The sequence below is a fragment of the Toxorhynchites rutilus genome, chromosome 3, assembly GCF_029784135.1.
Source record: "Toxorhynchites rutilus septentrionalis strain SRP chromosome 3, ASM2978413v1, whole genome shotgun sequence".
Taxonomy (NCBI): Eukaryota; Metazoa; Arthropoda; class Insecta; order Diptera; family Culicidae; genus Toxorhynchites; species Toxorhynchites rutilus.
The window spans coordinates 216,544,417-216,616,505 of NC_073746.1; the positions used below are offsets into that span (position 1 = coordinate 216,544,417).

Here is a 72,089-nt window from a genome sequence, read left to right on the forward strand (position 1 = left end):
ATGCCAACTTCATAATACTCCTGTTATAGAAGCTCGCTTCCTTATTGGCAAAAAACTCGGATAGCCAATTTTCACAGGCCTCTTTTGTGGCTAACTTCTGACTACCTAGCTCGTTCGCCATGGACAAAAACAGGTGGTAGTCACTTGGTGCAAGGTCCGGACTATACGGCGGATGCAAAATAACCTCCCATCCGAGCTCCCGGAGCTTCTGGCGCGTCACCAAAGAAGTGTGTGGCCTGGCGTTGTCCTGATGGAAGACAATGCGGCCCCTGTTTATCAAAGATAGCCTCTTCTTCATGAGTGCTACCTTCAAGCGGTCCAGTTGTTGGCAAAACAGGTCCGAATTGAGCGTTTGGCCATAGGAAGCAGCTCATAATAGATTATTCCTTGACAATCCCACCAAACACACAACAGAACCTTCCTGGCCGTTAATGAGGGCTTGGCCACCGTCTGAGCCGCTTCAGCGGGCTTCGACCACGACCGTTTGCGCTTCACGTTGTCGTAAGTGACCCACTTTTCATCGCCAGTCACCATCCGCTTCAGAAACGGGTCGATTTTGTTGCGATTCAGCAGCGATTCACATGCGTCGATACGGTCAAAGATGTTTTTTTTTGCGTCAATGTGTGTGACACCCATACATCGAGCTTCTTTGTGAATCCAAGCTTCTTCAAATGGTTAATAACGGTTTGATGACTTATCCCCAGCTCTTGGCCGATGCTACGGCTGCTACTATGCCGGTTTTTCTCGGCTAATTCAGCGATTTTGTTGAAATTTTCGACGACAGGCCTTCCGGAGCGTGGCGCATCTTCGACGACCTCTACACCAGAACGAAAACGTTGAAACCATCGTTGTGCGGTGGAAATGGAAACTGTATCGGGTCCATAAACTGCACAAATTTTATTGGCAGCTTGAGATGCATTCTTGCCTTTGTCATAGTAGTACTGTAAAATATGTCGGATTTTCTCTTTATTTTGCTCCATATTTGCGACACTATTACTCACGAACAACTTAACCAAACAAAACACTGTCAAGGACGGTGGCAGAAAAGAAATGGGATTGGGAGAGAAGAGTAATACTGTTCAATCCGGTGACCGAATAGAGATGAAATTGGGAGAAATGAGTAAACCGTTCAATCCGGTGGCAGAAAAGAAATGGAATTGGGAGAGAAGAGTAATTCTGTTCAATCCGGTGACCGAATAGAGATGAAATTGGGAGAAATGAGTAAACCGTTCAATCCGGTGCCAGAAAAGAAATGGGATTGAGAGAAATGAGCAAACAGTTCAATCCGGTGGCAGAAAAGAAATGGAATTGGGAGAGAAGAGTAATTCTGTTCAATCCGGTGACCGAATAGAGATGAAATTGGGAGAAATGAGTAAACCGTTCAATCCGGTGCCAGAAAAGAAATGGGATTGAGAGAAATGAGCAAACCGTTCAATCCGGTGGCAGAAAAGAAATGGGATTGGGAGAGAAGAGTAATACTGTTCAATCCGTTGACCGAATAGAGATGAAATTGGGAGAAATGAGTAAACCGTTCAATCCGGTGCCAGCAAAGAAATGGAATTGAGAGAAATGAGCAAACCGTTCAATCCGGTGGCAGAAAAGAAATGAGATTGGGAGAGAAGAGTAATACTGTTCAATCCGGTGGCAGAAAAGAAATGAGATTGGGAGAAAGGACCGTTCAACCGTTCAATCCGCTGGCAGAAAAGAAATGGGATTGGGAGAGAAGAGTAATACTGTTCATTCCGGTGGCAGAAAAGAAATGAGATTGGGAGAAATGAGTAAACCGTTCAATCCGGTGCCAGAAAAGAAATGGGATTGAGAGAAATGAGCAAACCGTTCAATCCGGTGGCAGAAAAGAAATGGGATTGGGAGAGAAGAGTAATACTGTTCAATCCGGTGACCGAATAGAGATGAAATTGGGAGAAATGAGTAAACCGTTCAATCCGGTGCCAGAAAAGAAATGGAATTGAGAGAAATGAGCAAACCGTTCAATCCGGTGGCAGAAAAGAAATGAGATTGGGAGAGAAGAGTAATACTGTTCAATCCGGTGGCAGAAAAGAAATGAGATTGGGAGAAATGACCGTTCAACCGTTCAATCCGGTGGCAGAAAAGAAATGGGATTGGGAGAGAAGAGTAATACTGTTCATTCCGGTGGCAGAAAAGAAATGAGATTGGGAGAAATGAGTAAACCGTTCAATCCGGCGGCAGAAAAGAAATGAGATTGGGACAGAAGAGTAATACTGTTCAATCCGGTGACAGAAAAGAAATGGGATTAGGAGAGATTAGCGAAATGTTCTATCCGATGGTAGAAAACAATGGGAGATGAACATACCGTTCAATCCGGTGCAAGAAAAGAAATGGGATTGAGAGAAATGAGCAAACCGTTCAATCCGGTGGCAGAAAAGAAATGGGATTGGGAGAGGAGAGTAATACTGTTCAATCCGGTGGCAGAAAAGAAATGAGATTAGGAGAGAAGAGTAATACTGTTCAATCCGGTGACCGAATAGAGATGCAAACCGCAAACCGTTCAATTCGGTGGTAGAAAAGAAATGGGATTGGGAGAAAAGAGTAATACTGTTCAATCCGGTGACAGAAAAGAGATAAGATTGGGAGAAATGACCGTTCAACCATTCAATCCGGTGGCAGAAAAGAAATGGGATTGGGAGAGAAGAGTAGTACTGTTCAATCCGGTGGCAGAAAAGAAATGAGATTGGGAGAAATGAGTAAACCGTTCAATCCGGTGGCAGAAAAGAAATGAGATTGGGAGAGAAGAGTGATACTGTTCAATCCGGTGACAGAAAAGAAATGGGATTAGGAGAGATTAGCGAAATGTTCTATCCGATGGTAGAAAACATTGGGAGATGAACATACCGATCAATCCGGTGCCAGAAAAGAAATGGGATTGAGAGAAATGAGCAAACCGTTCAATCCGGTGGCAGAAAAGAAATGGGATTGGGAGAGAAGAGTAATACTGTTCAATCCGGTGACCGAATAGAGATGCAAACCGCAAACCGTTCAATTCGGTGGTAGAAAAGAAATGGGATTGGGAGAAAAGAGTAATACTGTTCAATCCGGTGACAGAAAAGAAATGAGATTGGGAGAGAAGAGTAATACTGTTCAATCCGGTGGCAGAAAAGAAATGAGATTGGGAGAAATGACCGTTCAACCGTTCAATCCGGTGGCAGAAAAGAAATGGGATTGAGAGAAATGAGCAAACCGTTCAATCCGGTGCCAGAAAAGAAATGGGATTGGGAGAGAAGAGTAATACTGTTCAATCCGGTGGCAGAAAAGAAATGAGATTGGGAGAAATGACCGTTCAACCGTTCAATCCGGTGGCAGAAAAGAAATGGGATTGGGAGAGAAGAGTAATTCTGTTCAATCCGGTGACCGAATAGAGATGCAAACCGCAAACCGTTCAATTCGGTGGTAGAAAATAAATGGGATTTGGGAGAAAAGAGTAATACTGTTCAATCCGGTGACAGAAAAGAAATAAGATTGGGAGAAATGACCGTTCAACCATTCAATCCGGTGGCAGAAAAGAAATGAGATTGAGAGAAATGAGCAAACCGTTCAATCCGGTGGCAGAAAAGAAATGGGATTGGGAGAGAAGAGTAATACTGTTCAATCCGGTGGCAGAAAAGAAATGAGATTGGGAGAAATGACCGTTCAACCGTTCAATCCGGTGCCAGAAAAGAAATGGGATTGAGAGAAATGAGCAAACCGTTCAATCCGGTGGCAGAAAAGAAATGGGATTGAGAGAAATGAGCAAACCGTTCAATCCGGTGGCAGAAAAGAAATGGGATTGGGAGAGAAGAGTAATACTGTTCAATCCGGTGGCAGAAAAGAAATGAGATTGGGAGAAATGACCGTTCAACCGTTCAATCCGGTGCCAGAAAAGAAATGGGATTGAGAGAAATGAGCAAACCGTTCAATCCGGTGGCAGAAAAGAAATGGGATTGAGAGAAATGAGCAAACCGTTCAATCCGGTGGCAGAAAAGAAATGGGATTGAGAGAAATGAGCAAACCGTTCAATCCGGTGGCAGAAAAGAAATGAGATTGGGAGAAATAACCGTTCAACCGTTCAATCCGGTGCCAGAAAAGAAATGGGATTGAGAGAAATGAGCAAACCGTTCAATCCGGTGGCAGAAAAGAAATGGGATTGAGAGAAATGAGCAAACCGTTCAATCCGGTGGCAGAAAAGAAATGGGATTGGGAGAGAAGAGTAATACTGTTCAATCCGCTGGCAGAAAAGAAATGAGATTGGGAGAGAAGAGTAATACTGTTCAATCCGGTGGCAGAAAAGAAATGAGATTGGGAGAAATGACCGTTCAACCGTTCAATCCGGTGGCAGAAAAGAAATGGGATTGAGAGAAATGAGCAAACCGTTCAATCCGGTGCCAGAAAAGAAATGGGATTGGGAGAGAAGAGTAATACTGTTCAATCCGGTGGCAGAAAAGAAATGAGATTGGGAGAAATGACCGTTCAACCGTTCAATCCGGTGGCAGAAAAGAAATGGGATTGGGAGAGAAGAGTAATTCTGTTCAATCCGGTGACCGAATAGAGATGCAAACCGCAAACCGTTCAATTCGGTGGTAGAAAATAAATGGGATTTGGGAGAAAAGAGTAATACTGTTCAATCCGGTGACAGAAAAGAAATAAGATTGGGAGAAATGACCGTTCAACCATTCAATCCGGTGGCAGAAAAGAAATGAGATTGAGAGAAATGAGCAAACCGTTCAATCCGGTGGCAGAAAAGAAATGGGATTGGGAGAGAAGAGTAATACTGTTCAATCCGTATTATAGCGCGCAAAAATACTTTTCCAACAAGCTATAGTATGACTCGATACAATGAATACAACTAAAACTACGCGCTTACAACGACACCTCGCGGAAATACCGCAGGACTTTTTTGACAGCCTAATATATGGATTGCATTCAAGTGTATTGCTAAAACCAGAGATTCAAAGAAGAATATTCGTTGTAGAGTACAAAGCACGCACATCTAAGAATGTTTGAATGTTTGTTTTTATTTGACGTAAGACTACTAAGATACCGGACTACGTTTAACCGGAAGAAATAGGAGGTAAAACGAATATCTAGGCATTGAAACAGTAGCAAAAAGTGAAAGATTTCGAACGCGAACATGTTAAGAACGGATATGTTAAGAAGAACTTCAATTATATCTTTGGAAACTCATGTTTCCCAAAACTTTGATGCAGTTTCTTGCAATTCAATATACTGTTTCTCTACCTAATTGGTCAAACACTTTACAGAAAATGTTTTTCAATGTTTTTTTATTGAAATTAAAACAGACCGAAAAGTACAACTTTTTTTTCGATGCGGGTAATAAGGACACGTAGTGGGGGCAATATGGACAGGTTTGTAATATATGAAGCGTAGAGGAATACTTTTATTTTACCAAGGTCTGAACTCATCACGAATGTCCGTTGAATGATGAAAAATTCGAATTAATCCACCTAGAAGTGATGTTGTGCTTTTCAGCAGTTTCAGCAGAACAGACCGTCAACTATTTTGCTTTTGGTTCCAGTCAGCTTGTGTCCGATGGCGATTTGATTTCCATTTATACGCAAGGCATTCCTTAGGAGCAGATTAAAAAGTCTTTTCCCAGTCCATCTCACTCCCACTGACAATTGGCCGTTTTACCTCTCCAGTACAAATTTTTCAATAATTTAAATTGTCCACTCAAAAATGAATTTACTTTTCCGTGCATATCTAATATCACTTCCTTGTTAACTCACAAACAGAAATATAATCATAAGCGAATCTAATTTTGAAATTAATCCACTCAAAATGCTTCATATCGAAGCATCTAAAATTACATCCGCACGCGGAATTATAGACCGTTCCAGAAAGTATGGGCACACTTGGAAATGACTCTAACATGCGTATTTTACGTTTTATGAAGAAACTTTATTCAGCAAATATGTTCTCTATTATCTCTAGATACAAAAAATAATAACAAAACCTTCATTTGATTAATCATATCCAAGATGGCGAACTTTTCCTCGTACGTGCGCCATAAGCTTTTGCACAGATGAGTTTCCGACGCTTGTGGCTGCTTTCTTCCAGTCTTTTTGAAACTGAGTCACTGTAGTCGATCGCTTAACATGTTTCCTGAGGTACGCCTTCACTAGAGCCCAAAAATTTTCAATTGGGCGTATTTCCGGGAAATTTGGAGGATTCATGTGCTTCGGAACAACATTGACCTCATTATCTTCAAACCACTGCAGCGTAGCTTTGGCGTAGTGGCAGGATGCCAAATCTGGCCAAAAAACTACTGGATCCTTGTGTTGACGGATCAGAGGCAGCAATCTTTTTTGCAAACACTCTTCGATGTATATTTGTGTATTCAAAGTAGCAGTTGTGACGAAAGGTTGGGAAAATTTACCACACTGACATATTGCTTGCCACTCCATGGCTTTTTTACCGAATTTTTCGGTATAAATCGATGTTTCCGTTTCCTCAAGACTTTTCTCTTCCGTTACCGTATAAAACTGCGGTCCCGGCAAAGTTTTGTAGTCCAGTTTCATCATCTATTATAATGCAGTTTTTATTCTTGCTCAGGATACTGTCGTACAACTTTCTGGCCCTTGGTTTCACTGATGCGGCTTGTTGTGGACTTCTCTTTGGCTTCCGTTGCTTCCTGTATGTCTTTAGGCCAAGTCTTCCCTTAGCACGCACAACATTTGAAGTAGATGTTCCCACTTTTTTGCTACATCGCGTACCGATGCCGAAGGTTTGGTAGTAAATACTTCTTGTATCTTTTTGTCGAGTTTTGGGCATACTGGACCACGTTTCCGGCCAGTTTTCGGCAGATCCAGAAAGGAATTCTCCTCACCATACTTACGGATCGCAGTTCGAACAGCTTTAACGCTTACGCCTTCCTGTTTCGCCAGTTTTCTCAGGGACAATCCAGGAACTGTAGTCCATTTGTGCACCATTTTTTTACGATGTTCTGCGGAAAGTCCTCGCATTTTGAAAGGATGTGATAAAAAATGAAGCAGAGAGTGTAAACAAACGGACGTATCCAAACACGGTCACAGAAAACTATTTACAATTGAATGGCAGCGTTCTTCCAGTGTGCCCATACTTTCTGGAACGGTCTATATGTACGATTTTCGGTTTTTGTTTCCCTTTTCCACTTTTGATCAGTATTCATTACCATAGGGTGGCTTAAATATTATAGAATAACATGTAGAAGGTGTTCTCATTAACATAAATCTGAAATTCAAAATGTAACTACACAAATCAACCACCAGTCCATGTTACCCCCACTGTCCGTATTACCCGCGGTTTCCCTACCAGTTGGAGAAATCTTATTAAGAAGTATTAATGGTTATATTTAGCCAGCTACACTTCTCAAAATGCACTTATCCATTCCCCTTTCCTTTCTCTGTGGAAAGTAGGAAAGTAGCATCCGTTGGGATCAGTTTAATACAGAATACACACAAACTGTGCAAGGTTGCACTCATGGTCATAAGCCATCTAATCTGCATCACCTGGCGATATAATATTTACGATCCACCACAGGCAATGTTTCAGACAAGGATAACATTACAGAGGCAAACTAGCTCGTTAAACTTAAGTATAAGAATGCACCGTAAGATGAAGGCTACTTTTCGTAAAATTAAATAAACTAAAGAAAAAGGCGACCGATCGGTTAATATTTCTGTAGGGACCGATTGATTGATAAGGATGTTTAAGTACATTTATGAACATCGATACAAGAAAACTAGAGAATGTTTTTCATTCCATTTGCGAACCAGAATTTATTTTCCACGTAATCTTGAACATAAAGCTTTTGAGTGCAACCTTTTTGTGTATTGAACAAGTTAAATTTACGGATTTCTGAACAATTATGAAGACTCAATTCAAAAGCAATCGTCCTTAAAGTCCTACGTCAAGTTTCCGTCCGTGCCTCTAGGCACAGAGTCTTCAATTTCGTTCTGTTTTCTTCGATAGAATTAAATACTGTTGAAAATTTCATCAATAGTTTTTGTCATGAGAAAATAATGTCAATTTTCATAACATCTCAAATTATATTCGAATGTTCCTCACTTCTTTGGACAGATAAGTATTATTGACACATAACTGCATTTTAACTGGGCTATTGGCGATCTTACGTACAAATTTAAATTTAGGCGGTGCTGCGGTAAAAGTGATGATGGTTTTAAATTTTGCAATGTGAGTTTATAGAAGGTTTGTAGTTCTTCCCATAAATTACAATGTTATAATCATAAAAAATTATTTGATTGCGATGAGTTAGAAAGAAATTTAATTCTGCACAATTTCATATATAACATGTCATTTTCTTATCTCTTTCAGTTGTGAAAACTGTATGAATATTGACAATGGCTGAATCGAAAAAAGAAATTCGAAAGCACAATCAAAAACACATTGAAAAATGCGTGGTTCTTGCATTTGGGAACTACCTTGGATAGCCCGGGAGTAAAATATACGTGATTTATTATTGAGCTTTTTTTACATCATCGTCATCTTTTTAGTTCAAAACTCCAGGTGTCTCACCGATCGTCTACGTTTTGTGTTAGATCGCCAATTCGGCTGACAAGTTTAATAACAGCTACAGATTGTTTGTTGGGTTTTCACCCTTACAATTTAGAAGATCGGCCATCCTCCTCTTTTATATTTAGGGGTGTCATACAACACCTTTCTCCTATAACGAGTAAAACTCAAGGTTATCGTTACTGGCCCAAAACATTCATGGCGTACTATCATGTTCTATGTTCTTGATGTTTTGGGTTGAGTGGTTACCATTTGAATCAAAAATTAATTGGAAATATTTCGGATAATATTAAATATTTCGATTCGTCAATTGTTTCATCTATATTTAAAATTTGTTTTTTATTTTACTTATTATAACATAACGATTCTTACTTCTATTTGTTCCCTTTTTCTCTCGATTAGGTTTGCTAGACACTCATCATTGAAACTAGAATAGAAATATCAAACAAATTTTCTCGTTATGCAATAATTTAGATAACGAACTTCTTCAAATTTTATAATTTGTTGTAACCATGAGGCACTTAGTTTCAAATGCATTCGAGTGATGAAGGTAATCACCCTTATTCTGTATTTCGATCGATTCGAAATATTTTGAACTACTTGAAAAAAATCCATTCTGTATTCCGTTCGAGTTGTTTTTGCATTTAGTTCGATTTGTTACTCTTCGAACATTAAATGGGCAAAACGTTCGAAATAGGGAATACGAAATTATAACTCGAACAAAATGATGGTTTCGGTCGAAATGCAAATCCGGCGGAATGTAGAATAGGGGTAAATGTTTCCGTTCAATAATGTGATTTTTGGTACCGATCTCCCTTTTTTAGTTACATCATTACTACTTGAATTATCATTTAGTATTATTGTGGCGTCCCACTCTTCTCGGTGGAATTTGGTACACTTGCATCATCTTTTGCATAAGCAACACGTTTGTGTTAGGATGATGTTTCCGTTAGTTAAGATTATTTTTGAATAACCAAGTTGTAGACTGGCTTCTCTACTCCGGAAATTTACAAGCGACACACACCGTTTCGGTATACATTTACATTTCGGGGATGCAACTTTACTTTACATTTCATTGCTACACTTCGTAAACCGACCGAAATATTTTGAGATAGCGTCTCACAACAAACATTAAGGCACTCCAGGGAATGTGCTTCAACAGCTCGGCTCCTTCGAGGTGTTCTTACGCTAGGTAAATTCTATCCGACTATTTACATTGGACTCAATAAAATCATGGTTGAGGCTTTTCCAAATAAGCCCGCTTCGGTAGTATACTATTGGGATAGTAATCTGAACGTAAGCGAAAACATAAAGTAAATCTAATAACAACTTAAATAGCAGCTATATCGTTCGATGGTTCAACTGTGGGTTTGGAAATCTTTTAGAGACTGACATTTTATGTGCATTAGCCTCGAGCTATATTTTCTTTGGAAAGACATTTTGGATTTTGTTGTTGGTTTTGGACTGAATCGCTATTGGCAACCAGTAATTGCGTAAATAGATACTTCTTATGACTATTGGTAAATTATTTACAATAAAAGCTGAATTTAGTTGCTTAACAAATCTTAACAGAAAAATTGAGGAATTTTTTTCCGAATCTTTTAGGTACTAATTTAAATTGAATGGCACTTCACATTTTTTATTTTATATAATTTCATACCAGCCAAAAGAAGTGTAAAATTTAATCTAATAGCTCAATCGCTTGGACTACGGATAACGACACTAAATCTCCCTCTTTTTCATCGCACTTTGCCAATCAACCGGATCTGGAGCACTGATTTTTTGGCACAGCCTGGAACGACTTTTTTCCCTTTTAACGCAAATCACTGTTTTGATCAAAGCTTTAATTTCTCGATAAAATAAACAAGTCTGACTCAGAGAAACCCAACTGTTTCGAAACAACCGAGGTGTTACCTGGCGTGGAAAATTTTCCAACAATCGAATGTTTATTCTTTGATTTGATTTATCTCGTATTTACGGTTAAATTTATTCTAGTTTTTAGATAGAGCTTTTTCTCAGCTGTCTGGTTAACCGGATTCGTTTCTCGCGAGTTTTTGGTAGCTTTGTACAACGACCCTTTCTACGGTGTGAAAATATAGGCGAAAGGCACTTGTCGATGATCTCCTTCGCATGTATAAATAAGCCTTCGGTTTTGATTTCATTATACCTGTGTGCTTTGTGGGATTTGGGTTGTACATCAATTGAATGTTACGGTTTCCATAAACTTCGATGTCTGAGTATTTACATAGGTACAATGATAAAACCTTTTCTTTATAAATCTAGGGAGTAATTTTGGGATAAGAATATAAAATAAATATAGGAGCAAGCATATCTATGCTATACACATTTTGGCTGAATTGTTTGACTTTCAATCCCTTTACCTAAAATAGAAAACATCCACGACTTCTTGCTGCGGCGGTATATTAAGAACGTTTTGCCGATAGCATTTGCTTCAGCGCAAAAAAGGCGGGAGAACGTAACTGTGGCTGACGCCATCCTCCGACTTCAGGATGCCAAGCGGTTCTCCTTCGTCTCCAGGTTGACACGTGGATGGTGTCCCGTAGGGCGACTGTTTAAGTGATGGATCTTCGAGATGACAATTGGTCGTATACTTGGGATCGTCAATAATGTTGACTGCGTGTATGTACTTGGTGTCGTCTACGTATTTCCCGTTCGTTACACTGAAAAGAGGAAGGAAAAGGGGTTTGATTTCAATTATCTCTTGATAAATTATTCGAAATGCAATTCAAGTTCAACAAACAAAATTGCCTCTATTAGTGTGAATCGAACCCACAAGTTGTTTATGAATGTCCTGCATGTTTTTATACCATGTTTATAAATATGAAACCGGATTTTTGACGTAGAGCTACGTCTTTATTTTCTATATAGGAGGGTCGCTCTACGAAAAATGTAACGATTTCAAATTTCAAATGCATATTACGCAAAATCGTTATTGCGATATAAGTCATACTATATACCAGCTATACTCAACCTGCGGCCCGCGGCCCGCTGGCCCGCTGGGCTCTTTTGGTTGCCCGTCTGGCCCATTACGATTTGGTATGTGTATGTTAAGAAATAATCTAGGAAATATGAGATGAGAATAACCAGGTTTGACAAATTACACATTATTACACATTACGTATTTACACATTAGTTTTTTGTCTGGTCAAGTGGAATCAGTAGATTAAATGTCTATAAAATATATTTAATTCGATCATTAGGGTGAATCTTGTTGAATAAAAATGGAACTATAAATATTAAAATATGAATTGAAATCATTACCTATTTTTTAAAATAAGACTACGTCTTTCAGTAATGGTACCAAATTAGAAAACAGGTCACGTTTTTTATGGAAATAGTTTTAACATTAATGATGATTTTGGCTCTGAATGGATTTCGATGAGTTGCATTCCAATCTCTATAAACAGATGATCGCAAATCGATCGCTCGAAATGTAAATGCAGCATTTGTTCTACGGACAGTGTGGATATTGCAATTTAAGCGCCGCCGTATTCTATTCATTGATTATAAACAAGTCATTCGCGATTTCAAATTACAGTATTAACAATTCATCAGTCATTCAGCTAGCGACCAGACGGCAGTGAGACTTTCGAAATGACCACTCTCAAGGCCGAGTATTCAATTTACTTTTCCAAATTTTTTTTTTCAATGTTAGAGGCGAATGAACTACTGAATTTTAAAACCTATTTCAAAATATCATCATCATCAGCATCATCGTTCAAGTCGTCTCGCTCCATCTATCAAACAGCAGTCTTTCCCAATACTAACGTTACACATAGCGATTCTAAGGAAGAATTAAAGATAAATATCGCTCAATATGGTGCAATTGTTTTCGGTGGGGCACCGCGTCGATTTGCATGCCGTCTGATGAAGAGTGGCTCTGTATTTTAGCTTCATATCATATTTGAATCTGTAATGGGGTGTGAGTTTGAAATTTATAAAACGAGAACGTTACGTTTGGGGAGCAATGGTTTTGGTATGTCAATCATGTCAATCACGAAAGATGAAAGGTGCATGAGTGATGTTGGTTACTTATTTACCCAAAAACTAGTTTCAATAGCTCAAAACTGCTTTGAAAACAAAACTATTTTTTTTCTCAGTTTGCTATTGTAAATAGAATGTATTAATGATTAATGGTTCCGGATTCTTTCTACTACTACAATTCTTACAATCCCTTTGATGTTTTGTCCAGTTTATATAACAAACGGTTTTTCTAGGATTGTCAATTGGCTGTCAGTCAATTCGGGAATGTCTCGCCAAAAAAAATATTTGCTTTATGTTCTAACGATTAATGTATTGTTTTCGGTTCCATATTTAAACACCTAGTATAAATCCCACAGATCTAGGGAAACACGTTGATGAAACCATGCGTAGGCAGACTATTACACTCGAACATAGCTCAGCATATATGACAAGAATTGCTTCAGGGACAAGCTATTCAAAGCAGAAAGTTGCTCTGTTTCCACAGAACAACGTTTCCGTGTCTCACGTCTTTCAAAATACTCTATTACCAGTTGATGAATCGTTGAATTCACCATGATAACTCAATTCAAAACTGGTTAAGTTTCCCGCGTTGTTCCATTTTCTTAGTCACCCATGTTGTGATGGAATTTCAAACTTCGCCCATTGCATTGTCGAGAAGAAAGACGAAACATTCATTTCGCCCAAGCGAGCGGCAATCGATAAAGTTAATGTATCGATTATCGGTGCACAATGAAACGTGATAATAAAGTTTGGGAATATAACTTAGAAATGACCAAATTTTGCACATAACTCAAAACTTGACGTGTTTTTTCCGTTCGATAGATGTTGCACAGAGAGTTCGTTGATGTTTTTGTTATGAGAGTAATCTATGATTTGAGCATTTTCCCCCGGGATGTTTGCTGTACAATGCTGGAAAAGTTGCATGCGATGAAATCATTGAAAGTTTCGATTCGAAAGAAACCAGTGTTAGTTACTCGCCTTTCTTATACTTGAATTCGTAAGATTCAGCACTTACATAGTGACTACAACGTATTCCCCACCTCAGTGCAAAAATCTTACAAATGAAAGCGAAATATGTGGTGTTCTAATAAGCGAGAAAAATGGCGTATTCGGGCGGAAATAAGTACCGTGATTAGATGGTGCGGTGCTAAGTGTGACGTAAATCGATTCTTGTTCTGAACGCCAGTGTCGTTGTTGGTTTATTTCTCGATTTATACTTCATAATTGGAAGCAATGCAGTAAGAAATTAATTACCTTTTCATTTCCACTCATTATAAGCAGGAGCAACTTATTGAAACCATATCGAAAACAAAATAGGAGTATTGGATGTGTTGTGGACGCTATTGATAATATCGATGTTATGTTTTTTTTATTTTCAGAAAAATATTGGAGAACTGTTAAACCTACTGTTTGGTGTGTTTTTGGAATGACGGCATTACCAGCATTTTTTCTTCTGAAACAATAATAGAAGGAACGTCACAATCGATGGAGAGCGCTCTAGATACATGATAATCGACTATTTAGGGCTAAAAATTTTGGATTGGAATGTTGAGTTATGGATTAAAAATTGGGTTGAAATTGAATGATCTACCACTGAACCAGTTGAGGTTACCAATTGAATGGGTAGCGTCCGGCATGAGCTCGGATATTTTGGAAAATTTTGAATTTTGAATCTTCCTGGAAGGTGTATTTCACAACATTATTTGGCAGATGTTTGTCATTTGAGGCAGTATCCTAATCTAGAAATTTGAAGAATTTTTTTTCTCCTTCATATTAGGCTGTCCAAAAAGTCCTGCGGTATTTCCGCGAGGTGTCGTTGTAAGCGCGTAGTTCTAGTTGTATTCATTGTATCGAGTCATACTATAGCTTGTTGGAAATGTATTTTTGCGCGCTATAATATAGTCCTTGACAGTGTTTTGTTTGGTTAAGTTGTTCGTGAGTAATAGTGTCGCAAATATGGAGCAAAATAAAGAGAAAATCCGACATATTTTACAGTACTACTATGACAAAGGCAAAAATGCATCTCAAGCTGCCAATAAAATTTGTGCAGTTTATGGACCCGATACAGTTTCCATTTCCATCGCACAACGATGGTTTCAACGTTTTCGTTCTGGTGTAGAGGTCATCGAAGATGCGCCACGCTCCGGAAGGCCTGTCGTCGAAAATTGCGACAAAATCGCTGAATTAGCCGAGAAAGACCGGCATAGTAGCAGCCGTAGCATCGGCCAAGAGCTGGGGATAAGTCATCAAAACGTTATTAACCATTTGAAGAAGCTTGGATTCACAAAGAAGCTTGATGTATGGGTGCCACACACATTGACGCAAAAAACATCTTTGACCGTATCGACGCATGTGAATCGCTGCTGAATCGCAACAAAATCGACCCGTTTCTGAAGCGGATGGTGACTGGCAATGAAAAGTGGGTCACTTACGACAACGTGAAGCGCAAACGGTCGTGGTCGAAGCCCGCTGAAGCGGCTCAGACGGTGGCCAAGCCCTCATTAACGGCCAGGAAGGTTCTGCCGTGTGTTTGATGGGATTGTCAAGGAATAATATATTATGAGCTGCTTCCCTATGACCAAATGCTCAATTCAGACCTGTACTGCCAACAACTGGACCGCTTGAAGGTAGCACTCATGAAGAAGAGGCCATCTTTGTAAACAGAGGTCACATTGTCTTCCATCAGGACAACGCCAGGCCACACACTTCTTTGGTGACGCGCCAGAAGCTCCGGGAGCTCGGATGGGAGGTTCTTTTGCATCCGCCGTATAGTCCGGACCTTGCACCAAGTGACTACCACCTGTTTTTGTTCATGGCGAACGAGCTAGGTAGTCAGAAGTTAGCCACAAAAGAGGCCTGTGAAAATTGGCTATCCAAGTTTTTTTGCCAATGAGGAAGCGAGCTTCTATAACAGGGGTATTATGAAGTTGGCATCTCGTTGGGAACAAGTCATCGAACAAAACGGCGCATATTTGACTTAAAACAGATGATTGTAACTAATTTTATGAGCAAATGAAAATTCAAAAAAAATACCGCAGGACTTTTTTGTCAGTCTAATATATCTTAAGTTCAGACATTCAACAATAAACCCTAGAAAAGACTTTTGGGAAATCCCAGTATTAACCGAGTTTTAGCCATTTTAGTGATGCTGTATCTAATCTAATACGGCCATAACAATAATTTCAAACGCATTTTTCTAGAAACTAATTTTTCCACACTAGCGTACACGATATGTCAAGTTTTACTGAACCGGTTTATGTCAGGTTTATATGAATATAATCTGTATGCATCTCTCTATCGCATGAACCAATAAAAAATCATATTTTTGAAATTTTACTATTTTAAAAAAATAGGGAAACGTAAAAAAAGTTTTAAACAGCATTTTTTAATTCAAACGGCCGAAATTTTGCCAAGCTCGAAAAATCGCCCAAAATTTGTGTCTCTACACTAGAATACCCTTTTAAAGTATCGACAAGAATGAAATGTGAATTTACAGTTGAAAAAAGAACAAATTAATTTCGGAATGATGATTAATTATAAATAACGACTAAGCTCCAAAGAACCAAGAGAGACTAACGTAGTCTTAACCGTTTGAGTACAGCGCAAATTTTATGAACATGTGCCAAAAATGCGGATGAGTTTAACTGTGGATAATGGAAGAGCTGAAAGAATACCCTTACGCCTGAATGGCTATTGTGTAAATGTACCATATGCAATGGTATAGAAGGAAACTCTTACGCCGAAAAATGGAAACTGTGTTATGTGCTAATTATAGATATGATAACCATGTGACATGTACACGATTAAAATTCGGCTCTGTTACAGCTAAACTGCTAATAAGCCTGAAATAAACAAATGGGATAAAAAAAAGGTGAGTAGATGCGTATTAAGAATTATTCTACATTCGTCGATAACAAGCAAGTTCGGATCCGGATCCCGCCGTTAGGTACATAATTTGTGCACGACGCCTAAAGCGACGGCTTCTTATCGCATTCAGTAAAAATAAATAAACGAAAGAAAAAACTCGTCCGATCGATTAAGATTTCTGTAGAGCCGGTTTTATTATTAAGGATTTTTATTATGAAGATCGATATAAGAAAACCATATTTTAGAAGAATCCGGAATAATTAATTATTAATTTAATTAGAATGTATGTAAACTGAGAAAAAAATAAAATAGAATATCTAACATTAAGTCGAATCTATTCGACATAGTTGATTCGACCTAATGTTGAATATTCTATCTAATTTTTTTCTCAGTTTGCTATTGTAAATAGAATGTATTAATGATTAATGGCTCCGAATGCGGATGAGTTTGGGTATATTAAAAAAAAACTTATAAACGTAGAATTATATATGTAGCATTTAGATAACTGACTAGGTCTCAAAAGTTGTGTTAAAGGAAGAAAACACATAAAAAGTGGTATTTATAAAATATATCAACATTAACTTTTTGTTGACTTCCCTTGTTAACATCCTGCAGCTCACAACTGAATGGAACATGTTACCGACCAATGACGCAACAGGAAGAGTAGTCCGATTTTTGGTTAATTTAATATAATAGTTAAGGAAAAATAGAATTTAAGTAAATTATTTGTTTTGTTTCATGTTGGCTGGTTACTGAAGAATATCATTGTTAACGTTTTTTTTGTATGAATTGTTTATAGTACTAACCAACCGTAGTTTTAGGTGTGTACTGACCTAAAATTGTAATGTGCAACGATCGTCAGCCCCATTGAATAAAATCGGCGGGATGAATTGATGGTGTTCCGAAAGAGGGAAAGAGAAAGGAAGGAATAATGGAGAGAGGAAGGAAAACTGGAAAACTGGAAGCCGCAGTAACAACGAAAAGAGTTTCCAGCGCTTTTGAGCAAACTCCCAACCTCGGAATACGTTTATGCTTGAAATTAGTAGGGGCTTGAAAAATGTACTAAAAGTACATACAAAAGATTTCTAAGATTTTTCTTTTCCTGAGATTCAGACAGAATCAAAAACACGAATATGTAAATAAATCAAAATAAAATTGAATATGGGATAAGTGTACCAATTATGTCACCAACTTACAGATATTTGCGCATAAATACTCTATTTTAGTTCAAAGGTATAAAAGTATACTTTTTCTAGTAGTTTGAACTCTGTTCTTGAAGATTCTCACTGATATTTCAATGATTAATCGACTAAATTGTGTAAAAAACATGTTTGAAAATGTTACTTCCATGTACCCATTATGGTAATAGTATTCCTGGAGTTTCGTAATAAGTGTACCTATTATGGTAATGGGCGGTGTCACATGGAAAAAGTATTAATAGGATTCAAATAATACTTCGAGAATAATTTTTAAATAAAAATATGACAGGATACCGAGTATCCGTTTCATCTCTAGATTAGACTGTTGTTATGTGCACCCCGATTGTAAAATAACTGCCGGCTCCTCATTGCTAGGTCTCTCTGCTAGCTGACAAGAGAATCACAAAAGCGTGAAGGTTGTGATGAACTTTTCGCTTCTCTTCAGTAACTGAATAAAAAGTATTAACCCATTCACATAAGATTTAATTTTCAACAGAGTGGATCAAACAAATATGCTTCGATCGGACACGCATAATGCTATTTCACAACACTACTGAGCGTTCAAAAACGCACTATGATATGCAATTGCACAGCGTGAGAACATGAGGTACAACCATAATAGCATAACAACCATAACATACCAACGTAAAACCATAACAGGAACATATAGCAGCTCTGCTTTCCAGCTTTGCAGTGATTTCCTACAACCAAAATACGAACATGCACCTTTCGATATTGCGATAATTGGCACGTAACTGGGTACCAATTATGATAATACAAAGATATATGTTTATTTCGATAAAATCGTATTAATTGGCCGAATCACAACATCAAGAAGGTTGTAATGTATACGTCAACACTGTGTTTGCATAAAAACAGCCACTTCACAGCATAAAAATCTCATTATTTTGATCGGACACACTATTTTCAAACTAAATTTTTCAATGAAAGAACAATGTTTCGCATGGAATCAAGTATCAGAGTCGACAAAGAAGAGATTTCTGATGTTTAAAAATCGTATTAGAGCCTTTAAAAATAAGATACGCTTTCTAAACTAACAAAAAACTCACTCGTATTACCATAATTGGTACTATTGCGATGATAGGTACTTCTACCCTGTATTCTATGTATTCAAGCACCACTTTCTTGTACATTGAGAAAAAAATTCTGTATTTCGATCGATTCGAAATATTTCGAACGACTTGATAGAATTCGATTCTGTATTCCGTTCGATCTGTTTCTCTTCGAACATATCAAGAGCCCCCGCACACTACAAACTTTCTGTCAACCAACAACCAACCCAACTGAATCGGCGTAATGTGCGCACATGCATGCCTCTCCGTACTGATTAAGAAGCCGACCAAACTATTGGCCCACAAATTAGTCTGCAGTCTGCGGGGGCTCTAAATGGACAAAACGTTCGAAACAGGGAATGCGAAGTTATACAGTCAATTGCAAAATTAAGTATACACCCCTTGTTGGTTCGTTATTTTTGAATTTTTTGGGGTTAAAAAGTAAATAATTAAAAGCGACTCAAATTCATCGTAAAATTGATCCTTTTCACTCTCATGTAGTGATTAAAAAAAATTAAAATGCTCACATTTCTACTTCATGTTTAAAAAACCAACAAAAAATCTTCGATTCAGACGTTGCGAAATTGAGTGTACAGTTCAAGTTTTTCTTAAAAATAAAATTGAAATCAGTTCAGAAATGTTAACAGATAACAAAAATCCATCCCCTAGTATTTGGTATGGTCCCCCTTTGGCGTCCAGCACTCCCTGCATACGACGAGGCAAAATTTTCTGGTCACTGTAGACGGAAATGCCTCTCAGATCTCCTCAATTTCGAGTTCCGCTTTGTAACCTGGATTTTTATTCTTCAGATGGTTCTTGATTTCCCACCAAAGATACACATTAGTATTGAAGTCCGGTGATTTTGGAGGTGTTTTGAGATGATTGGGACATTATAGAGTCATTATTCTGTTGAAAGTAGTAATCACGAGGGAGATCCAATTTCTGCACGGGACACTCAAGGTTACTTTTAAGGATGATCAATGAAGCCATATATATCGATAAACTCCATGGTTCCAGTTTCAGAAGCCGCCATCGTACCATATATCATCTGACTGCCGCCGCCGTGTTTTACTGTGGGAACCAAATGCTGAATCTGAAGCACCAATCCTGGTTTCCATCACACTATCTGTCCTTCATCAGATTGATTTTCATCTCATCCGTATAAAGGACCTTGTTCCAGAACTCCTTAGGTCAGTTCATTAGCATTCATTCATTAGTTCATTAGTTAGCCTTAGCAAACTGTAGTGGTTTTTTCATATTGGCCTTTGAGATGAAATACTTTTCACGACCAACAAGGCCTCTTAGATTGTTCCTGTATGCTGCTCTCCGGACAGTATCTGTACTGACAGGTCTTCCAATGGTGCCGACTACTTCGGTAGTCAATTTAGGAATGTTTCTATTAGAGTTCTTTCGAAATGTTCGCACAATCACTCGTTCATCATCAGCAGACAGGATACGTTTGTGTCTTCTACTCGGGAGATTTTCCATGGTTCCTTCGTATTTTTACTTGATATGATTTTCTTTGCTGTATAGTGGGTTTTTCCGACTATATCTGCTATTTCTTGCAATGTATTTCCACGATAATTTATATTTGAGGTGCTCAGAATGCAAGGGGTGTAAGTGACTCTTCATCAACTTTTTATTTAGTTAATAACTCAACTGCAAAAACGTTCCAATTCAAGTTTGCTATAGAATACGATAGATGAGGCTCTGGCCTATCTTCCACATTGTCAAATACAGCAGGGAATGTATTTGCAGCTGAGTTATAACCAAAAGAGAGAGTTGATGAAGAGAAATCGATTAAATCGCTTACACCCCTTTATTCTAAGCCCCACATTTATTATCATTGTAGTGTAACAATGTCTCTTTCTTTCCTCTAACTTACCATTCTGATAAAAATCTTTTCAAACATCAATAAAAAACAAAAACCAACATTGCCCAAGTAATGGTTAAGAGTTGACACCAATCACTGACGAAAAAAGTACGCTAATTCGCAAAGATCTTGCTTACAAAGTAATTTGTTCGGAGAAATTCAAGGTGAACACTAAATTTTGCGATGCCTAGAATAGAGATTGTATTCAATTTTTAAGGAATAAACAATTAGCAGAAAAAATTTCGCGGAATTTTACTGCACGTACAGCTAGTTAAATGTGTGTTAATATGCATCAAGAGAATCAATGTATTCAAAATATTTTATACCAAATAAATGGAAACTATCGTCAATCATTTGTACACTCAATTTGGCGATAGACTGTAACTCGAACGAAATATCGGTTTCGAACAAAATGGAATCCGTAGGAATGCAGAATAGGGCTGGTTGTTTGTAAAGGGTCCTGCTCGTTACGTGGTTCAGAGATGTTCATCATGCGGGAGGAGAGAGAAAAATAATTGTGCACAGTCACCTCCAAAATTCTTCAGTGCTGGAAAAAATTGTAGGGGTTGTGTTCAGCAAATGATCGCATTTTTGACGTTGGACTACATGATTGTTTTATTCGATCCGTTTTTTTACCATTTCGGGTATTATTTTAGAACGATCGACATTTTCGAGATAAATCTTCAGTAGAAAGTATTATTGGTGTGGAAGAGCTGTCGTTTTTTAGAATCAGCCGAAGATGGTTGAGTCATGTCTCAGCATCGCAACCGTTACTGAATCGTTTATAGTGAAAATCAATCGTGGCAATCTTTTTTAGTTGACATAAACACGGTCAATGCCGATTATATATTTGTTCCATCACCCTCCACTATTTCACAATTAAAACTGCTTAACAGTAATAATTTAAGTTTACATTTGGCAACGCATACAAACTAACGAAAATGTGTGCGTGTGATGCAAAAATACCCAAGCGATTTCCAAAAAGCATGAACACCGAGGCTTTGTATCATTCTACCGAGTTCTACCTTAGATTCAAGGTTGCGAACGAAATCGCACCACGATTTCATTAACAACTTAACACGTTATCGATCCTCCAAAGTGATGTTGACAACTCGCTGGGAGGAGCAAACCTGGTTAATGGAAATTGCAAATTGTGCTTCTGCGCTCTGAGCTGTGTGAGTAAATTACTATCGGACGGAGCTGAAATTACAATATTTCCTCTTCCCACAGAGTTCGTTTAAACGTGGTAGCATTTCGAGCGACCGATTGCTCCTTATTGACGGTACAAGAAGGTAAGACGGTGACCTGTTTTCTGGTTTGGAATCTTTACTGAATGACGTAGTTCTACTGCTATATTAGACTAAAAAACGTAGCGTGAATGATGAAATAAAAAAAGAATCTCTCAGGACAGTTCACAAAGTGCAAATCATGCGTCGGAGTGGAAACCTTGATTAACAACTGCGGTTGAAGATCATTTGAAAAGTCAAGGCCACCAACATCCCGGATTGTGATTCGGCGCAAAAACCGAATGATAATCTCTGTATTGTGAAGTAAATTAACCTTCGGGAAGGCGTATCCGAAGCTTCAAACAACAAACAGAGATCAGAATCCGGGCTCATAAGCTGTGCAACCAGATGTTGTGTTTTGATCTACAATGGAACATCTGCAAAAGCCGATTTAAACCAATTTCCGGAGGACAATTTTTTTTAACAATATTGCTCGTAGCACGAATCAAGTTTGTTTTTGAGGATTAGTCAGAAAAAAAATTCTCTATCTGTTCCTACGGCAAGAAAATCTGCGTTTTTGTTATGCTTAAGGCTATGAACTCGGAAGTAGACAAAAAGAGATGTCTCAAAAAACCGATTTAACTCTTCATTAGGTCCCATGACGCTCTAGTTACGCTTTGGTCAGATCCCGTCAGTTGCCATTACCGTCAAATTGTCCTAAGTTCCAACCAATTGAAAAGTATTGGACGAAAATGAAGCGGAAGCAGAAGATGAAGGGAGCATACACCAGCGACATTAGTGTGGTGATGAATTGGTGGAACCCGCTGACCAAAGTCTTGACTGAAAAAGTTATGCGCCGTCTGATGAGTGGTATCAACAGCAGGACTCGGCAAAGTCATATTCAACTGAGGATAGTCTGGGGACTATGAAGAAATTCGCCATCGCATTCAATTGGAAATGAGTTTTGGCTTCTTCCAGCAGTTTCCCCGTAAACACCCAATAGTCATTCGGGCGTTTAGTCGCTATCTCTCTCTACGACTCGACTATCTCATTTTAATCTTTCCCGTCAAATGGACTTCATTGCATATTGAATGACTCCTCCCAAAATGAAATCGATTCTCTGTCTCATGTATCATGTATGAATGTATCGATGTTTCAGTTCAACGTGGTTTGAAATATACTACAGGTAAGCCAGATTTTTTTGTATCGTTCACGAAAATTACTCACCCATATAAAATAGCGTGCAGTGTTGTGTTCAGAAGCTCTGATTTTTTTGAATTTTTGTAAATTCAAATTTTGTAAAAGATATAAGATATAATTTTTGTAAAACAAGATATAAGCCGGTTTTTCTGTATCTTTTCTAACAAAATTGATCTCGAAACAAAGTGAACTAAAATTTTGTTTAGAATTTCTCCCAAACTGCACGGTTTTTACTCATACTAGCGTGACCTCTATGGCATACTTGGTAACTGTCTAAGTTCATTGGTTTGAGTTCACGTTGGGTAAACAATGGAGCCGTCCATTAATGGTGTAACTACTTTTTTTGCATCAGAAATCATGTTTTAGTACCAATTCATATGGACGTTAAAATAAGATTGTGTACGCAGGTAACGAGATTCACGTCAGGGGGGGAGTAGTAGTGTAGATTGAAGTCAGGTTGAATGAAGAGGTAGATTTGTATTCATTCGTCACGTCAATAAGAATAACCATTTGCTAGAATAGTCACATCAGCTCGTCAATTCATTTTGAGTCCATTCACCATTCACGGCTAGTCGAAGCGAAGGTACTGATAGAAGAGTCGATTTTCCTTTTTCATCTTCGAAGATTTCGGGCCCTGATCGACAGTAAAGTGAGAGAATTTCCTCGAAATAATGATAAATTATTCGTCTGAGATTTTTTCATGAAATATAATGTAATCATTGTTTCATCCGTAGGAAGTGTTCCTATCGATAGAATGGTTAAAATAAACGTACGCATCCGAAACCATTATTTCGTACTCTAATTTCATTACCGTCGCTATCATTTCAAAACAAGTCTTCGAACCCCCCTGAAACAATCTTTATTACTCGGCATGCCAACAGATAAATTTCTATCGAAACGGAACACAAGATCGTCATTAAATGCTCTGCATATATTTGAGGATTGCAATCAATCAGGACTTTATAATTCCACTCATTTATATTGATCAGTACCAAGCATAACGATAATACATACATCGGAAGCGAGCAGCCAAAGGCTTTCACTGGCTGGCAAACCTTCATCAAACTCTGATTAATCATTATTGGTTTATTGTAACCACTGGGAAAAGGTCCGCCGAAATCATACGACCCTTTTCTGTATGATTGATTTATCACGTCTAACGAACAGAGGCGCCCTTTATCACTGTGGGACTGAAATATGACAAATTGCGTTCGATTGAGACTTCTCTGTGTACGGGATTTGGTCGATTGGAATGCCACCCACAAATGTGGAGCTGTCGAATGTGTGAAGTGGACCCTAGCCGAGTCCGAGGCAGCACATATACCTAGATATTTGTGTGTGTTTTTAATTTCATCGTCGGTTGAACAGAGGCGTGGAATGGTGAAAAACGAAATTCTCGTATGAAAACATATCCCAAGTATATATCGGTGTGTACAACACCATGTTCTTTGGGTCGGAGGAAATATCATCGGTGGTTTCTGAACTCGAACACAAAATCGGGGACAAACGATATCGGAGAGTCCGGGAGTCGGAAAGAAAACTGCTGCAATTGGCAATGGCATGTTTGAGTTAGAGGCCCTTTTGGTCATACGGCTCTAGCACAAATGAAAACGCTTCAATTGTTTCAAATTTATTATCTCTGAGCCATTTTGGGACAGGTTCAGATTTAATGCGATTCGTTTCAATGTGGCTAGCTCTCCTGTGTGTTTCGGGCATCAGTTTCCGGTGGCTCGAGGACGAAAATCGGAGAACTGGGATGCACTGTGAAATATGTTTTCTCTTGGTGAATGAAGTCAAGTGGCTCTCTTGTACCAGGCGGCACAGTTGTTGGCAGATACTTTTAGCCGTATGCATTTAAAATCCCCGAATGAGGAGGATCGTCTCTAATTCTCCGTGAATAATCGTTGATACCATTTCATTTCCGAAATGGGAAGAGCAGCGGGTAGCGTACACGAATAATACTATGTGCTAAAATTGATAGGATGAAGAACGGCAGAGAGATTGGTACTCACCCATCAGTGACACTACAGTGCGTGTCGAATTTATCGTCCAGCGACGCGTAGTGCTCAGTTTTATGATGTGATTCCTCAGATTCAACTCCCGGTCTAGACGGACTGCCGTAATCGAAATGTTGTCTCACGGGAAATAATTGACTTTCATGCACGTAAGTACCGTATTGGGTGGTAAAGGAACCGTAAGGACTAGCGGCAGGAGATAGCAGATTGAAATGCGGACTCAGTTCGTACGGTGTTTGGTAAGTGGGCCAACTTTCCACACTGCCCGGTGGAGTTACGGTTGTTGTCTGCGGAAACTGTGTGAACGTTGTGCCAATCGGACCATTCATTGGCGTTGATGGACTGTTATTGCCCATATAGGCAGACTTCCGGGGTGGTTCGCGTTTCCTCCATTTCGCCCGCCGATTCTACATAGCGGAAAAAGGGTATAATTGAATTGTTTGTGCTACTAAATTGCATCACAGCTTGTTCAACGTACCTGGAACCATACTTGTACTCTAGATTCACTTAAGTTGAGCTTTAGGGCGAGCTCTTCACGTGCAAAAACGTCAGGATAGGGCGCCCGCTCGAAGGCTCTTTCTAACTCCTCCAATTGATATGCTGTGAAAGTGGTCCTGCAAATGAATGGTAACAAATTGATTTACTTGATGCTTTGCTTCCGGGTCACAATAGAGCTTTTTATGTCGAAAAATAGGGATTCGGTTTACGTTCGGCATAGTGATGGGCCTATGGCTAACATTGACGTATTTTAGATTGCATTTTATGTACATCACTAGCTAGAAGCAGCATTTCCTCAAATCAAGAACTCAAACAATGTTGAGTGTGTATCTTGTTTTAGGGCGAGTGTAGTCTTTTCACAATCATTCCTTCCAGGGACAACTGCTCACATGAATACTGTTGTGATTTTCAATTCTATTCTAATCGTATTTTCTACCAGATGGACAAATGTATTTTGGCAGAAGTTGTTCCGATTGCCTGTGGTTATCTTGTACGTTCCAGGGAAAACAGAGATAGACAAGGATTCAAAACATTGGTCTGTTCATTGTATGCATTGTATGGTCTTTTATGTGCACTTACTTTACGTATGTTTTCCAGCACTAATACGCATGGGAGTAAATATTGTGTTTCGGGTAATTCTTGCTTCTAGTGCCGATTGTTGGAGCATATGTTCTTGCGTTCATGTTTTAGTCACGGTTGCAATGTACATATCATAACAGGATATCTAGACTTCTATAGAATTGTCAGAATTAGCTATGAATAGTAAGTAGGCAAACTACTATGAGTGCAATCATTTTTCACCATGAAATTTGCTTGTGTCGTGATATTTGAGAACGAACATTTCATGGCAAATCGAAATCGAATAAATGAAAATGTCCCTATTGTAATTGGTGATGAGACTATTGATTGCGTTTGATCGTTATTGATCACAAACTCAAGTTCAACAATGAACGACAATGTCATTAAGAAAGTTGCCAGGAGGTATGGAATCTTAAGTTAAATAAGAAACGATTTACCTATTTATACTGTACTACAGCTATATAAATCATTCATCCCTCCTCATATGTTCTTCCATTTTGTTTTTGGGCAATTGTCAACATAATTGTCGAGATTACATCGCTCACGGAACAAAATTATGCGTTTGATTCTAAAATGTAATAGATTTACTTCCTTATCTTGGATTCTGCACGCTTTTTAATGGCTATCTGTGGAGCCAAGACTCATGTCTTCAACTTGGCGTTCATTTTGATAGAAGTCAACGATTTGTTGCTTCACAATTATTTGACACCCAACTTCTATCTTTCTTAATTCCGCTTCAATAACGTTATAAACAATTCCTGCTGAGAATTCAACCAAAATCTTCAAAACTCACGAATTTCTCTTGACCGTTGAAATATTACATTTTTTCTTGAAATAAGTCATATTTGAAAATTTAATAAAAGAATCTTTTTTCCAAACTGTATGTAATCGAGTCCAGAATTGAATATAATCGAGTCCAACCTGTACTTGTGAAACGAGCTACAATACTTACAGAATTTCTGAAATACTGAATTAATTAAGAACTGCATTGAAAAGTAACATCTATTCGTGAATAAAATAAAATGCAATTATTATTTCAACATTTGTTTTTGGTTTATTGGAGATCAGTACAATGTGAAACAAAAGTGTGGCTAACATAACTTAAAAAATTAGGCTCTATAGAACGAATACACTTTAAACGAAAGAACTTTCATCAAATTTTACACAGTAGCTGTTGTGCGTTTCTTGGATGCTGCTGTCCATTTTTAAACGGTTTTATTTAGCTTGCCCTGTAATCTGTTTGTATGTTTGTAACATGTTTGTCTGTAGCGCTGACCCACATTAATATAAATTTGACCCCCTTCCTGTTAACCGATTGATCTGAAATTTGGAATACACCTTTACCTCTGTAGTCATCATAAAACTGCGTATTTCATGATCTTGAAAATCCAAGACGGCGGCCGCTACAAAATGGCGGACTACATATTATGTCAAAACCCCGTTAATATGGGTATCAAATGAAATGGCTTGACTAGTAGAACACTGTTATTCATGAAAAATGTAAATCCATGATGGCTGCCACTACAAAATGGCGGACTACATATTTTCTCAAAACCCTATTATTATGGGTATCAAATGGAAGGACTTGACTAGTAGAACACGGTTATTTATGAAAAAATGCAAATCCATCAGAATCCTACCAAATGGCGGACTACATATTATGTCGAAACCATGTTTGTATGTATGTCTGACATCAATATAACGATGAAAAGATGTATTCGAACTTATTGAGCACCCTGTATGTATGCACTGTAATAAATTCAATATTAAAAATAGAATTTAAAAAAACTGTAAATTCTTTATCTTTGCTGAAAATCTGTAATTCTATATATACAGATTCTGTGTCTAAAATTTAGCGAAAAATCTATAAAATACAGAATATTCTGTATATGTGGCGACCCTGGGGCGACCAATTTAACGTTACTGGGCGATTGTGAAAAGGATCTTCAAGAAGTTGGGAATAGTTTCCCAACCCATGGAGGAACTCAGAAAAATAAAATAAGTGAATTTTTTTTTTTTAAGTTAAACGGTTTAATTGTGATTAAACATAATAATGTACTAAAAGCTAGAAAATAATTAGGCAAGTAGCAGTTAGCAGTTATCACACCTCTCCTTCATTAGTCTTTGGCACACTCTAGGGGACCAGCATAAAATCGTGGGACATATGATGAAGTCGCTAATTGTGGATAATGGAAATCCAACGTGCCCAACGATTTTATGTTAGTCTTATCAATCCCCTAGACTAATGAAGGAGAGGTGTAATAACTGCTAACTGCTACTTGCCTAATTATTTTCTAGCTTTTGGTACATTATTATGTTTAATCATAATTAAACCGTTTAACTTAAAAAGTTTTTTTTTACTTATTTTATTTTCTAGTTTATAGTACATTATCTGTTTCATTAGAATTTTTTTCTACAATAAAACCATTGAACTGTATTATATCAGTCAAAAAATTTCATTTGATACCAATATTGAGTGGATTGCAGAGAATACATAGTGTGTTCTCCAAGTCAAGTTCGTTCGTTTGGTACACACATCTCAATCAACCTTTTTTTGAGATGATATGAAATCAGCTAATTTGTAGCGGCGGCCAAATAGGATTTTTCAGTTTTAAAATGACAGCAGAGATAAAGGTATTTTATAAATTCGGTCAATTCCTATTGGTCAAATTTCTATTATTGTGAGACAACCCTACAGACATTTCATAAATAAATTTCATAAATAACTGTGTTCTACTAGCCAAGTCCTTTCATTTGATACCCATATTCATGGGGTTTTGACATAATATGTAGTCCGCCATTTGGTAGGATTCTGATGGATTTGCATTTTTTCATAAATTACCGTGTTCTACTAGTCAAGTCCTTCCATTTGATACCCATAATAATAGGGTTTTGAGAAAATATGTAGTCCGCCATTTTGTAGTGGCAGCCATCATGGATTTGCATTTTTCATGAATAACAGTGTTCTACTAGTCAAGCCATTTCATTTGATACCCATATTAACGGGGTTTTGACATAATATGTAGTCCGCCATTTTGTAGTGGCAGCTATCTTTAGCCTTATGTATAGGCTAACCGACGCACACCGTGTCGACTTGCTGTCATTTGTTGTTTGTTTACCGCGCACGATGAAGGCGTGATGAGATATTTTTGTATTTAAGATCGTTTGTAAGACACTTTTTGATAACATTCATCAGCGTTTTTCTGGACGAATTGGATATTATTGTCTGAGAACCACTGTAATACAGGCTTAGCGTAATGTGCAGATGCCAAATCTGGCCAGAAAAAGGGGGAAACTGACGCTTTTTATAAAGGGCCAGCAATCTTTTCTTCAAGTATTCATCTTTGAAAGTTTGAACAATGATTGTAACTTTTGCGAAAAAAATAGGAGACCGCAGACCACAAGTACAAATAGCTTGCCATATTAGAACCTTCTCTCCAAATTTTCCCAGCGTGAATTGAGCATGCCGGACTCCACACCTATTAGGTCTGGAAGGCACTGAACCTGAATGACAAACGAAACACGGTGTTTATAACCCACACCGCGTCGTGATGGTCGATAAGTTTTACGTTGTCACATCATGGTTGGTCGTTTCTGAGGAGATAAGGAGGAAGGAAGTGGACGTATTCGCCAAAAAGTTCTCATCAATGAAAAAATCTACCGGGACGAGCCCCACCCGAAGTGCTGCTGTGCTTCCTACGTGTTACGTGGTACACAAATAACAATGTTGCTTTTGTATCCAAAGACGTCAACGCAACGAATTCGCCGGAACTGAGTAGTTTTGGTCCATCATGAAGGCCAGACTTTGTAAGATACCTAAGGACCACACCTGGAGAAAGTGTGGGTTTCGCAAATGACTTCGACCACACTAATGCCCAAAACTCGGTATTCGGTTATACGAGTAGGAAGCAGTTACAATAAAGCAATGAAGTAGAAACATAACCATAATGTTGTAGTTTTTTTCCTGAAAGCTTTAAAAAAAATCTGACTTGAATCGAATGTTGAGCGACCATTCCTGTGTGGTTCAATTTTCTAGTACAGTCTTCGTTCATAAAAAATTGATGATGGTTCATGAATTGTTATTATAAAGTTAAAAAAAAACTTCATTAAGTATGACGTTTCAATAGAATAACGAATGAACACGAAAAATTCTGGCCTCAAAAATCGTGCAATTTATTTATTTTATGGAAAAACAATTTTACAAATTTCACTGGTTGGCAAACATATTCCAAGAAAGCAAAGAATAGGATTGTTTTGAGAAGTTTCAAGGCACAATTTGTACTGGACTGTAACGCAGAACTAAATCTGGAGGTACTTTGAAGTAGACTTTGCAGACAAGATACTATTGTGTCGTTATGGATAAAGAAACGTTCTGCAAGATCGTTTTTGGACAAACTTCTGTATAAGAATTTTACACCAATTTAACACTTTCGACGCCCCGTCACCCAGATATGGGTGAAACTTTCCTTGCTCGAATTGAGTAGGATTTTTAGAAGGTATTTGATAGAATAGGCACCTAAATGTAACTGTAGGATATGAAGAAAAATAATAAAATCATAACCATAATATTATACTGTTCATACTATACTTTTTATTAATTTACTAGCTGACCCGGCAAACTTCGTCCCGCCCAAAATTTGTGTTTTGACATCCGGCGATCCTTTTTTTTTGGTATAGATAGAAGTGATATAGGAGTGCGTTTCATCACATTAAAATCCATTTTCAGTTTCGAACAAAGATCAATTTCGCTAGCGCAAATGAACTAACAGCACTTGTCGCTATGTAATTATAGAACATATGGGAATTTAATTTTCCGAATTTTCTCTTTTTCCTTCAGAGTTTACCGAAAATTTTCAATTGTCATGTTTAGAGGGGTGTCATACCATCATAGAAACATTTCTCATACCCAAAACCCCTCACATCACAAATTGCGCTTGATTAGTTCTCAAGTTATGCAGAAGTTTGTGTTTCGTTTATATGGCAGCCCCCTTAGAGAGGGGGGTTGAGTGTATTCACCATAGAAACGTTTCGTGCCCCGTAAAACCTTCACATGCCAAATTTGGCTCCATTCGCTTGATTAGTTTTCGAGTTATGAAGAAATTTGTATTTCATTTGTATGACAGCTCACCCTTAGAGAGCGGGTGGAGTGTCTCACCACCGTAAAAACATTTATTGCACCCTAAAACCTCCACGTGCCAAATTTGGGTTCATTAATGGATAGCCATTAATTCTCGAGTAATGCAGAAATTTGAGTTTCATTTGTATGGCAGCCTCCCCTAAGAAAGGGGGGAGGGGTATCTAACCACCATAAAAACATTTATTGCAATCTAATACCTCAATATGCCCAATTTGGTTCCATTTGCTTGAATTATTCTCGAGTAATGCAGAAATTTGTGTTTCATTTGTATGGCAGAGGGAGGGGGGGGTGTAGAGTCTTACCACCATAGAAACATTTATTGCACCCTATTACCTCAATATGCTCAATTTGGATTCATTTTCTTGAATAATTCTCGAGTAATGCAGAAATTTGTGTTTCATTTGTATGGCAGCCCTCCTTTAGAGAGGAGGGTGGAGAGTCTAACCATCATAGAAATATTTATTGCACCCTAAAACCTCCACATGCCAAATTTTGTTTCATTTGCTTGATTAATTATCATGTAATGCAGAAATTTGTGTTTCATTTGTATGGCAGCCCCCCCCCTAAGAGAGGGGGGGAGGGGTATCTAACCACCATAAAAACATTTATTGCACTCTAAAACCTCAATATGCCTAATTTGGTTTCATTTGATTGAATAATTCTCGAGTAATGCAGAAATTTGTGTTTCATTTGTATGGCGGCCCTCCTTAGAGAGGGGGGTGGAGAGTCTAACCACCATAGAAACATTTATTGCACTCTGCACTCTTCACATGCCTAATTTGGTTTCATTTGCTTGAATAATTCTCGTGTAATGCAGAAATTTATGTTTCATTTGTATGGCAGCCCCCCCTCAGAGAGGGGAAGGGGTATCTAACCACCATAAAAACATGTATTGCACTCTAATACCTCATTATTCCCAATTTGGTTTCATTTGCTTGAATAATTCTCGAGTAATACAGAAATTTGTGTTTCATTTGTATGGCAGCCCCCCTTAGAAAGAGGGGTGGGGGTGGGGTGGAGAGTCTTACCACCATAGAAACATTTATTGCACCCTAATACCTCAATATGCTCAATTTGGATTCATTTGCTTGAATAATTCTCGAGTAATGCAGAAATTTGTGTTCCATTTGTATGGCAGACCCCAATTACGCCTCATGCCCTAATTATAGGTAAAAATAGAATGACACGAGCCAATCGATATGTTTAGGTCCTCAGCAACTTCACTAACGACAATTCGACGATTGGTCAATGCTATTTTCTTCACTTGATTAATGTTTTCGTCTGTTGTTGATGTGCTCGGGCGTCCGGCATGCTCTTCATCGGTCACACCTTCTCGGGCCTCTGAGAACATTTTATACCACCGATAAGCGTTGCTTCGGTCTAAGGTAGCTTAAGGTAAATGATGGTTTGTCCAGTCGAAAATATGATCATTGTTTGTCCACTTTTTTGAATGCGCTACTTCAGCATACCTTTGTCAAATCAGGTATTCGGATGTTTCAAAACATATGAATAAAATTGTCTTTTTCATGATTCACAGTAGTTTTAAAGTATATTTTTACGTATTCACATGTTTTAAAGGATTATAAAATACACCTTCTATTGGTGTCAATGCACCCCTCTTTGGAGCTAACTTTTAATCGATCAACAGATGATTATTTGGCACGTATTCAGACCTTTTCTGGATTATAACACTTTCAAATATTGTAAACATCATGCTTGCACACCATTTGTATCAGATTTACTTGGCTAAACCATGTAATTAATGTATTTTGATGAACTCAATTCTGATCATGAGTTGTCCAATTCAATAATGTTCTTTTGTCCACATGATTTCTATGGTAACCGCTTGGCGCGCTGCAGTTTGTTTATTATGTCCTTCGCGCATAACAGAAATAAAGTTTCTCTGTGTTGATTGTTTTGAGGTGAACACTTTTAAAATGCTGAAGAAAGCCTAAATTATTAATGGATCAATATGACGACAGTAAACTCAAGCAAGGATATATGCAACATCGACTTGAGAATTTGAATGTTTTCATTAAAAAATGATGATTTCTAAAACCCGACGAACCATAATTTTTTGAACAAACCATGATCAGAGGTGATCAAACCATGATCATAATTTCTCTTTGAGGAAAAAAACATAAAAAATTGAATAATTAATACGCCTTCAACTAGAGACTTGGGGCTTTTCAACAAACCCAAACTCGTATCGATTATATGTAATTTTCATGAAGAAAAATCGACTTGCATTTACTAGTAGTTACTCAATTTTGTTTTTCAGGTAAAATTTTGTACATATTTGATACATCTGTGTTTTGTTCAATTCTCACTCCCGACATTCTTCCGAAATGGAAGTAGAGGGACGAACCAGCCAAAAGTGTTGAAAGTCACTATATAACAGAAAAAAACCATCAGTGTTTTGGAAAAGGCAAAACTCGATGACTAGTCAAAACACATGCAAACAAATCATCTGTCAAAAATTGACTGAACATTCGAAATGGTCGAACTTGTCAGTATAAGTGAAAGACATGCCACAAAGACGCCACAAAAAAATAAATAAATAAAAATCGAATATCCAGTGGGATTTCAAAAATCGTGATACTTTTTAAACAGACCTCGTATATTATTCAAACAGTATCATTCCTCTATAAAGCTTGCCAAGACTTAACAGAAAAAGTAAGTTCATTTATTTATAATCAAAAAATGTTCCTAGGTCATGATGAAACAAGAGAGGGAATAAATATGAAATACAAAATCGATATCAGCTTGACGGGCAATAATTGAGAGCCCCCGCAGACTGCAGACTCTTTGTCGGCTGATAGTTTGATTTGCTTCTTAATCAGTACGCAGAGGTATACATATGCGCACATTACCACGACTCAGTTGGGTCTATTCTGTGACCATAATGCTTAGCAGCTGTTGGATTAATTTCGACGCCACTCTAAGTGCCACTAACGCGAATAAAATATTAAGCCACTCTACGCAGATTCAATTGAAGTTTGTTATTTTTTGTCTATGGTTGTATTGCTGATTTGACCCCGAACTAATGTGTATACAAATGATCTTTCATGTCTTTCATGTCTTTCATGACTATGATGAATTTTGAAAGACTGAATCGTCTAATGGTGAGGTACATTACATTCTGGGATGGAAATACAACTTCTAAATCTAAATCTAACAGTCATTGGTTAAAGAAAGTGCTCACCCATCATCAGTGTAACAAACACTTCGAAAATCACAATACAGTAAAAGAAACAATTGTTATATACTTTTTTGATATAGTGATTCCACCACATTTTATAAAATGTACGTCTTAGAAATTCATGATAATCAAAGTTCATTTTTGAAATAAAATGTTTGTATCGATAATTGATATAATTAAGGCAGTATTCTAGTATAAAAATTTGAAACAAATCATTTTTTTCCTTCATATTTCTGTAGTTTAGACATTCAAGATAATACCCTAGAAAGGCCCTCAAACTGGCGTACACGATATCTCAAGTTTTACTAAACCGGTTCATGTCGAGTTTATATGGATACAATCTGCAGGCATCTCTCTATCGCATGAACCTCTAAAAAAATGATATTTTTAAAAATTTACTGTTTTAAAAAAAATCGGGAAACCTAAGAAAAAACGGTTTGAACCGCATTTTGTCTTCCAGAAGGCCGTCATTTTGTCAAAAAAAATGTTTTTAATTTGTCCGAGGTTCATGCGATAGCGGCATTTCTACTGATTCAGAGACTGTTCGATTTTTTTGTTTCAGGTAACCAGAAGGGCTGGAATCGTGTACACCATGGCACAACTTTTTTTGAACCCCCTCACTTCATCAATTCCTAACTATTCTAGTTATGAATATTCTTTCTCCGTTCAATTTTTGTTTGATTGTTAAAAGAAAGATGAACAAATAATGATATAATGGATAGTAAAAATATTCTTTGTTTTATTTTCACGGAGCTCGAAAAAACGTCAAAAATTCGTGTCTCTACACTAGAATACCCCCTTAAGAGTTTTCAAACGCATATTGCTCAAAATGGTTATTGCCACATATGTTGTGTTATATACCATTAGACAGGAAATTTATCCAGCATTTTGTTGTTGTTGAAACACGAACAGAAAATATAGTAAAAAAGTTAAACAATTTGACGATTAAAATGGGTATGTTTTTTTAGATTACACTAACCACTCGCTTTCATCCCCGACGCAACGAGCAATCGTTTTGCCTACAAATCGGCGTAACTTAGTTATGTTGATCATGTTCTCCATATATGTCTTCCTTAGAAACCCGCTTCACTTCACTGCCCATTCTCCTTTCCCTTTCCTATACATAAACAGAATTTAGCACTCAATGAGATTAGTTCACTACAGCAGCCACGCGAACTTCCTAAGAGACCGCTCATGGATACTCAATATACATCATCTGGTTAAAAAACAGGAAGTGGGTTATATCTATGGTATAACCGCAAGGGTGACGTAGGACTATCGTTGATTTAGAAATCATTTGTTTGAAGTTGAATCTAAATCCATCCTGAATGAATGAATAAATAAATATTTGGGTGACTTCAAAAACGAGAGTGTTACGTTGGAGACTCAAGGTTTTATGCATCCAATATTGGATACAAAAAACCTTGTTCTGAAGAATAATCTTCAGAAGCTTTCCTGCTAACTGCACTTGATTGACAAATCACAAAACCAAATGTATGTGGTCGCAGTATTATATGGATAGAAAACATTAAAATAAACTCGCTTGAATGTAATTTTCAATTCCAAGGGGAACTGGCAGATTATTTTTCAGCAACGATCATTTTTTTCCAGGTTTCCTCTCGATAACCAGCAAACGAAAAGAGTGGCGCGCGTGTATGTGTGTGTGTGGCGGCTGCTTCTATGTCTTCCCGAGGAACCGTATTTCGATGCTGATACTCTCTTGGTCACAAGAGTATCAGCATCGGCTTTACTGCGCTCCCTCACAGTTAAAACAAACTGATTGCATTTCAGGTCAGGTCAGGCCAGGTAATGAATCCCTCGATCCCTCGCCGTTCAGCTCGTTCAGTAACGATGTTGTCTTGTCGATGTCCTCAGGCGTCGTGCACAAATTACGTAACGCTAAAAATCCGAATTTTGAACCACCTCTCCCCCGCCCCCTTCGTAACGCAATTTCCTATCTCTAATAAACAGAAAGTAACGCAACATCTACCCCCTCCCCCCTTATCGCGTTACGTAATTTGTGCACGACGCATCACGAAAAATGAATCGGTTTCACCACCAAAATATCATTTCAGTATGCTTTTCGTGTGTGATTGAATCGAGAGAAGGTGTGGTTTACGATGGCAATTTGGAAGGCAAACTAGAGGAGAATGAACTCTCTGAGTATGAAAATTTCGGCGACTGAGCAATAATCGATTGAAAATTATATAATTTTCGCGATACGAAACATTTTCCGTTTTCCATGTTATGCATCCAATATTGGATACGAAAATATCCTACTGATGGGAAAGAATAATCTTCAGAAGCTTTCCAGCTAATTACACTTGATTGAAAAATTACGAAATCAAATGTATTTGGTCGCTGTGTTCGCCATATAATTAGAAAACATTAAAATAAACTCTTTCGCATGGATGTATTCTTCAATTCCCAGGGAACTGGCAGATTATTTTTCAGCAACGATTAGATCTTTCCGGAATTTTCTCGATGCTGTATGGCATCCAAACGAAAATTCTCGTTTCAGTTTGGCCTGCAAAAAACTTTTCTAAACTCTAATCCATCAAATTTGGAGCCCTGAAAAGGGCCGATGATTATATGCTAAGCTAATATAGCACCCTCTCCTTGGATTCGATGGGCCAGCTGAATGTCCTTGGGCATGATGTGACGCGTTTTGCCTATCCACGCAAATTTGTATCTTCGAATAAGTCTCCTGCAGCGTCATAACCGCGAAACTTTGGAAGCGCAAGTCGGTTTTGAAGTCCTGAGCAATTCCACGATCCAAAAGCTGCAAAGGTAGCTTGCGGATCAGCAATTCGGTCGACTTCCGATAGCGATGAATTTCACGCAAAGCTCCCGGTCGATAGCGATGTGGCTTCTTCACCTATCCTGCGGCTGGTGCGCTTATCCGAGCTGCTTTCGTGTGCCTTACCACTGAAAGACTAACTATCTATCTGCTTGGTCCCAAACAAACGAGTCGTCACGGTGCGAGATTAGAGTAAGAAATGAACGAAAGCAAAGGAAGCGTCATTTTATAAACCATAAAAGTATAGAATCTAAACCCCACCCTTATTATATTCGTTGCTTACCCTGAGAGAGAAACGAATAACATCGAAGTAAGTATACAGTAATGTATTTGAATCCGGACACTTTGCGTTACATTTAATACCATACCGCAGCCACAACATTTTCTGCATGTTGAATTAATGCGATTGATAAGTAACTATCAAGAAACTATCAGTAACTATATTAGCAACTATTAATCGCATAAATTCAACATGAAAAAAATGTTATGGCTGTGGTATGATATTGAATGTAATGCAAAGTGTACGGATTCAAAAGCATTACTGAAAAAAAGAGTTAACTCGACTGAAATTTTTTCGGTTCGGCCTGCAAAAACGAAATTAAGAGCCCCCGCCTACTGCAGACTGACTTGTCGACCGATAGTTCGGTCGACTTCTTAATCAGTACGGAGAAAAAAAGTTTGTAGTGTACAGCATAATGCATAGACGTAAGTATGAGCTTCCCCATCTCACATTCCAATAAGATTAATGGGTTTCCAAGTGGGCGAGCTACATACGGATACGAATGATTTCAATAACCTGTTTTCGAAGCTATCATTAAGCTATTGAAACAATTTGTCGACTCAATAAATAGCAATAGCAATAACTCTTGGACATTTTATCTTTTGTATGAAATGATTATCATACTGTTCCGTTGATCCGAAGCAGAATGAATCACGCTTAAAGAAGGAATGGATTTTTTCTTGGAATTTAGTCAGCAGAAATAATGCCCTTTCCCAACAATTAAAAACGACAAACGGTAAACAGTTTCATCAAAGTGATTTCTTCGATATGGGGATATATTCACTACATCATGTCATGTATTTCATATTCTTCATTATGAAATCCATATCCATGGCACCTATCGGTATCGAATTATCATCGACACCACGATTTTCGCTAAATGCTCCTTTCAGTTCGGCCTGTAAAAAACTTTTCTGAACTCTAATCCATCAAATTTGGAGCCCTGAAAAGGGCTGTTGATTATATGCTAAGCTAATATAGCACGCTCTCCTCGGATACGATGGGCCAGCTGGATGTCCTTGGGCATGATGTGACGCGTTTTGCATGGATAGCACACAAATTGGTATCTTCTAATAAGCCTCCTGCAGCGTCATAACCGCGGAACTTTGGAAGCGCAAGTCGGTTTTGAAGTCCTGAGCAATTCCACGAACCAAATGCTGCAAAGGTAGCTTGCGGATCAGCAATTCGGTCGATATCTGATAGCGACGATATTCATGCGAAGTTCCCGGTCGATAGCGATGTGGCTTCTTCACGCTTCCTGCGGCTGATGCGCTTATCCGAGCTGCTTTCGTGGTGCCTTACCACCGAAAGACTAACGAGCTGTCTGCTTAGTCCCGATGAAACGAGTCCTCACGGTGCGAGAGTAGAGTAAGAAATGAACGAAAGCAAGGGAAGTGTCATTTTATAAAACATAAAAGAATCGAATGTAAACCCCACCCTCTTTAGCTTACTGTATACTCACGAATATAATAAGGGTGGGATTTAGATTCTATACTTTTATGGTTTATAAAATGACGCTTCCTTTGCTTTCGTTCATTTCTTACTCTACTCTCGCACCGTGAGGACTCGAGCTCGTTAGTCTTTCGCAGACAGCTCGTTAGTCATTCGGTGGTAAGGCACACGAAGTCCGCTCGGATAAGCGCACCAGTAGCAGGATAGGTGGAGAAGCCACATCGCTATCGACCGTGAACTTCGCATGAAATTCGTCGCTATCAGATATCGACCGAATTGCTGATCCGCAAGCTACCTTTGCAGCATTTGGTTCGTGGAATTGCTCAGGACTTCAAAACCGACTTGCGCTTCCAAAGTTCCGCGGTTATGACGCTGCAGGAGGCTTATTCGAAGATACCAATTTGTGTGCTATCCATGCAAAACGCGTCACATCATGCCCAAGGACATCCAGCTGGCCCATCGTATCCGAGGAGAGCGTGCTATATTAGCTTAGCATATAATCAACGGCCCTTTTCAGGGCTCCAAATTTGATGGATTAGAGTACAGAAAAGTTTTTTACAGGCCGAACTGAAAGGAGCATTTAGCGAAAATCGTGGTTTCGATAATAATTCGTTACCGATAGGTGCCATGGATATGGATTTCCTTATGAAGAATATGAAATACATGACATGATGTAGTGAATATATCCGAAGAAATCACTTTGGTGAAACTGCATTATAAAATTATTTGTGTACGAATGCCGCAATCGATAGTCGACTCTAATTTGCGCTGGGTAATTTCCTCGGAGGACTCGATTCCTCCTTTGAGCATTAATAATCTCTTTCTGGCAAAACGATGTGGTATGAATCACATTATTTGAATGATAGAATGAAGAAGTTTTCTGCCAATTTCCTTCAACCTCCAAACGTATCTTTCTCCCGTTTGTCGTTTTCGCGTTCGCTAATCCTCTCTCACAACACCCATTTCTAGTTTGAGAAATTGTTGAGTAAACATTGTTTGCCAGTGCGCGTAGAGCGGGAATTCCTAAAGATTCATTGCACCTCTAATAAATTGCCGAAAGACGTGGTCTTACGTTGATCGCACTTGATTGAAAAAATCCAAAACGAAATGTATTTGTTCGCAGCATTATATGAGTAGAAAGCAAATAATCGCTCGAAAATGACTTGATTTTCGCGATGTGAAACATTTTCCGTTTTTCATGTTATGCATCCAATATTGGATACGAAAATTTCCACTGATGGGGAAAAAAATATTCAGAAGCTTTCCTGTTAATTGCGATTGATTGAAAAATAACAAAACCAAATGTATTTGGTTGCAGTGTTATATGGATAGAAAACATTAAAATAAACTATTTCGCATGAATGTATTTTTCAATTCCCAGGGGAACTGGCAGATTATTTTTCAGCAACGATGATAGCAACGAGAATTCCGCGCGTGTATGTGTGTGTGTGTGTGTGGCGGCTGCTCCGATGTTTCAAGCGGAACCGTGGCATCACTCTCCTCCTGATGGATTCCCTTTTGGCTTTAGGTGCACAAACAGGCTCTTGGTGACACCGTTCATCAGCGCATTCATGATAAACGAAATTAGCTTCACAACAACAGCGACAACATGCTCCAATCGCTGTTCAATCATAACTGAGTGGGTTTACGAGCGCCGCTCGCTTATATACCGATTTTTGATTTCAATAGCCTGTTTTGAAAGCAATTTTAAGACTATTGAAACAAGTTTTTGGATGAAAAAGTAACAAGTATATGATGCGTAAACATTTTATCTTTCAAATGAAGTGTTTATCATACCATTTCGTTCAGTTGTTTAAGAGCTATTAACGCTCAAAATCTCGGTCTCCAGCGTAACGCTTTCGTTCTCGAAACTTTGGTTTTACACCCCGGTATAGAAATGAAAGACGTAGTCCTACGTCAAAAAATTATTACAACTCCCTACAAACAATGTTTCGGACAGCATGGCAACGAAGGAGAAAATACTATTTTTATCTATAATATATTTCTGAAGTCGTAGATTTATTTGGCTTAGGTTTATATTTATGTAGATCTTAACTATTTAGACTTGTGTTTAGAAATGATAAATTATGACTCCTGGTCTTCTTCTGCATAATTGAATAAACAGAAGAAAAGGGTAGTAATGGCTTTAATGATATTTTGGTGTACATTTTTGAGCAGACTGTGGTATCGGATTCTACCACGTTATCTCATCTAACCCGTAAAGGATACAAGCTCATACAGGATCAAAAGTTCATTTGATGTATCAAAAGAGGAGAAATTGCAGATTTAGAACAATGAAAAAACTCATTTCAAATGAAATTACCGCACACAATTACAGTCCTATGTCAAGATCCCGTCCGTGCCCCTAGGCCCAGAACCATCAACTTTTTTCATTATAATAATTGGTGTATTTGATGAAGAATTCAAATTTTAAATTTGTTCTTTGAAACTCTATATATAAAAATATCTATATATTTTTTTCGCTGCACTAGAATTATTGTAAATCGCTGAAATAATCGGTATCGTTGCACTACAAATATTGTATTTATTTTTGCATAACCAAAGGCGCGAAAAAGTGAATTTACAAGGCACTGTTTTTGGGGTTAACGGGCAGTGGCAACTATATAGCCACCAATTTTTTCAACTGTTTCAATAGTTAAATTTTTTCAAAGGTAAATATGTGTTATTCCTCATGAAAGGATTATGTTCTCTGAAGTAGGAGTCGATTCGTTGCGTAGTTTCCACGGCCCGGAAATCTAATTAAATTTTTAACCCAAAATTGAGTGTACATTAACAAAAAAACCCTGCGTGACATGCATTTGCCTTGTAAATGACAATGTCGTTTTACTTTTCTTACAAGCGTTCTCGTTATGTTTATCCATTCCGTCCAACGCAAATCAGTTCAGCTGCACTCGTTCACACTTCGTTCTCAAACAGTTCTTTCCCATACAGTTCACTCGCATTCAGTTCGTTCGCAAACAGTTCTTTCGGAATCAGTTCGTTCACGAACCGTTCGCTCGATATCAGTTCATGGGGCGAACTACCGTTCTTTAAAAAAGACTGTTCGTTCACTCTCGAACACTCGAATTAGTTCTTTCGTACCGTTCGTGAACGGTTTGCCCATCTCCAGTCCTAATTATAGGTAAAAATCGAATGAAACGAGCCAATCGATATGTTTAGGTCCTCAACAACTTCACTAACGACAATTCGATGATTGGTCGATACTATTTTCTTCACGTCATTAATGTTTTCGTCTGTTGTTGATGTGCTCGGGCGTCCGGCATGCTCTTCATCGCCCATATCTTCTCAGCCCTCTGAGAACATTTGTACCACCGATAAACGTTGCTTCAGTCTAAGGTACCTTATGCTGCAGTCAACATTCGGAATGCATTCGCTAATTCAATTTTGTTTTTCAGAATTTTTTTAAAATCGAAAAGTCACCCAAGGTGGGGAGTACATGAAAATGTTGTTTTGAAAAAAAAAGTTGTTGATGCCAAAGTTTTTAAAATTGCATGAAACGTCGAGCTCTACTGTCATCTCGAACAGTCGACTCTTTGGGACTACGAGGCAAAACGTATGGTTTAAGGCGCCAATGAAAATGATCACCTCGATTTTTAATATGAAATGTTGATTTACACGATAAAAAAAATCAATGCAAAATATAAGCTCAATCGAAATTAATTTACTAGTGTCGCAGACGTTGAAGTTTGAGTTTTTTGAAATCCGAAAAATCACCGAAAGTCTGGGTTTTTGAAAGTTTGGTTTTATGCCAAATGTCTTAAAATTGCATGACACGTCGAGATTTACAGTTATCTAAACAAAAATTGTCAAGTAACAGTCATCGAAAAAGAAAGTGCTCAACCATCATCAGTGCAACAAACACTTCGAAAAACACAATACAGTAAAAAAAACAGTTGTTATATTTTTTTAATCTGATCATTCCACCATATTTTATAAAATGTGCATTTAAGAAATTCAAAATAATCAACGATCGTTTTTGAAAAAAATGTTTGTATCGACAATTGATATAATTAAGGGAATTTCAGTATATAAATTGATATCCTACGAATACTCATGAAGAGACCTCTTTATCGATTACGTTTTGACATTTGGGAACACAATATTTAATTCCTGTGTGTAACGCGTTCACATTGTTTTCAAACCGTTTAATCAGAAGTCACGGAAAATCTGGTGTTTTCAAAAAAAAATTATTTTGTGTATCTCTGAATCGGAGGATCGATATTGGGAAAAAACCGCGGATAGCAACGAGGTATCGCAACGGGATATCGCAGAATGGTGCCGTTGAAGCAGAACAACGGTTGGTAAAATTTACTCGAAGTACAGAACGTTATTGGACCAGTGATAGATCGCCTCGTTAGAAGCAGGAAATGCAAAATGAATAAGAGTGTGGTTTACAAAATCATGCGAAGTTCTGAAAACCCAAAGGTCACCGTCAGGAAATTACAGGAAAACCTCACCTCGCCAGTGTCTGATCGTCATTTCTGAACTTCACGCCGGGAATCACACAGAATGTGTTGAGAAGTAAGCTTGCTTGAAACTAATAATAAGAATAAGAGACTGAAGTTTGCTCAAGAGCATGCGGATATGCTGGTGGAGTATTGAATGGTTCTTGGACTGATGAGTCCATGTTTAGTTTTTTATCGAAAAAGGCGTGTACAGCCAGGTTTATTTTCGTGGATTTTCCAATTAACGCGTTTTTTACGCGGATTTTCCAATTAACGCGTTTTTTACGTAATTTTAAGTTGGTAGTACCGTCGGTGGTCTTAGTGTCATTTTTGAGCACTTCCATTTAGTTTGTTTACAGCGTCATTGAGAAAAAGTTAATTTTCGTTTGTTCGGCGATTTTCGATAAGATGTTGTTCATTTGGAATTCATTCTGGAGGACCAAATGGTCAATAAAGTCAACCTTTGCGTTATGAGACGTTTGAGAGAGAAAATTCGTCCCAAACGGCCAGATTTATGGGAAGATAACACTTGGATTTTGCCCCACGATAATGATCTGGTGCTCATCGATCGATCACTGTGAACGAATTTGTGAACAAAAATGGCACGGATGTGAATGACCAAGCACCGTACTCTCCAGATTTGGTACCGTGTGAGAGTCTCTGAAGATCTTGATCCGCAGTACCTCGGAACCTAGTTGGGAGTATCCCTAGATGCCTACAAAAGGTTTTTCTTCTGTATTATAGTGACTTTCAACGCTTTTGGCAGATTTATCACTTTACTTCCATTTTTGGGAGAATATTGGCAGTGATAATTGAACTCGTGACCTTTAGCGTGACAGATATGGATGTTACCACTACGCCAGATCACCTACGTCCTACAAAAGGTAATATGATAATATCACACCTCATCATAAAATGAAGTTGGAAAGTGTTTTTTAAGAGGATAAAGAAGAACATGACGAGAATATATCTTTCTCTGTCTTGGCCGTGTATTTGGCAAACTATACGAAAAGCTTTCATATGCTTTCATTTAAATTTGTCTCCTGTTTCGCTCGCTCATATTGGCCCTAGCATATATATAATACAAATGATATGCACGTATTGGGGAGTAGAGCATTTTCTGTTATTTTTCAGCTCGAACTGGCACAATAACAAGAATAGAGTGATGTACTGACTTGGGCCGATGTAACTATCTTACGGTAGGACTGGTAGATGCTCATGAATAACTAACGAGTTGAGTACATCAGTTCATTTCAATTCATATTTTTATGTCACTAAATGCCATATTATTACAAGTAGGAGTCCCAGTTCTCTCTAAAGCTCAATACATTGTGAACAGGATATATTACCGGACAATGTCAGATGTGGTGAATTTTTGTTCTTCAGTTCGTAAAATACGCAGTCATGTAAAAATCGACGAAAGAATTGCAACGGCACAATCCTAAGATTTCAATATTGAAGAAGAAAAGGAAGGTGAAGAACTTTTGATCTTATATATTTACCTGGTTTTCTTTTTCTTGATCCCGTTGGGATCGGATTTTTTCTTATCATTTTTCTTGCTAGAACTCGATGCACTGTCGACACTGCTTCCGTTGGAAATCGACGTTGTTGTAGTGGGAGTCGACGAGCCGGAAGCACTGTCGTCGTGTTTCCGTTTGTTGGGATCGTTCAATCCGTTCAACGACGAGGTCGACGTTATCGGCGATGGCTGCTGGAACATTGTCATGGTGGATTCATATTCCAGCTTTCCGCCACCATAATCGACCCCCTTAGACGGGGGCGAGTACTCGACACGACCATTGGCATTGTAATCTAGGGTTTTAATATATTCTATTTTATTCAGATTATTATTGACAGTGGGCTGCGCAGAGTAGTATTCGAGCTTACAGTTGATGTAATCCATTTTGTTGGAGTTTGGCGAATATTGTGCATCCATTTTCCCATTCGGATGGTATTCCACTTTGTTCAAATTGGTGTAATCGATATTTTTGTAATTTGGCGAGCCGGCCGCCAAAATACTGTTCACTTCCGGTAATCTCTGCGTACAGGAATCGGGCGATGATTGATTGATGCCCAACACTACTTGAATGTTGTGACCATTCGTTCCACTAGCATGTATTGCTTTCGTTCCCAGCGGGCTGAGGGTGTCATTAAATTCACTAAACATTTGATCATCAAAACCAGTTGATTCCATTTTCCAACGTTTTCATTAAAATCAATCAGCTTTAATTAAATTTCAATTAACTCTAATTTTAATTGTATCACTCTGCTAAATCACTGCTGTATTTTGCTAAGTCAATAAATAACACTGTAATTAATAGAGGCACACTGATTTATCTTAATAAAGGTCGCGAATACACGAGAGGCTCGTCAGATCGCGCAGAACTAACATTCCTATTAGGACGAAAGTGAGTGTAGTTCGGTTTGTCACAGCATCCACCGCCGACGAGACGCACGAACTCAGCCTAGAGGCTACACGATATCAGCGCGAATGCAAAATTATCAATGAATTAAGCGTAGGTCTTGATCAGCTTTTTATACTCAATTAAAATCAATAAAGAAACTCCTCCCTTGCAGGCAATCCGTGCAGCCATTTTCGGACCACCAATGTGTTAGACAACAACAGGGGGCGGAGTCATGTAGTGTTGTATACTTGCTGCATTCTCCATTCCCATGCCTTATGTTCATATGTTGGTACGAGAAAAGATGAGTAATACATTCATCTCTTCTTTCTTTCATCTCTCCGCCTGGCACTCAACACAATCCGACACTGCCCGCAGTCTGTACGCATGAGTTGTATGACTTAAGCGGGGTCTCCAAATTATTCGGATGGAAACGCCACAACGACAGCAGTTCACATAAGGGTCACGTGCACAAGTCGTTCGTGTTCAAAGCGTGGCGGTGCTTCTAGACATCGACAGTCCCCTTGTCATATTTTATATGTTGGTATAGCGCACTTTATGACACTCGGAGCTGCGGTATGCTGTGGGATTTCCAAACAACTCCAGCCGTCATACGGGTTAAAGTTTATACGTCATATATTTACATTTATACCGATCCTGTTTGCCGTTTATTTACTGCGTGTGGATTTCACCATCGATAACGTCACTGTACATATTCGAAGGAGAAATGATCTCTTAGACGAATTTCTATTCGTTTCAATTTTACAGATTCAGCGGTTTTAGGCAGAGAAACTTTCTAGTTCAGTTTAATATGAACATTTCATGAAGACAAATCTCATCGATGTACCCAGTGCTATGTTCGCGGCATGCGAGATTAATTTAAACACACTTTATCATACTCATGATGGTGAGTGCTCCTTCGGCTGAAATTGCATCTTATTGTTGCGATTCTTGACAGTAGTGTGAAGCGTGAAAGTATTCAGCACATCTGTTTTTTTTCGTCGTATCAAGTTTTGATTAAAATCTGGATTAAACAAGAACAGAGAATAGATTTTTTTCACAGAAATCACTCAAATTTCCAGATAAATTTTGGATGTTTTGAATAATTTTTTTGAGATTCTACACTAGTAATGGATAGATTCTACATACTTGTAAATATATTAAACGTTGATGCGTATGTAATATATATGCTTAATATGAGCATTTAGAAATGAAAATTTTGTTCATACTGCGATCAAAAAATGGTTTTTATACCAGTTGGAGGGTGTATGTTTTATTTTCAGATATTTCTAGAAATGTTCGTTGTATCAATTTATTTATTCATTTCGTCAAACAAATGTAGACTACACACTTATACACTAATGTTACAATGTTTTCTTAGGTTAAATATTATTTTTGCGGTACATGTTTCTTTTTAGCTGTTTTTTATTCATTGTTGTGTCAATTATTTCGCAGTGCTGATTGTATATACGCATCATGCGATTGATAGGGGCGTTATTTGCATAATTTGTTCTGGATGTTTTGGTTAGAAACAAATTTCGCGTTCTTAGTTGACGCCCAGGTACATAGAAATTTAGTTTTTCTAGTAATTCAGCTGACTGTACTCGTTGCGAAATTAGGTCATTAACAAAAGAAAGCATTGCAAATTCACGGCGTTCTTTTAGTGTTTGGATGTTTATGAGCATGCAGCGTGCTTCATATGAAGGAAGTGGAAATGAGGTCCAGTTGAGTTTACGAAGTGCAAATAGAAGAAACTGTTTCTGGACTGACTCAATGCGTTCTTCATGTACGACCATATACGGGTTCCAAACGATGTTACAGTATTCCAGAATAGGCCTTACATATGTAATATATAAAAGCTTTATTGTGTATGGGTCCTGGAAGTTATGTGAGAAGCGTTTGACAAAACTTAACACACTATTCGCCTTATTTATTACAGAGTTGTAGTGTTCTATGAATGTGAGTTTACAGTCCAGGACGACGCCTAGATCTGTAACTATTTCACATTTTTCTACATTTTGATTTCCAAGACATATTACAATATTTGGTACATGTTTTTTTCTGCTAAATGTTATAGAGTTGCACTTTTTCACATTCAGTGTTAGTAGATTTTTATCACACCAAGTATGGAATACATGTATTTCGTTTCGAAATGCTTCGATGTCGTTTTCATTTCCAATTTCCGCGAAAAGCTTCATGTCGTCGGCATACACAAGTACATTGATACGCTTGAGAACGAAGGAGATGTCATTAACGTACAGAATGAAAAGAAGAGGACCAAGATGAGAGCCTTGTGGGACTCCCGATGTGACTTTTACTGGATTTGAAAGAGAATTTTGAAAATGAACAATTTGTTCACGGTTTGTTAGATAAGAATTGAGCCAGTTTAAGAGTCTTTGTTCCATTCCTATTTTCTGCAATTTGAAGAGTAGTAATGGAATGTCGATGCGGTCAAATGCTTTACTGAAGTCAGTGTAAAGAGTTTCTACGTGTTTGCCATTTTCCATTGCATTCAAAATAAAAGTCACAAAAGCCAACAGATTAGTTGCAGTTGAACGGCCTTTGAAGAAGCCATGTTGCATACACGTAATTCTATTCTTTACTTGTTGGAAGACTTTTTCGTTGACTATTGCTTCGAATAGTTTAGGAATGCAAGAGATAATGGCAATTCCACGATAATTACGTACGTCAGATTTAGCGCCTGATTTAAAGATAGGTACCAAAAAAGATTGTTTCCATTTTTCTGGGAATATTCCAGTTTGTAGTGACATATTGAAAATGCAATGTAAGGGAAGGGTGAGTTCCTCAGCCAGGTTCTTTAGGAATATAGGTTCTATTCCGTCAGGTCCTGGTCCTTTTGTTCCGTCTAATTTTTTTAGTGCATGGCATATTTCCTGTTGTGAAAGATAGTTCACCGATATGTCATTTGGATAATCCGGTAAAAATGAAAAGTAGTTCCGATCGCGATTTTCTTCGGAAAATGTGGTATATACTTCCTGAAAGAAATTTGCAAAGAGATTACAAATTTCGTTCGAAGAATTCCTCACATCCTCATCGAGATGCATCTGCGATGGGAAGTTATTGCTTTTGAGCTTAGACTTTACGTAATTAAAGAATTTCTTCGGGCATGATTTGACTTCAGTTTCGACCTTTCTATTGTACTCTTCGTGTGCACTTTTAATTGCAAAATTTAATTCTTGGGAAATATTTTGATATTCAAGCAAATTTTGATGACTTTTATCTATTTTGTATTTTTTATGTGCTTTTTGTTTTTTATTCTTTAGATTTCTTATTTGAACGTTAAACCAAATAGGATATTTGCTGGTTGAATTTCTTCGTCTTCTTTTCTTCGGCACAAATTCTGATATTATGTTATTCAGAATTTCGTGAAGAATATGTACAGTTAAGTTGACATCTCGTTCGCTGTTTAATGAAGTTTGCCATTCTATGGCTTGCAGGCTACATTTGATTGCTTCGAAGTTCGTCTTGTTATATTCCGGTACTTCTTCATACTCCCAGTCGATGGGCAATTGTCTATTATGTATAAAGATTGAGTATTCAATTGCTGTGTGAAATTTTTCATTTTTCCAAAGAGGAGTCATAGACTCATTCACACAAAAGTCGTCGGTGATGTTAGTGAATAATAGGTCTAGATAATATTTTTGGAATTTTTTCACATGATTTATTTGGTTAAGACCGAGATGTGCAATTTCGTCAAATATATATTGCAGGGTTTCATTTTCCCCGACGACTGGGAGTAGAATGCATTCATTATCATTATCGGGAATGAAGTCTACTTTATTTTGATTGAAGTCGCCATAGATATGCAATTTCACTTCTGGTTCTAGTGTTTCTGCAATTCGATTTGCCGTCTGAAAAAATAATTCATACGACTTTTTATTTGCATGTTCGGGTGGGAAATACACAGAAGCAAATATGTGTACTTCGCCAGCTATAGATAATTTTGCCCATACATGCTCAAATTCTTTATGTTTTTCGGTTATAAGTTCCTCAGAAGTGAAATTTGCATTAATGGCAATGAGGACCCCTCCTCCAGACTTCTTCTGAGATAACGATAAGTTGCGGTCGTGCCGGAATACGTTAAAATTATTTCCAAAAACTTCTTCGCTTCTTACGCTTTCGTCCCAGCTAGTTTCAGTTGCAAGAATTACATTGAAAGAAGCGGGTAAAAGATTTTGATGAATTTCCTTCATTTTTGCTGGGCTTTTCATGCGATTGAAGTTTTGACAGTATATCAAAATTTCAGTCGCATTCTGTTGAGAAGGCGGAGAAGTTTTTGAAAGACTAATTCTACTTACTTTACTGTTTTGATTTTTTCGACTACTATTTCCCTCTAAGGGGCGCGTCAACGTCGTTGAAAATTTAGCGGACTGTAGAACTTTGTAGATGCTGCCCTAGCATGTTGTAGCCGTTGCGTGTGTTCACTGGACAGGAATGCTCGGTGTGATGTGAGGTCTGCCAAGTCGTCAATGCGTGAAACTCCCAGCTCTTCGTGTACTTCCAGGAAAATTTCACGCAAAAGGTTTGTGTCTGTTGGTAGACCTTCAGCTGCGAGCATTACTGATGCACTAGTTCTTGTAATTCCACGAATACAAACAGCCGTTGTTTGGTCGTGGAGGAAGGACAGATACGTCCTCACTGTGTCCATTATTTTCGAGTCCCGTAGGCGTGCCTTCAAAAAGCGTCTGTCGCCGGCAGCAGATTGCTCCGTAATTCTTATTATAGGAGGTCGCATTGGGTCCAGAAGAGGAGAGCCTTCTCCAGGTGCTGAATTCGATTCCACAAGTGTTAGCGGAGTGGAATTTGCGTTTGACGTTGATTGGGTGCTGTTGTAATGCGGCTGATTTTCTGCTCGGTACGGGTTGATTGTTTCGCCCTTCCTGAAATTGATGTATTTCGGGACCGAGAGGCCAGCAATTGGATGGTCGGTATTTGATGGTGGGCCAGCAAACTGCACTTTTGCTGAGGCCAGCAGTTCCTTATCCGAATTATCGGCGCGTCTGTGTTGATTTTTGTTATTCGCATTGTTGCGAATGTGCTGGCTGTTGTTGCGTGCAGTTTGCTTTCTTCGCTTTCTGTTGAGTTTTGCTTTGTCGGCTGCTTTTTCTTGAAGCCTACGAATTCGTTGTTTGGCATCGAATTCCGACCAGTCCGGTTTCCAATGCCATTTATGGTCAAAGCGGCGCCATCCTGGAGAAGTGTGGTCTTCCTTCGTATGAACTATTTTGATGGATGCGCGGCTTTCAGATAGTTCCTCTTCTAAGCTTACAGTTGGCTTGATAGTGTGGGAGACACTAGAGGAAGACAAAGCACTTGCCATTTCTTCCATTTGTGTTTTTACTTCGCACGCCAGTGTGATGTGCGAGTCTGTCAAGTCAGTTTAGGGACTCGAATAATTGGGGCAGAAGGTCGATGGAGTTTGTTGTTGTTGAATGTTTTATTTCCATTTCTGCAACTGCGACTGATGCCGCTAATTTCGCTGCTGATTCTACTGCTGCGCTGTTGTCCGTTGGGGCTATTTCTAATAGCGATGTTATGTCCGCAGTGCTGGTTTTTGTGTTGCTGAAGACTTGCGAGACGCTCTTTTTTATATCTTGCAGCATTTCTTCTATGTTCGAGAGGGTTTCATCGTGTGTTGCACTGAGCGATTTGAAGTTGTTTAGTAATTTATGATTGGCTTCGAGTGTCATGCCAATGTATTATCATCTTTGATGTTATCTTTCAAATATTAAGTTTGTTTTTAGATTTTTGAATTCACTTAGATTCAAACATATTCATACTTAGTACTGTGTCTATTGTTAGACACAATTTTTGTTCCAAATGTCTACTATTGTATTTCCGTTACTGAGATATATTTGTTTCTAAATACTACGTCATATATTTTATACGATAAAATATATCTTCTTCTTCTTGAATAACGTTAACGTTCCCTATGGAACTTTTGCCGTCTCAACGTATGCATTAACTAGCGTCTATTCTTAATACTTAGTTGAGATTTCTTAAGCCAAATAACACGCCTTGAATGTATTCCGAGGGGCAAGCAGTGCAAGTCGAAGGAAATTTCTTTGACGAAAAATCCCCCGGCCAGGACGGGAGTCGAACCCGAACACCCGGCATAATAATATGAGACGCTAACCACTAGGCCACGGGTGCACTCTACGATAAAATATATATGACAACGGAAATGAAAAAGTGTCTAAATTTGTTCGAAAAAGAACAAAAATACCAGGTACGTTTGACGTTTCGTTCGATTTTTAGACATTTGGCATAATTCTCTTCTAGAAAATCCCGATTTCATGTACTCCCTTGGGTGATTTTTCAGTTTTCAAAAAAACTCAAAATTTGAAGTCTAGTCAAAATACTAGTAAATGAAGTCGGATTGAGTAAATATTTTGTATAGGGCATTTTATCGTAAAATAAAAATTTCGCAGGAAGTACCGTCAGGAAAAAAACAAGATGATTATTTTAATTCGCAATCTAAACCATGCGTTTTGCGTCGAATTCCGATTATTAAGTCACAGAGAGTTTTGAATATTTTTTTTTGAATTTTTTTTTTCGAGATGACAATAGATCTCGACGTTTTTTGTAATACACTGCGTTTCATAACTATAGAATCACTTCTGAGTTTCCAGAGATACGTAAGTAGTCGGTTGAAATGAAGTATATAATGTAGAATACAATATCTATCTTCAATTATAAGACTGGCGAAACATTCAAAAAAGTAGAAGGGTCTGAGACTAGGGGCATGGACAAAAGTTTGACGTAGAACTGTGATTGTTCAGAACAGTTGTTTTTTCGAATGTAATTCTTTTCATTGTTCAGAAATCTGTTAGTTTAACTCTTTTGAAACTCCAAATAGTAGTCCAGAAAAGGGCCTTTTTTATATGTACTTGTTATATGTCAACCAACAAAAAAAGAAAATAAGCTTCCGGCAGAAAGTTCAACTGTCTAACTGAAAATGATTAATGAATATCAGTGTGACACCCTGTTTCATCTACCAGATAAAGTTTACGAGGGTCACTATTTATATTTCGGGAATAGGAATAAAAACAAATAGTTAAGCTGCGAATATATTTTTATTGTTTTTCAAAGTACTCGCCACGATGATCGATACACTTAAACGCTAAAAATGCGCTTAAACCAATTTTGAAAGCATTTATTCCAATCGACACGAGCCATTTTTTGAGCGATTGTCAAATTATGTGGGATCCAACGTGAACATAATTTTCGCACAACTAAGTGTTCATGTAAAATCGCATATATGCTGGTGGAACTAATGCTTAGGGATGTTCAATCTCACAATAGGTTACATGACGTTCTTGCTTAATCATTTCGTGCACAGTGTTGAAGCGAGAACCAACGATAATAAGACTGTTAGAATCACCACGTTGTGGATCACGTTAGTGATCTATTGTTGTCTCACTCAGACACAAAGCTTTAGGCAGTCCGTTTCGATCCAGGCATTCGGTATAGATCGAGTCAGTTTTTTGTTAGCCGGTCAGCTGTATTGTTTGTCTGTATACTGTGTCTGAATAAATGTTGGTCGAGACAGATTGATTGGAGCTATCCACATACCGGAATTGTATGGTTGTTATTAACGTTAATAAATTGAGTTTGTAAAAAGTGTCCGAAGAAATCCGGTTTTTTGTTGGTTGTGCATAAACATTTTTGGTCCTTTGAACCGGATCCGTACGCAGAAAAAGAGTTCCGGTCGACTCTGAAAAGCTGTGTCAAAAAAAACAATAGGCAATTGTGTAGAAGTGGTGAATTGCTAATTGGAATTGGATAAAGCTAGAAATTCAAGTTGTTAATTGTGTAAATAAAATGAACCAAATTGAGCAAGGATTCAACGGAGTTGCAGTATTTTCCACTGGAATCAACACCTATAGTATAGCGGAGGACGGAAAGCGGAGAAAGCAGAAAAGTAGCAGAGAAGTAGCAGCCAAAAACGGTGGCTTGATGCATGTGGCTAACCACGATAAAGAGAAATAAATAAAACCGAAAAAAACTGCATGCGAGTTTGTTTTTATTTTGCATGAGTTGTGTCCCTGTTTGGCCGTTGGTTTGGATAATTACGAGAATTGTTTGGCTGTCTTTTCGATTCGCCCCCATTGAAAAGTATTGTAATCACGGGTTTATTATACAACAAATTAAATATTTTTTGTCAAGCAAGGTCGCGAGTAGTGGAACGTCGAGTCGATCTGTATTGTCTGAAAAGTGAACCATTCAAGTGAATCGCTGCGTAGAATGCCGGGTGAACTGCGTACTTTGCAGAAACGCGAGCGTCAGCTGTTAAATAATCTTTCATTGATCGCTCGCTTCGTGGAAGAATACACAGCGGATAGAGATGAAGTGCAAGTAGATGCACGTCTGCAAGGTCTCGAAGAAGTGTCCAAGGAATTTTACGCGATTCGTGGCAAAATAGAGCTGCTTTTGGAAGACCAGTTATCAGAAGAGGACGTTGATGCAAAAGAAGAATCGGTACAACAGCAAGAGATGATTAATTACCAGGTTATGCAAGATTTCGACAATCAGTATTACGGGCTGAAATCCAGTTTGCTTGGTTTTCGGCGCAGTTCCAGCTCTACTTCGGCCAGTGACCGCGGTAGTTCCATAGCAGAAGTAACAACCTTCTCAAGAGTTAAGCTTCCCGAGATTCGGCTTCTCTCCTTCAGCGGAAAGATCAGTGAATGGATTCCCTTTCGAAACACGTTCAATAGTTTGATTCACCAGAACAAGCTGCTCACCGAAGTGGATAGGTTCACTTATCTGAAATCGTCATTGGATGGAGATGCATTACAGGAGATTCGATCCATTGAGCTGTCAGCTGCAAATTACGAGGTGGCATGGAAAGCGCTTGTAAACCGATACGAGAATAAAAAGGTGATAGTGAAAACCTATCTTGATGCGCTATTTGCAGTCGATTCACTCAAAAGAGAAAGTTTTGAAGGTCTCAGCCGTTTAATCAGTGACTTCGAAAATAATTTGCAGATGTTAGAGAAAATTGGGGAGAACACAGCTGGTTGGAGTACTATTCTTGTGCATATGATGTGCTCGAGATTGGATGCTGCAACGCTTCGTGCTTGGGAAACACACCATAGTTCTAAAGACGTCCCGACATACGAAGGTCTCCTATCATTCCTACGAGGTCACTGTTCGGTACTCCAATCAGTGATGTCAACCAAGAGCATTGTTCCCGATCAACGACCGACAAAATATTCAGCATGTCATACTTTGGTGAACACAACTTGGAAATGTCCCTTCTGTAGTGGTCCATTTCATTCAGCTTTTCTGTGTGCAAAATTCCAAGGGATGCAGATCATGGAGCGCAACAACGTCGTTATGAAGAACAAACTTTGCCGCAACTGTCTTCGTCCAGGTCACCAAGCTTGGGTTTGTGAAAGAGGTGCTTGCCATCACTGCGCGCAGAAACATCATTCTATGCTTCATCCTGAATCGCCGTCGGATATATCCTCCGTTCCACTGCTGCCATCGAGACCTCCGACAGTCCACCCAGAACCGCGACAGCCACAATCTCAGCTACACAATCCGAACCAACAAACATACACTAACACTGGACATGCACTACAGACTACAGACTCGCATAGCCTTCAACCACAATCCACATCAAACAATGCTACCAATAGCAACACTTTCGTAGCAGTACCGGTAGTACCCACACACAATGTCATACTGTCAACCGCTCTTGTGACTGTGAGAGATCGTGTGGGAAATACAATGTTGGCCCGAGCTTTGCTTGATTCATGTTCCCAGCACTGTTTGATGACGAGAAGCTTTGCTACGAAGCTGCAGTTCCGGAAAATTCCAGCGTTTTTGTCCGTGCAGGGCATCGGTTCAGCGTGTTCGACGTCTACGACGATGGTGAGCGCAAGAGTGAGTGCGAGATCGAACATCTTTCCAACCTTTTCCGAAGACATGCAGTTTTACGTGCTGCCAAACCTGACAACTGAACTACCAACAGTACGTTTCGATCCAACACAATGGAATCTCCCCGACGCCTGTCTTCTTGCTGATCCGTGGTTCAACAGACCTGCAACGATCGACCTGATCATCGGAGCAGAGTTCTACTTTGACTTGCTGAGAGAAGGCCAATTCCAGGCAACGTGTGAAGGTCCTACGCTACGAAACACTGTGTTGGGATGGATCGTTTCCGGTCGAGTTCCCAATAATCATGTTGATAAACCTACTGCAGCTATGAATCTTTGTGTGACTACGAATATCCAGGATCAGTTGACCAAGTTTTGGGAACTCGAGACCTGTAGAACAAATAGTACTAACTCTGTAGAAGAATCAGCATGCGAGACGATTTTCGAGCAGACAACATGCAGAGATACAACGGGACGATTTGTAGTTACCCTACCGAAGAAACCACTGATAATTGAACAGCTTGGTGAGTCGAGGACTGCTGCGATGAGAAGATTTATGGGGCTAGAGCGACGACTTCATGCAAATCCTGAGTTGCGGAATGCATACACTGATTTTATCCACGAATACCAGCTGCTCGGACACATGAAGGAGGTTGCAGTATAAACAACCAAAACTGTTTACTATCTTCCACATCATGCTGTCATGAAACCGGAGAGTACAACTACAAAACTACGTGTTGTTTTTGACGCGTCATGTCTCACGACCACGGGAGTTTCTTTGAACGACGCCTTAATGATCGGCCCTGTTATTCAGGAAGATTTGATTAATATAATTGTTCGATTTCGCTTACATCGTTATGCAGTAGTAGCAGACATCGCTAAGATGTACCGCATGATACGTGTCCAACCTGATGACGGTGCCTTACAGCGAATACTGTGGAGAGATTCTCCAACTGATGATATCCGAACGTACGAGTTGACGACTGTGACATATGGTGAAGCATGTGCACCATATTTAGCAACGAAATGTCTACAGAAGCTGGCTGACATCAGTGAAGAAACACATCCAACGGCGGCGAAAATTCTAAGAAGAGACTTCTATATGGATGATCTTTTATCCGGTGTAGATCAGATCCCACAAGGAAAAATGGTTGTGAGTGAATTGATCAACCTGCTAGATTCAGCGGGATTCCCTCTCAGGAAATGGAGTTCAAACTGTAGCGAAATTCTTTCGGATATTCCTGAGCATTTACATGACGACCGCTCCCACCTTCAACTAGATTCATCCAACTCTGTCATCAAAACACTTGGTCTTGTGAGGGAATTATCCACAGACACCTTCCAGTTCAGCACACCTAAGTGGGCCTCGGCAACCTTCATCACCAAGCGTTCTGTACTGTCAGATGTGTCCAGACTTTTCGACCCACTAGGACTGGTTGGCCCGGTCATAGTACAGGCCAAGATATTCATCCAAGAGTTGTGGAAGCAGCAGTGCGGGTGGGATGAACCACTTCCAGCAGAACTTCAGGATCAATGGCAAGAGTATCGAAGAAATCTGAAAGGTCTTGATGAGCTTTCAGTTCCCCGTTGGGTTGGTTTCAGGAGGACAGGGAAGATTGAGTTCCATGGATTTTGCGATGCTTCTGAAAAGGCATATGGGGCCTGCATATTCGTCCGCTCAATTTCCAGTTGTGGATTGGTCACGGTACACCTGCTAATTTCGAAGTCGAGAGTGGCCCCTTTAGACAACCTGAAGCGAAAAACTAAGAAACAGTCTATCCCCAGATTAGAGTTGTCAGCCGCGCTACTGTTAGCACACCTGTACGAGAAGGTTCTTTCCAGCACACACCTTGACGCTAAGGCCTATTTCTGGACGGATTCCATGATCGTGAAGTGTTGGTTATCGTCCACACCTTCTAGGTGGAAAGAGTTTGTCGCCAATCGAGTTTCAGAGATTCAGCACATAACGAGAGATGGAATTTGGAAACATGTTCCCGGACTGGTGAACCCAGCAGATATCATCTCCCGGGGCATGACTCCAGCACAGCTACACTATCAATCCATATGGTTTCAGGGTCCACCATGGCTTATGTTTGAAGAAAATTACTGGCCACAAACACAGACCGTTGCTGAAGAAAACATACTTCCATCATATTTAGAAGAAAAAAGTGTTGCTGTGGTCCTCCAAACATGCAGTGTCAGCGAAATATTCAGCTTGCGATCGTCACTCACTGATTTGATACGATTGACTGCGATGATTTGCCGATTCCGATTCAACGCTCAGTCGTCCAACCGAACCTGCCGTAGAATCGAGGTTCTTCAGTTGGATGAACTCGATGCAGCACTCCGGCTACTGGTAAGGCTGTCTCAGAAAGAGAGTTTTCCTCAAGAAATCGCAGACCTGTCCAATCATAATCAAGTCGTCGAGATTAATGTCACTAAATCCACGATTGATAGATGGAATACTTTGTGTCGGCGGCCGGTTAGAACATGCAGCCGTTTCTAACAATCGAAAACATCCATACATTCTGGACCACCGTCATCCTCTAGCGCAGTTGGTCATGGTACATTATCATCGGAAATTGTTTCATGCTGGACAACAGCTGCTGATATCCGCTGTTAGAGAGAGGTTTTGGTTGACGAATGCTCGAAATCTAGCCAGAAAAACGATACATGAATGTGTACCGTGTTTTCGTGTGAAACCCAAAATCCAAGAGCAACTGATGGCTGATCTTCCTCCAGATAGAGTAACTCCTTGTGTTTCGTTCCAAAAGGTAGGAGTGGATTACTGTGGGCCGTTCCAGATTGCTTATCCACAACGCCGCAGTCGTCCCGTGAAATGTTTCGTGGCCATTTACATCTGCCTAGTAACGAAGGCAGTACATTTGGAACTGGTAGCCGATTTGACGACTCAAGCCTTTCTCGCGTCACTGAAACGATTCAGTGCACGTCGGGGTAAACCGACACTCATCATGTGCGACAACGCAAAAAATTTCGTCGGGGCTAGGAGAGAGGTTCATGAACTTCAACGCCTTTTCAACAGTCAACAATTTCAAGAAGCTGTAATTCATGGAGTCGAGAACGATAACATAGAGTTTCGTTTTATCCCTGCCCGCTCACCCAATTTCGGGGGTCTGTGGGAATCAGCAGTAAAGGCTTTCAAGACACTGTTCAAGAGAACCATTGGAACTCGCACGCTTATTTACGACGAAATGCAGACTGTGTTAGTTCAGATTGAGGCGATCTTAAACTCCCGACCTCTGACGCCAATAAGCAACGACCCAACAGATTATGAAGCACTCACTCCAGGCCACTTCCTTATTCAACGACCGCTCACAGCTATCCCCGAACCGAATTTGGAACATTTACCAGAAAATCGTTTGTCGGCATGGCAAAGGATCCAGCACTACGCACAGCAACTCTGGAAGAAGTGGTCTCACATGTACTTGTCTAATTTACAAAACCGCACACGATGGACTCGACAACGGGAGAACCTATCAGTCGGAACGATGGTTGTTTTAAAGGAGGATAATCTTCCCCCATTGAGATGGCGATTGGGACGGATAACTGAAATCCATCAAGGATCGGATGGCAATATCCGAGTAGTTACTGTTCGCACCCCGGATGGAAGTTACCAGCGAGCAATTTCCAAGGTTTGCGTAATACCCATTCGTGACAACAACACATTATTGTAAGGGGAGAATTGGACTCCTCCACCGGCGGAGGTCGAAAGACCTCCGCAACCCAGTTAAGTAATGTTTAAATTCGAATTTCAAAAAGCTAATTGTGTATTTTTGTCAGCTACATTCTGTCTGGTTCGGAAAACGCCCAGTCCCAACAGAGCTCTCCTGGTAGCTGTGTCTAAGAACAGTGGAGGTAAACAGTTTCGTTTCGGTGGTGGGTCGTGGTTGTGTGCATGCAGATAGATGAATAGTGGGTGTATCACCCAGCTTCGACAGTTAACAGAAGGAATACTTAAACGGTTCGAAATTTGGTATTTTTTGAGGTACAATTCAACTTCCCATGGTCATCGGTGATGGTCAACGAACCTGATTGCCCATTTGGACGGCCCCAAGCTAGCGACCATGAAAACAATTGGTCTGCATTGGAGAAGAGTACCTCGAACTCCAAGGTCGCGTCGCCAACCGGCGATTGCGGAGGCCCAGGAGGACCTCCGTGTCAGGCAAGTCATGTTATAGTACTTTTTTATTGATGTAAAAGCACCCTCTCATTTTATGCGTAGCGAAACTACTCCAACATCTAGACGGTTCCGCAAGCGATTAACAGAAACACACAGCCAACGAGTCTACCATTAGCAAGAAATTCGACCACCAGTATGGTTCTTCCCGATACAGTTGCACAGCTCAGCGCGAGTGCCATCGAATTCAGCAAATAGTTCCCCGGATGTCAATTCCCAAAAGCAGGCAGCAATTTACGTCCAGTCAGTACCAACGTTAGTAAAACCAGACGCAACAGCAACGGCAAATCAGCGAAAATCAGAGTGTATTTCCAGCCATCGGTCCAGTCCATCAGTCGATGATTCTTAAAAACAGCAACAAATAGTCTACACTGAATCCAGCACTAACAGTAAACCTACGATTATCACGTTCAATAAGACAGCAGAAGAAAACACAGTGAATGATAATCAACCAGAATTGTAAACATCACACCACAGTAGAACTACACAACACTCAATCCAACAGAAAATCAGCCGTGAACAAACACAACATGTATACAAGATCAAGTGCGATCAGCTGATCCATAGTATATAACGGCAAATCAACGAATCACAACAAACACAACTCACGAAGCGCCAAGGTTATCACCCCCAGTAGAACGGTAAACAAAAATTAACAGTTAGGATTGCGAAGTGGGATCAAAACAAACCTCGGAGTTATTATACATCAAAAGGAGTTAGAGTGAGAGAACACTTATTTGAACCCTTGCAGAGTTCAAGGCGGCCGGCATATGTTGAAGCGAGAACCAACGATAATAAGACTGTTAGAACCACCACGTTGTGGATCACGTTAGTGATCTATTGTTGTCTCACTCAGACACAAAGCTTTAGGCAGTCCGTTTCGATCCAGGCATTCGGTATAGATCGAGTCAGTTTTTTGTTAGCCGGTCAGCTGTATTGTTCGTCTGTATACTGTGTCTGAATAAATGTTGGTCGAGACAGATTGATTGGAGCTATCCACATACCGGAATTGTATGGTTGTTATTAACGTTAATAAATTGAGTTTGTAAAAAGTGTCCGAAGAAATCCGTTTTTGTTGGTTGTGCATAAACACACAGCATCGATGTTTTCTGGCACTACAGTCGATTTTGGACGACCTTCACGAAACTCGTCGGACAGCGAACTACGACCACGATTGAATTCACTATACCAGCGATACACAGTAGTTTTTGATGGAGCTTCATCGCCAAAAGTCAAATTAAGTTGATTGACGCACTCTTGTTGTGATAATCCACGTCGAAAGTCTGAGTACGTATATCGTCAAAAATGTCAAACTTTACGATGGAACCGTCAGATGGACTCACATGACATCAGTGTTGCCAATTCCCGAAATATAAATAGTGACCCTCGTATGAGGATCGGTAAACAAAAAAAAAATCTTCATTGATTACATTGAATATGAAGTTGTTTTATTTTTAATGGATAGCTATGGTCTTGTGATTCCTTTCCATTGTTTTATTCGTATTATTAGTCTTATTCTAAGGCATCGGGAGCAGTAGCTGTGTGTCACTTTCCTCGTTACTTTAATGAAATCTTGCATGGAATTTGAGTGGTGCATGAGATCTTGCATCTGATTACTTCAACATAGAATGAAAACTCTTAATAAACGTTACATTTTCCATAGAGTGACCCCCCTATATAGAAATCAAAGACGCAGTTCTACGTCAAAACTAAAATTCCAGTGTTTCAGAACTATAGAACCAGATGGAAAAACTCTCACTCCTTTACAAAATTAATGCCAATTTAACATGAGTTCCGATAAGTTTCTAATTCGTAGGTCATCTTTAGTTCTCAATCAGTTCAAATAACTCATTCGGGGTGGTTTAGACCATGCTGCGCCATGTTGTAGTGTGTATCTTGTTCTACGCAGAGGATACTGCTCGTTTAAGCTTTTCAAATCACTCATACTGCTTGTAAGTTGCATCTACTATTCGTCCGATCATTCCTCAGAAGTTCCTGACAGGGTTTTGATTTGATGAACAAGCTGACCAGTCCAGAATCTGAAGCCCCTATTCATCAAACCATGCCATGATCTTCCAGATTTTATGAATTGATGCCAAATTACCCAATTATCAAATTGTTTTCGATCCAAAAACGGCAGTAAATGGTTCTGGAGTACTTCGTTGCACTTCTAACTGTTCATTCGTGTTGATGGTAAGCTATCTAAACCAGGCCTTTTTGAGAGAATTCTCCCCAAACCACAGAAATCCCATTTTCAAGGTGCGATTCCAATTGGGTGATTTTTTGATTTCAAAAAACTAGTAAGTGAAGTCCGATTGAGCTGATATTTAGCATAGGATAGTTTTTCATGGAAATGAATGTTTTTAGGAAAGTTAAGGAAGTTTTGTTTGAAAATCCACGGGCCACTTTTTTCTCATACATCGATTGGCACCCTAATGTAAACATTTCAACGATTCCGGGGATCGGGTCATGCTTCCTGCACATTCGTGAACTTGCGGTTTACCGTCAGCCAATCATCGAATCCATAGTAAACCAGTGTGGAAAAATCGAAACTATTTGTGCCTATGCTTGGTTGTGCACATCGTTTTATATGTGTTGTTGTATTGTTATTTCTGTAACGACGGTTTTGTTAATGTAATTGATTGATTGATCAGTTTTTGATTTTTCAGGAGTGTCCAGACTTTTTAACACGTTTCCTGATACCGAGAAAGGTACTCTTTCATGCCTTATTTTCTAAAACAGACTTGATTTTCACTGAGTTTTAAATGTTTTATACATCAAAATTAAATCAATGAGAAAATCAATGGTTGGTCACTCGGAATGAGAACTGTTCTCACAAAAGAAGGCTGATGGACTGCTTTCATATGGTGTTTCTCATCCTTTCGTACTTTATTTTGCTACCATCATTCTATTGAACATTGATTATCGATCGGGATAGTTTGATTATCACACTTCTAAGGTCAAGTATGCAGCTGATCTTAATGCTGAATTCATGAATAGTTTTCGCACCTCCAAAGTGTTGCGTTTGAAACAGTAAATTTTTCTTGTTTTGCGGAAAAAACGCTGACGGTCGACATTTATACGATCTAATGTTTATTTTTTTATTACTATTTTTCATTCACATTGTAATGTTATAAAAAAGTCTAGAAGAGAACAAGCTGTGTGCGGACTCTCGTTAATTATTCCAAGGAGGCAATATTTGAAGCAATTTCACCACTATCACCGATACCTCTTAAATTTTGAATTGACTCTTCCTACGCAATCGACTGACTCGGATGATCATCTGTAGAAAAATATGTGTGTAGGAATAACCACTGAGTCAATAATAAGGTTAAAGATTTTGGTTTGTCCAGTCGAAAATATGATCATGGTTTGCCCACTTTTTTGAATGCTCTAATTCAGCGTTCTTGTGTCAAATAAAGTATTCGAATGTTTCATATAAATAAAATTGTCTTTATCATGATTTACAGTAGTTTTATAGTATATTTTTACGGAATCACATGTTTTAAAGGATTATAAAAGACATCTTCCTAGACGGCTATGCAGCTCTAGTATATTTACGTTTTCATCAGGTAGCGTTCTGAAGTGTGCAATTAGGATGGTGAAGTCCCGGGTGGCCCCAGTGAAGTTCGTATCGATCCCTAGACTCGAATTTAGCGAACACCGTGACTAGCAGTCTATCCTTCAAATTAAACAAGAAGTTCTTCTGGACTGACTCTCGTGACGTCCTGGATACTGGATACTGCTGGATACGATCGGACCATCGGTTCTACTCACAGTTCGTGGCCTTTCGGGTTAGTGACAGCTTGGAGATCAGCGATATCGCGGACTGGAAATGGATTGGCACAAAGGATAATGTCGCAGATGAAGCTACCAAGTGGGAACGTTTGCCAGACGAAAAGCCGGTGGTTCAAGGGACCGGAGTTTCTATGACAGAAGGACGACATCTGGCCTGTCGAACCTTTCACAACAGGTTCAACTAAAGAGGAGATACGTGTCCACTTATTTCACCATGACACTGTTGTGGGACCGTTGATCAACGTGGATTATTTCAGTAACTAGAAACGACTGATTCGATCCGATAGCTTTCGTATTTATATTCTTAAGAAACACTCGAAGCTAGCCCTCGATGATCCAGCGTGAGTGCGTCCCGTTGTCCAGTACAAAGTTTGCAGCAAACTTCAAATTTTCTCTTTAAAGAAGCACAGAGACAATTATTTCCTTGAAGAAGTCAGTATTCTTTTGTGTAGCAATGACATAATGAAGGCACTACCCACGCAGAGCACGATCTTCACGATGAACCCTTTTCTGGATGAGCAACAGGTGATGCGGATGCGTGGCAGAATCAGCAGGTGCGAGCACACCAAGATGGATGCGCAGAATCCAATAATTCTTCCGAGACAACATCACATCACGAGGCTAATTGTTCGGGATTACCATGAACGCTATCATCACCGTAACAACGAGACTGTGGGGAACGAGCTACGGCAAGTGTTCTGGATCCCGAACGTAAAGGGAAACTGCCAACAATGCAAGAACCTGAGAGCAGTTCCCTAGGCCCCTTTTATGGGTGACCTTCCAGCAGCCAAATTGGCGGCATACAATAGACCATTCACTTTCGTTGGGATTGACTATTTCGGTCCGCTTATGATGGCGGTGGGGCGAGTATCGGAAAAACGGTGGGGCGTACTAGTGACATACCTAACGACACGGGCGGTATATACCGATGTAGCGCATTCACTTAATGCGGATTCATGCATCATGATGATCCGGAACTTCATGGTGCGACGAGGCGTTCCGCTCATTCAGGAGAGGTCAGCCCTGACACTGAATGTAGCTTCCTCCCTCCAGCATCCCCCAACATAAGAAGATCCTAGGTAGGCTCATACAAACAGTGAAACGGAACTTGGATCTGCATCCAATCGCGGTGCCTGCTCATAGACGAAGTTATTCGGAGTCTGTTGATTGAAATTGAGGGCATCATCAATTCACGTCCGTTGACGCATCTACCCGCTGAGAATCCAGAAACGCCTGTTCTCATTCCGAACCATTTCCTCTGGGGCTCGTCCAGTGGTCTCAAACCGGCAACACTGCTAAATGACAGTGCCGTGGCGTTGAAACGATCATGGCGTGCTTCACAAGTGGAGGCGAACGTTTTTTGGCGACGTTGGGTTCGCTAGATATAACATATCGCACGAAATGGTTCAGCGAGTCTAGACCGTTCGAGATAGGAGATATCGTGGTTATCGTAGACCCAGGCCATCCACGAAACTGCAGGCCAAGGGGTCGGATCATCTTGGTGAACAAAGGCAATGACGGGAAAGTTAGGTCCGCAGCGGTGCAAACATCATACTGGCGTACCCGGGGAGGAGTGTGGCAACCCCCCGGTTGGCGCCCCTCATCAGATCGGTGGTCGTTCACGCAACACACAGTGAATGAAGTTCGAAACTCACGCGAGCAGCTCTCGGTCGGTCTAGGACTGTCATCTGGAGCAGCGGGACGGTAGAGAAAAACAATGAAAGTAAACAAGAGAGCATAAAACGGTGGAATTTATGGCAGCTTTGATCGATTTGATTGATTCTATATTATTTATTTATTTATTTATTTGCTTACTATTCAAATGAATTTCAAATAATTTAATTAAATGTTTAACATGAAAATCGTGCAGGTACAACATTACGCTTATATCGAGATATAAGAAAAGATGTTGATGAGAAACTTAGAAAAATTGAGATACTAAACGTAAGCGTAACTGAATATTCACTAAGGAAGTATTTTCTTGGTTCTCTTCATTCTCTCATCCCATGGACATTTTTCAAATTTTGAATCAATGTGAATTGAAATTTTATATTTCAGTTTAGTCAGATACATAGCAGAATTAACTTTAACGATCTAATTATGTAAATATGATATTTCGATCTATTCTTCTACTGTTGTCAGGATTACTTATTTCGAAAGATCGAATTTAAATTCAGTGTAGTTTGTGTGTGTAAATTAAAATCAAACAAAATACTTTTGTGAGAGTTTCTGTGACGTTGGTTGATTTGGTCATATACTTCAGCATCAGTAGAACAACCATTCTTTTAATTCGATTGGAATAAAACAATAAGTTACAAATAATCTGTGAACATAAAAAATTTGATGAATATCACTAAAAACTTTGTAGAGTAGACTGACATAAAAAATGTTTAATACGTTTAACATAATTTTTTATCATAAAATGTACATTGTTTTTTAGATAGCAATTCTAATGTCCAATCAAAACAGTGGACAAACCATGACCATATTTTCGACTAGACAAACCAAAATCATTTACCTTATTATAAAGTTTATTAATTTGATAAATCCTACAGTTTATATAATTTAAACTTAATCCTAGTGGAGAGGGTTTGTTTTATTAGCTTACTATTCAAATGAATTTCAAATAATTTCACTATTTCTCAGCCTACCTGCAAAACAGTGCGAAAGTGAAAGTTGGATTGATCTCACTTCATAAATGGTAGGATATAAGTTTATTTATTAATTAAATGTTTAACATATAAAATCGTGCAGGTACAACATAACACTTATATCGAGATATAAGAAAAGAAGTTGGTGAGAAACTAAGAAGAATTGAGATACTGAACGTAAGCGTAACTGAATATACACTGTGGAAATGTTTTTTTGGTTCTCTTCATTCTCTCATCCCATAAACATTTTTCAAATTTAGAATCAATGTGAATTGAAATTTTATATTTCAGTTTAGTCAGATACATAGCAGAATTAACTTTAACGATTCAGGATTCTCAGTATGTCAGGATTACTTATTTCGAAAGATCGAATATAAATTCAGTGTAGTTTGTGTGTGTAAATTAAAATCAAACAAAATACTTTTGTGAGAGTTTCTATGATGTTGGCTGATTTGGTCATATCCTTCAGCATCAGGTTGTTCACCTTTCTCTTAATTCGATTGGAATAAAACAATAAGTTACAAATAATCTGTGAACATACAAAATTTGATGAATATCACTGAAAACTTTGTGGAGCAGACTGAAGAAGAATTAGAATCCAATAAATTTACGAATTTTGGCTTCAAATTGAAACACAACACTTGGATTTAAAAAAAAGTTAAATACGTTTAACATAAATTTTTATCATAAAATGTACATCGTTTTTTAGAAAGCAATTTGTATTTTTCATAATTGTCATAATTGATTTTTCCTGACTTTTGATAGTGCTATCTGGCAACGCTGAATAAAGAAGTTTTTTGTGCATATTTTCAAATATCGTTATAATGAAACCGGAGAATGCTTCAATATTTTTTTCTAAATCATATTTTTGTTTTGAAAAAAAGTAAAATTTAGTTTAAACGAAATGCTTCGCAGGTTTTTCGTACCGGGGCTCTATATTTCCTGCCGTGGTTTCTATGTTTTCCTGGTAGGGGAACTGAGGGGAATGTGGGTACCCTAAGGAACATGTCCATTTCCTGTGTCCACACACCACTAAAACTCCCGTTCTTCGAAGAATATTGTAGCTCAACTTATTGTAGGTCAAGATAGTAAGCGGTTTTTATTATGAAAATTAAAAATAGTACATTTTTTATTACTAGAAAAAAAGTTGGAAAATCGAATATTTTTTTTAGTGAGGAGGTAAAGTGGTCACCTTTGGGGGGCAAAGGGATAGATTTATGCATGTTTTCTTGGCCAAATTTGTTTAAATCATTATTGAAATAGTAGGTACATGTGCTGAAATGAGCTGAGTCTATTCACCTAGAGTCGTAATTGAAATTTTCTCAGACGTACAAAAACGTAGTAGGAAACACATAACGTTTTTCATAATAAGGTTTGGTTTTGGTTGGGGTGGCATATTTTTCCTGGGTCAAAACCACAAAAGCTTATCAGCTTTTAAAAAAGGGACATTGTCAGTAGTAATCCTCCACTGACCACTTTGCCCCCCAAACACCGAATGGCGAAATATGCGAAATAATCACTGAAATTGAACAAAATATATGTTCATCTCTCCTGGAATATGTGAACAGTCGTCCAAACTATTGATTTGTCGAAAATAATAGGTCTTCTTGAATGGCGTTAACGTTCCCTGTGGAACTTTTGCCGTATCAAAGTATGCATTGACTAGCGTCATTTATTAATACTTATTTGAGATTTCTTAAGATAACACGCTTTGAATGTTATACTGCCAAACAAGCAGCCACATTACCCCACGTGACCATTTCCCCCCACTACCCTTATATATCATTCCACGCGTGATGAAGCATAAAATCTATCGTAGGCTGGTTTATAGGTTCCCCCTAAGGTAACCCAGTAATGTTTTCTACCATCACGCATTGTAGTATAACATATATTGGATCACTCGATCACTGAGAAATAAAAATATATATGGTTTGTTTTCGGATGTTTTACAGAATGTGACTGAATAGAAAGTGTAGATATTACGCGAGATATTGATCACTAAAGTCAGCTACCGTGAAAATAATGGATAACGTTTTCCCCAACCTATAATAATATTATCGTGAATTTTACTGGTTGTGTCTTGTATGCTTTTCACTAATAGCTTTGCTATCAATTGTAGCGATGATTCTCCATCCAGCAAGTATCCCGTTTTTTAAGAGCATTTTCAAGCGGCCTGCTCGCAAGGATATCAAACATCACAGTTGCACACAGAAGCACCGGCATTCGGTCAGAAGGATGCTATAAAATAACACACAACTTACATTAATTAGTCGATGTGAGGTATCATCTGGTTCAATTGGGGCAATTCCTGAGGAAGAAGTAAAATCAATTCTCGGATTATTTATTGCTTCCCCGGAGTATGATTTTATTTCCTGTTTATTGCTTGCTTCCGATTTGAGCTACTTGCTTCTCCCATGGGTACGATGCCGGGGCTTGATCAAAAAGTAAACATTAAGTAACAAGAATTTTTATTTTTCGCGGGCTGTATGTGCATAAGATCGATAGATTTGCGATTATAAGACAAGCTTTCCTTTTATTATTATGGTTGTCAGGATAACAGATCTTCAAACGCTTTCTGATAATTGATGCATTTCTTCAACCCATCTTTTAAAGTGGCTCAATTTATGTTTACTACACGGGATCGGTGTACCCACACGAGTAGTACTCTAAAACAACCATTCGTTGCTGTTCGCCGCAAAGCAATAAATCACCTTGGCGGGGTGCGATATGGCAGAACAGCTAATCTGGCTGTGCAAAATGTTAATTTAATTATCTGATATCACCACAAGTTACAGCGTGTTCCAGTGCGAAGCAAGCAGTCGAAACGAGCGTTAATTACTTTATTTGTAATCGCCTAACACATTGTTGTGGTTTTGGTGGCTGTCCAACAATTGGAACAGTACCAGTAGAAAACTAATGGGGGCACTACTGTTATCATCCCGCGGTCAGGAAACTCCGGATCATTAAAATATAATTAATAGGATGGATATATCGCGGGGCTTCGGATATAGTTTGGGGCGGAAGGATCCTTCGAACATTCGTTATTAATGTGTAGAGTCAAGGGGAGTGACTCCGGTTCAGTGAATTTTAATTTCGTTCTTCACACCTTTTCTCTAATCACCAAGATTGTTGAAACTGATTGCTCTAATGATCTTTGCTAAAAACCGTCATGCTGCCTTTGTCGATGTAAAGCAAACCTAAAAGTAGATCGACACCGAAAGCATACAGCCAATTTGCTAATCATTCATTGAAAGTTCTCACCATTAACAAAATACATAGCACCAGCAGTGCGAACAGCAAGCACTATTTATCTGATGTACGTGGTGGGCCAGCTCTCTGTGAAAGTGTTTTATCTATCGTCCCAATCTTTCAGAGAAAGGGAAAGACTCGGTTACAAACATCCCAAAAAACACAAAATCACTGCGACCAAGTGCCAATAATTCGAGGCCTTGGCACAACAGCACTTTGTAAGACCATCGCATGTCTGCGGTAGAACTAATACGACAGTCAAGATATATGCAAGCAATTAAATCGATCGCTTCATAACTAGCAGGAGGGTTGCTGTTGTTATTGAACACTGAGTGCATTGCTCGCACCTAGGCAACGATAACCCCCAGCATTAGTGTGGATGCAGGATGTGGAATGGATGGAAAATAGCATGTTGGTGCTCTGACGTCGTCGATACCTACAGAGAACTGCAGCCGACCCATACCGACTTCACCCGTGCGAGGTACGATGCACTTGGTGCACGGGGATATACGATATGTGAGACACATAGAGAGGATGGGAGGATAACAAAATTACAGACATAAATTATTTGACCAGCATGGGAAATAACGCTTCGGAGGCTTTTCAATCATATCGTACAGAGCGAAATCCTGTTTGCGGGATTGACGATTGTTTGACGGAACCGCCAGAACTGGAATTCGATGACGGCAGATTTTCTCAGTGACCTTTGTTAATGTTTGGAATAATTATGATCGGTTGCAACATTTATTTTTCCAACAATGTAGGGGCCGTTCTTTACACTCTTATGTTCGGCAAATACAGGTTATGGAATGGAAGTGTTAATGAATGGTACCTAATCATAGACAACTATGAATATAACACAATGAGCTCGTTCATTTCAACAACTAATTGTTCATTTTATACATACCTAATTAAATCAAAGAACTATAATCATATGATATGATTATAGTTCTTTAGTATATCGAAAATATCGTTGAAATTGTTTTCCTGAAGGCATGAAACATATTTTTGCTGATCGGCCCAGGGAATGTCGGTGATACCTACTGTAATTTCGAAGCACCCTGTTCTCTGTAATAATCATTCATTATTTATCCATAAATTCTGAGAGCCGCAAAAAAATGAGAAGCTTTCGGGTAACATAATTCAACAACGTTTACAAATTTCTGAATTGAAATTGCAAAAACTGGCAACGAAGCTGGACATTGCATGTGTGTACCAAGGCATTTTAGCGACGGAAGCGGAAGCAAGCAAAATAGTACATATGATAGCAGTTCGTGAAAGTTTCTCAAAATCCCACCACACAATTCATGTTTAAAATTTAACAAAAAATGTTTAATCTAATTATTTTGAAACATGCCGGAACAAATTGGAGCATCGTGTAATCTTCTCAAAATTAATCAAGTCCTTCTCAGTAATCATGTTTATGACTTGTTACATAATGTGTAGTTACCTAATCCATCATTTGTGCATGAAATTCAACACTTTACTCAACTTATTCAGAATATTATTATAATATTACTAGCTGACCCGGCAAACTTCGTCCCGCCCAAAATTTGTTTATTGTTATCAATACCTTCAAACATTCACGTTTTCTTACTATCAGCAAGTTCATGGGTCCAATCGCAGAACTGTTCATTGATTGATCTCCTAATCGACCCTGTTGAATTTACCTTTTACTATAAAATTCCTAGTATTTTCAACAATACTCATCATTATAATACCAGATTATTTTGAGACACAATTCTCGTTCAAGATTTTTCAACCACTTGCAAATAACATGTTTCTCCGTTACATGGAATAAATGTTTTATACAGAAAATATGATAGAATAAAGCCAGCCCTAAATCGGACAATTCCTTCGAGGTCTGCTCTTATCAACACATACGGCGATCCTTTTTTTCATATAGATAGAAGAAGATATAGGAGTGCGTTTCATCACATTGAAATCCTTTTCAGGTTAGACCAAAGATCAAACATCAAATGAACTAACAGCACTTGTCACTATGTAAATGTAGAATATATGGGAATTTAATTTTCCCCGGATTTTCCCTTTTTTCTTTAGAGTCTTCCGAAAATTTTCAATTGTCATGTTTGGTTGGAATATTTTTGGTTGAAATATGTGTAATATTTTTATGGGACTTCATTCCAGAGGAGGGAGGGGTGTCATACCATCATAGAAACATTTCTCATACCCTAAAGCCCTCACATCCCAACTTATGATTGATTAGTTCTCGAGTTATGCAGAAGTTTGAGTTTCGTTTGTATGACAGCCCACCCTTAGAGAGCGGGAGGCGTTTCTAACCACCATAGAAACATTTATTGTATCCTAAAACCTCCACAAACTTGGTTTCGTTTGCTTGATTAATTCTCGAGTAATTCCGAAATTTGTGTTTCAATTGTATGGCAGCCCCCCTTAGAGAGGTGGTCGAAGAGTCTAACCATCGTAGAAACATTTATTACACCCTAAA

The 72,089-nt window shown here is 38.8% G+C and overlaps 3 protein-coding genes across 4 annotated transcripts; 1 reads left to right on the forward strand and 2 right to left on the reverse strand.

Annotated features, from left to right (window-relative positions):
- Positions 1-5,996: 5,996 nt before the first annotated feature.
- On the reverse strand, positions 5,997-6,551 carry LOC129773930 (uncharacterized). The gene has a single exon (XM_055777599.1). The coding sequence runs from the start codon at positions 6,549-6,551 to the stop codon at positions 5,997-5,999; it is 555 nt and encodes a 184-aa protein (XP_055633574.1).
- A 3,025-nt stretch (positions 6,552-9,576) lies between these two features.
- LOC129777921 (homeobox protein aristaless-like 4) lies at positions 9,577-45,909 on the reverse strand. Of its 2 annotated transcripts, XM_055784510.1 has the most exons (5): positions 45,304-45,909; positions 44,919-45,228; positions 25,481-25,616; positions 25,000-25,409; positions 9,577-11,225 (listed from the first exon to the last, which is right to left on the reverse strand). In XM_055784510.1, exons 1-5 carry the CDS (start codon positions 45,608-45,610, stop codon positions 10,997-10,999), a joined length of 1,392 nt encoding a protein of 463 aa, XP_055640485.1. In that variant the 5' UTR covers positions 45,611-45,909; the 3' UTR covers positions 9,577-10,996. The 2 variants fall into 2 exon arrangements, with proteins under 2 accessions (XP_055640485.1, XP_055640484.1); XM_055784509.1 differs by having other exon boundaries at positions 44,919-45,909.
- Positions 45,910-54,086: 8,177 nt separating this feature from the next.
- On the forward strand, positions 54,087-56,390 carry LOC129773933 (uncharacterized). Its single transcript, XM_055777607.1, has one exon. It carries the CDS (start codon positions 54,087-54,089, stop codon positions 56,388-56,390), a length of 2,304 nt encoding a protein of 767 aa, XP_055633582.1.
- The last annotated feature ends 15,699 nt before the right edge of the window (positions 56,391-72,089 follow it).

Bases quoted from the DNA above. Each gene is read 5' to 3' on its own strand.
- LOC129777921 (XM_055784509.1), bottom strand. From the start codon at position 45,610: ATGGAATCAACTGGTTTTGATGATCAAATGTTTAGTGAATTTAATGAC. The intron at 25,617-44,918 runs GTAAATATATAA...ATTCATTTGCAG, and splicing joins ATCAAGAAAAAGAAAACCAG to GACCACTTTCACAGCATATC. The intron at 25,410-25,480 runs GTACGTTGAACA...TCCGCTATGTAG, and splicing joins GAGTACAAGTATGGTTCCAG to AATCGGCGGGCGAAATGGAG.
- LOC129773930 (XM_055777599.1), bottom strand. From the start codon at position 6,551: ATGAAACTGGACTACAAAACTTTGCCGGGACCGCAGTTTTATACGGTA.
- LOC129773933 (XM_055777607.1), top strand. From the start codon at position 54,087: ATGCCGGGTGAACTGCGTACTTTGCAGAAACGCGAGCGTCAGCTGTTA.